At 41.6% G+C, this 72,089-nt stretch overlaps 1 protein-coding gene across 1 annotated transcript; it reads left to right on the top strand.

Moving 5' to 3' along the window:
* The first annotated feature begins 14,089 nt into the window (after nucleotides 1-14,089).
* On the top strand, nucleotides 14,090-71,162 carry LOC139356003 (uncharacterized). The gene is made up of 6 exons (XM_071068732.1): nucleotides 14,090-14,097; nucleotides 14,162-14,274; nucleotides 18,829-18,895; nucleotides 28,330-28,408; nucleotides 55,190-55,298; nucleotides 69,368-71,162. The coding sequence occupies exons 1-6, from the start codon at nucleotides 14,090-14,092 to the stop codon at nucleotides 69,595-69,597; spliced, it is 606 nt and encodes a 201-aa protein (XP_070924833.1). The 3' UTR covers nucleotides 69,598-71,162.
* Nucleotides 71,163-72,089: the final 927 nt, after the last annotated feature.

Genomic DNA, 72,089 nt, shown 5'->3' with positions numbered 1-72,089 from the left:
AGGTTTTAGGCACTCACTGTGGGGACTTGGAATGTATCCACTAAGGAAAAGGAAGAACTACACTATGTTTATTACTTTAAGTAATAAAACTGTTTAAGAACCAGATAACTATACTTAGAACAATGTCTTTAAATTGCTCATCATATATAAAATAATTAAGCTTTTTTTTTTTTTTTCTCTGAGTCTCTAGTGCCAAATCAGTCACCGGATAAAAAGCAAATATGTCTCTTCAGGATTTTGATTTCCTTATTTAAAAATTGAACAGTAATTTTGCTTGTTGAAGATTCACTATAGTATGGTCATGATAGCATATAACTTAGTATCTAATAGGTCTAGACACAAACCAGGCAAATATTTAATATAGCAAAAGTTCAGAAAGCCTAGTTGTAACAATATTTAACTATACCATAGATCATGTTATATCCCGAGTCAAGCTGCATGTAATTCAATTAGCTATCACATCCAGCTAATAAGACATAATTGAACAGTAATTTTCAAGGCCCTGAGATATCAGTTACTGTAGTGAACAGTTTAGTTGATAGTAAAACTAGAAATGGCAGGCGTCCCCACAGTACTTCTTCCAGCTGAGCTTGGGTTCAGTCTTTAGAATCAACACAGGGTTCTAGGTAGGTCAGATGAGTCTACCAGTTTGTTCTTGAGATAAAACTTGCTTGCGACTAATAGCTCTAACGCAGTGTACCAAAAGAATTAATGTGACATTACAGAATATGCCATTTAGTGGTCATCTTGTTTCCCATTATTGGATTGGACTTGTGGTATCACTTCTGTTTACATCAACCCTAGAATTCAAATAATGAGGAAAGCACTAACCATTTTCAGAATTTTAAAAACTTCAATTCATAGTCACTTGGCACCTAAAAGTTTTCACATGTGCTGGCGAAATGAAAAAACCAAAATTTGACATAGAATCTTTCAAATCTTTCCCTCCTTCCTTCCTTCCTTCCTTCCTTCCTTCCTTCCTTCCTTCCTTCCTTCCTTCCTTCCTTCCTTCTTTCCTTCCTTCTTTCTTTCTTTCTTTCTTTCTTTCTTTCTTTCTTTCTTTCTTTCTTTCTTTCTTTCTTTCGCTCAATGTGGGGGAAGAGTAGCAGGGCAAAATTGTATTGTTGAAAGCATTGGCCATCTAATGCTTCCATATAGAGACAACTTATTCTGTGAGTGGCATCTCCAGGGGCTCTCCAGATACTATCTCACCATCTCTTTTGAAGATTTTAACCTTCAGAATTCCTCTAGCTGTGAAAAAGACTTCATGGAGATCTGGGACTATCATACTTCCAGTTAGTGAAATGTATCTGCTCTCTTTGGGGTGTTTATTTTCGCATGTACTTATTCAGCCTCTGAAGTTTCTTCACTTCCAAGAAAGGCACAAGCATGTCTATACTCTGCAAAGAAGTGCAGATTAATGAGCTTTGGGCAGTACCAGCGATTCTCTCCCTCAATTCTACCATTAACAATGGATGCCCAGAGCCCAGGTGTCATATAGCCTATCCTGGAGGTCACTTGGGGAGAGCAATGGTAGTGTGAAGGCAACCTGTTGCTGCTGAGACATCCCATTGCCACATGCTATTATTTGAGGGGTGTTCTATAGTTTGAGGCAGAGAGAAGGTCATGCATGTCTCCTGGCAGCAGCATAAGGCAGATATTTGTCACTCTGTTGTCTCAGAGCACTTTTTCAACCAAATAAGCAAGCCTTCCTCGTTGTCCCGAGATATCCTTCCCCTAACTGGTTGCATTTTTTTTCACTTCTTCATATATTTCAATATGTTAATTTTCACTCATGTTTTCCTGTTTTCTTGACAGAGATTAACGTTTCTTCATGGGCAAGGTCTTGTTTTTTATTATTTTCTTTGTACACGCAGGACACTTCGAATAGACACTAAAAGAAATCAATCACCTGGACGTATGTATTTAATTATTTGTCTCTCACAGGAGGCATCTTGGGCAGATGCTGTGCAAACACCATTCCTGACAGCATAGACACTTGTAGCAATACTGCCGTGGTCAGGTTTGTCACAGATGACTCTCTGTCTCAGGATTCAGATTGTGATTTGAATCCAGCATGGAAGGTGATTTCATTGATTCATTCAAAACAACATTGAGCACCTGCATTGGACAGACACTGTGCTAGGCACTGGTGTTACAACAGTTTGAAAAACAAAACAAAACATGACCCCTATCTTCTTGGACCTTAATCAAAAATCACAGTGATAAACGAAAAATTACAGCTGTGATCAATGCTATAAGGGAAAATAACTAGTATCACGAGAGATATAATAAGAGGATGAGAGTTATACTGCAGTGCCTGCCTTAAGAAAGTCCTGTAGTTACTCAGAATTTGCATTACTGCAAATCCAACAAACTCAGATGAAATAAAGATCTTGTTTGGAAGAACTGGATACTTACATTAACCTTCTGATTTTCCTGATTTTTTTTGTAAAGATGGGGTCTTGCCTTGGCCTCCCAAAGTGTTGGGATTACAGGCGTGAGCCACCACTCCTAGCTTATTTCTCTGATTCTTTTTTCTTGAGATGGAGTCTCGTTCTGTCACCCAGGCTGGAGTGCAGTGGTGCGATGTTGGCTCACTGCAACGTCTTCCTCCCGGGTTAAAGCGATTCTCCTGCCTCAGCCTCCTGAGTAGCTGGGATTACAGGTGTCCACTACCACGCCCGGCTAATTTTTGTATTTTTAGTAGAGACGGGGTTTACCCATGTTGGTAAGTCTGGTCTCGAACTCCTGACCTCATGATCTGCCCACTTTGGGCTCCCAAAATGCTGGGATTACAGGCATGAGCTACTGCACCTGACCCACTTTTCCTGATTCTTAAGTTCATTGTATTCATTGGTCTCTCATATTTCTTGGGCCATGATGATAATTAAATTGCTGTCTGTGCACTATCATCCATGGAAGCCAGGGTTAAATATTAATAGAGAGAGGAAATGCATGTATATATTCACTAAAATCGTCACCCACATAAATACAGAGAATAATTTTGTCTAGAAGGATAATTTTTAAATACCTGAATTTTGAGAGCTTCCCTGATGGAAAGAGACACTTCGATTTGATTGGAAGTTTTCTTAGCTTTTTTCCCCTCACATCAGAGTGTGGTGGGGGTCTTCAGGGCTCTGCTGGAACATCTACTTCTCCCAACTAACAGAACCCAAATCCTCATGGCCGGATCTACGAGTGGAGAATCAGCATCCCAGAGGGAAGGCGGATCACCCTAACGTTTAACAACCTGAGGCCGGCCACGCATCCATCCTGCAACAACGAGCATGTATGTGATAGTAAGTGTTCCCTGCAGCCTGAGATGTTATATTCCATCATTTAAGGAGTTTACTGACCCACAAATCATAGTCAGAAAACTAGGTCAGGAAAATTGCCGTCTATGCAACTATAACTCAGACAAATTCTAAGTATTGTTGGGAGATCAAAACACAGTAAACTGTCAAACTAATTGTAAAAGTTGTTTTAAGAGGCTAACGGCTATCACTCCATGCATCAGGGTCAGAATAAATTTTAAGAGTGAATGATAATGACAAATGGCAAAACTGGGGAGGCTGTGGGAAGCTAAGCCTACAGCAGCACATAGGTGAATGGGACCAGAGTCACAGCACAAGCCACCACCGAAAGTTCTGAGCAGATGGGTCGTCCTGCATAATGGTTGCTCTCTCCGGGGGTGCAGAGGGACTCCTGGTGGGAGAGCACTGCTACCTGACCTCTATGTCACCAACCTCCAGTGGTTTCAGATGTGCCTTCAGCACTCTCAGCTTCCTGCAGTGAAAGAAAGCAAATGAGATCCCTGAGTGTGAATAACAAATAGATTGTTAACTGTGAAGTGCTATACATACATATGTGTCTGTAGATAGGTAGACTGGATTAATATTAGCACATTTCTCCCCCCAACTTGCCCCTTCTGTAGTATATACTATCTCAGGAAATAATTCCAAACTTCTGGTTGCTAAGGTCAAAAATCTTGATGTCTATTTTGGAATACTTCCTCTCACACCCTATATGGCATCTCTAGGCAAGTCCCATTGGGTGTATCTTTAAAAATATCCACAATCAAACTACTTATTATCCCTACTACTACTACCCCCACTGTTCACTTGGATTATTTTAGCAAGTTCCACCTGGTCCCCCTGCCTCCATTCTCATCTCCCAACATTCTCAACACAGCAGCGTGTGATGGTTTTAAACCTCAATTACATCATATTGCTCCCTTTGAAAATCCTCTAATAGCTTCTCATCTCACTCAGAGGAAAATCCAAAATTGCACCTGTGGCCCACCTGGCTGATATTACCTGCTGCCCCTCCCTCTTCTATCTGTCTGCCTTATCTCAAACTCCCCTCTTCTCTGCTTGCTGGGGTCCAGCCACCTGGCCTCCGTTCCGTTCCTTGAATGTGCTGAGATTCTCCCTGTCCAGCTGTTGCCTTCATCTGGAATACCCCTGCTCAGATGGTGGCCTGCTCTACACCCTCACTTCGTTCAGGTCTCTGCTTGAATGCCTTTTAATCCGTGTGGTATAAGTACCTTATATTACAGACCCCACCCTGGCCTGACCCTTCTCTGCCATGTTGTTTTACAGCATTTCACACCTGCTGCCATATATCATTTTGATTTGTTCATCAGTTTATTGTCTGCTTCCCCCACTAGAATGTAAGCTCCTTGAGGTCAAGCTATAGTTTCATTCACTGCTGGGGATTCACTGAATCCCCAATGCCTGTACATAATAGAGATAAATACTTGTTGAATGAATGGATAGTAGAGGTACTATCATTATCCCTTTAATAAGAAGCCACTTTTGCTTTCAGTTTAATTGTCTCCTGTTGGGTAGTGAATTTCAAAAATATGAAATATATTTGTATCTTATGACCACTTTGTATTGCCCTAAAATGATCTCATTCAACCTTCAGATTTTATTTCCAAGTTCTAATATCTGAAAGACTGAACTGTTGTCTTTCAGATCTTGAAAATAAGAAACCAAGTGTGTTTTCTTTTGTTTGAGAGCCAGGAAATTTTGGACTAAGGTTGTTTATTATAAAGAAACTTTGTTTCCTATTATTGATTGAATATATATAAACAAAGATGAAGTAGAAAAAAATACTAACCACTCCCACTATACCATATTTTGATGCGTTTTCTCATCTCTTCTTGGCAAAGCATATTTTATATACTTGTAATCATGTGATATAAATCCACTTGAATTCTAATTTTAGTCTGTTTTTCTGGTTATAAATATAATGGATGCTTATTGAGTAATATTTGGAGAGTTCAAAAAATAAATAACAGTTGTTTTTTACCTTTGAAATTATTTTTGTAGTTTAAATCATACGAATATAATGGTTATTAGGAATTTTACAGGTGGAGTATTCACATGTCCTTTAGGAAAGAGAATATGAACATTCATAGTTTTAGAACTCAAATAAAGATAACAGTTGTAGCCACAACCACAAATTCCAAAGCAGATCTTACTTGTTATCTCCTTATCCCTTAATTATCAACTTATAACTCTTGCAGCTACTGCTGGTGGATTTTATGTCATTGTTTCTAAATAATATTCCTATTCTACTACTCTTTGCTTTTTTTGGACATTATCTATCCACATCCTACTCTGGAAGATGAGCATTAGCCCTCTGCCACCACAAATGCACATGAAGTACGTACAGTTTATATAATCTCCCAAATGTCTCCCAAAATACATATGTCACAGCTTTTGCTTAAATTGTCATTCAGTTGACATTACCATGATCATGTAAATACCATTCATGACTGAGCCAAGTAGTGTACTATGGCAACACTTTCTTTTGTTTTCCCAAGGAGTAATAATAATTGTGTCCTCTTTATATTTTCTTGGGTTTTACGCATTGATCACTAATTCTTCCACACCCTTTCCACCCTGGGTGTGCATCTTCACCTTCTGTAGTAAAACATATCAGTTCCATTTCTTTTCCTCAGTAATATCCTTCCTTCAGTCTTTGTCCATCAGCTGCAAACCTGATGCTGGCTGTCATTTCAGAATTTCCCTTTGTCTTCAGATTTGCAAGTTCCTTCATTCTGCTCCTGGGCTAGAAAGCTGGCTTTGTGATGCTATGCAAGTCCCTTTCTTGATTAATTTCCTCTTTTGGTGAGGCATACCCTCTTGTAGCTCCCCAAGGACAAGGGCAAGGGCAATACATTTTTTCAGAAATGATATACCTGAAATTATCTTTATTTTACCGTCGTTCTTTGAAAAATATATATTTAAATATTTTATATATTCACTATATTAATATGTACATGAATATATTAATAGTAACTTTGAAGTTTTGTGTTGCTTATGTGGAGTCAGTTTTCTTCATGTTCCTATCTCCTGTTTACTCATATTGGTCTCTACCTTTTACAATAGTCAATTCCCTAAATGTCTGCTGATCCTTGGCTGTTCATTCATATTTAAGAATGAATTAACAACAGGATGACTCGGATCTCTGTATGCATGAGGGTGCCCTGACTCTTTAAGCAGGGAAACCTACAAATGTCATATCCACAGGTCTTTTCTCTTGGGGAGGTTAAAACTCCAGCAAGGAATCACTTTCAGAATTAATTTTTTTTCTGAATCTTTAGTATAATGTCCACATTCCTTTTTCTATAATATATTTTATCTGTTCAATGTTTATTTTGGTTCCTCTTTACTCTGCTCCAAACAAGGGCATGTGGGTTGGCCTTTGCCCCCACTCTATTTGATTGAGAACTTGCCAAAAAGAGGGAGAAGAAAGATGAAAGGGGGAGAAGAAGGAGAAGGAGGACGAGAAGGAGGGGGAGAAGGGGGAGAAGAACAAGAGGGAGAAGGAGAGGGAGAAGGAGACAGAGGGAGAAGGGGAAGGAGAAAAAAAGAAGAAGGAGAAGGAGAAAAGGAAGAAAAGGAGAAGAAGAAGGAGAAAGAGAAGGAGGAGGAGATTGAGAAGGAGAGGGAGAAAGAGAAAAGAAGAAGGAGAAGAAAAAAAAAGAGAAAAGAGTGAAGAAGAAAGAAGATCTGCCGGTGCAGAGGAGGCAGTTTTAACTTTTATTGCACTGCTTCCTGGCTAATGCCTTATCCAGCTGGTCTGAGACTAAAATTTCTCCAAACCCACCTGCCTATCTGACTCTTACAGACAGAGAAAATGAAAAGCTATGCCACTTGGTGCATCCTACAATACTACCTGTATCTGATTTTGTCCCTGCTTATAGCAAATTTTATAGCCTGTCCTAAATCTCACATGCCTACTTCCTATCCATTTGTATTCTGAGAATTGTAGTTTCTGAGTACAAAAGGGATTAGAGGAGAATGATGAGAATTGCATTCTGGTTGCTTCTAAGAGCAGAACTCTGTGATAAATGGATGACGATAACATGTTCAGTCATTGTGATTCTATGCCAAAGGCAGACTCAGAGGCAGGATAACGCTATTGATCATGGTTTCCAACATGTCCCGTTAACCTTATAGTTGGTTCTAATCTCTTTTGATTTTAGCAATGTGATGCCCATTCCTGTATTCAGCATTATAGAAATATTTGTCCTCATCTGTTTCTTTATACACTACTTCATGGTTTGGAATCAGAAGGATGGTTTGAATCCCAGTTCTATTATTGCTAGTTATTTGAACTTCAGCAAATTACATCATCTTTATGAATTCTGGTATCTTAATCTGGAAAACAGGGATACTGTTATCTGCCCGGGAGGGTATTGTGCTGATTGGATAAGACAGGCTGAGTAGATGATGAGCAAAGACTGGTATTTTTGTCTGCTCAGTAAATGATAGCAAACTCTTCTTCTGGTCTAGTGAGTCAGAAGACACTTTAGACCAGAAGCCCCAGAGAGCTAAATTTAATTAATTATAGTAAAATTTAAAAGCTGACATCTTTTGTTGTGGAGTGCATTCTCCTACTGCATAACTTTTAGTGCCATAGTCTGAGTCATTATTTCTAATCTCGAGTCATTCAAATCCTTTTAAACACTGGAATATTAATCACTTAATGAATTATTGTTTAGTTATTTCATGTAAATTTTTTTTATTTTGTATAGCATTGGAACAATAGTTTGCCAATTATTGTAACTATGTGAATGACTACAGTTATTATTTAATATTTTGGAGTCAATAATAATTCATTCTTAAAAATTCCAATAAGAAAATTGAAGCTTTGAATCCATAACTAACGAGGAAAGAACTATTATGTTTAATTGCATATGGAGATTGATTTTTCAAATTACTTTTCAAGGTATTAAAAAATATCTGCTTGCCGGGCATGGTGGCTCACACCTGTAATCCAAGCACTTTGGGAGGCTGAAGCAGGTGGATCACCTGAGGTCAGGAGTTCGAGACCAGCCTGACCAACATGGTGAAACCCCGTCTCTACTAAAAATACAAAATTAGCTGGGCACAGTGGTGCATGCCTGTAATCCCAGCTACTTGGGAGGGTGAGGCAGGAGAATCGCTTGAACCTGGGAGGCAGAGGTTGCAGCGAGCTGAGCCGAGATCATGCCATTGCACTCCAGCCTGGGCAACAAGAGCAAAACCGCATCTCAAAAAATAAACAAAAATTAAAATATATAAAAATATCTGCTTCATTATATACATCGAATCATCAGAAACTAACATTTAAGCTTCCTTTCCAAATAACAAAAGTCCTGATGCATTGTTAAGAAAAACTGCCCATCAGTGAGCTCTGCACACCACATTGTAAGCATGATGGCTTATCTTCCTTTACATTGGGAGCTCGGCTTCTAGTTCCAAAGTGTACAGCAGCTTTTAATCTATCACCCCATGGCAGGAAGGCATTACTGCAATACTTTCACTCTAGTGAAATCATCCTGAGGTCACAAAATGTGTTCAGGGTAACATAGTGGCTTGTGGCACTGGGATAGAAACCTGCATTGTTAGATCATTCATTTTAGGGCAGGGTTCCCATAGAAGGAAGTGGGTCTGGGCTGGGAATATCACCTCCTAGGAAATATGCAGTAAGATGGATTGTGTGTCTAAAGGTTAAACTCTTTCCCAAAGGTATTCAATGGCATTAGAAGTAACTCACCCCAGCTAGAGAAACTGTGTAGTAGTGTGAATGTAAGCAGTGAGATTAAATCTTCAGGAAACACAATGAAAGTCATTTTTTTTCACATGGATGGATCCAGGCCATATGGAGGCTTCACTGCTTCTTATACCTCCAGTGAAGATGCAGATAATGTGGGATGTTGTAAATGTACCTCATTTTGATCAGGTGCATTGCAGATGCCCCCCAGCTACTGCCAATGGCAGCAGAGCCATCCATTTTCCCTTTAGTGATCAAAGTTCACTTGAAATATTTGACATAAGACAAACACATATAAGCAGATCAAAAACTTACTACAGACAGAAAAAAGCTTTCTGATTTCAGGAAGAAACTGCTGTGGTGAATTTAAAACTTTAATGCCATTAGATGAACTTCTAGCACAGTTTCAGTCGTGTTACCACGAAGATTGGTGACCTGTCCCATAGTCCTTGGTCAATTATTTGGTGCGGAAAGAGAGCATCTACCTCTTAGAAGGTAGCTTAGTCTCGGAGAGTAATTAATTTTGCTGGGGACAGAACAGGCTTTATTGATTCTAGTCATCTATTCACACACGTATTTCCAGTGAAAATAAATGGGAGGTTTGATTTGATATAGAATATTTCAAAATTAAGCAAGATATGGTCTCTAATTATAAATATCCTCCTATTTCCTGGATTGGTGCTATTACCTAAGGGTTTTAAAATTTAGAAGTGGAAGTGAATATTAAAAAAAACCCACTAAATTATTTCATTGGTACAAGAAGCATCTATTACTTTATTAAAAGGGGGCAAATTCATTGGTAGGTCAATGTCCTATTATCTGTTTGATTTAAATTAAATTATTAGATCAAGTGGAGAATTGCTAATCAAGCCATTAGGACCTGCCACCATTATATTTGGGTATTCCTCTAAATTAAATATTAATGAACAGTAGGCCTCAATATTTTAACTTATTGATACAGAGCCAAACCCCAGCCACCTTATCTACACCAACAGGAAGATAGAGAACTGATTTTTGCACATTTTTCCTTTATAAACTTGCAGAAACTTCCATAATTTGCATGCCTTTTACCCATAATCATAATCCTGACTGCATCTAGAAAAACAAATCAAAGCAGTAATGTTGATGTTTTTGTTACTATTCCTGTATTGTTTATCTCTTCTGTTGTGGCCTGAATCTTACTACCACTTTCTCTGTTGCCTTCTGTTTTCTTAGTGTGTGGTGGGTCTCTTCCAAACACTTCTGAAGGAAACTTTACTTCTCCTGGCTATGATGGAGTCAGGAATTACTCGACAAACCTAAACTGTGAATGAACTCTCAGCAATCCAAATCAGGAAAAATCATCTATTTATAATCATTTTGAAGATTTTTTTTACCTAGAAAGTCACCAAGACTGTCAATTTGATGTCCTCGAGTTTCGAGTGGGTGAGTTCTAAGAACACATTCTCCCATTTATATATTCTTTTTACGTTTTTGTTGTTGTGGCTGTTGTTGTTTTGAGATAGGAGCTCACTGTCTTGCCCAGACTGGAGTGCAGTGGTGTGATCATAGCTCACTGCAGCCTCAACCTCCCAGGCTCAGGTGATCCTCCTGCCTCGGTCTCCCAAGTAGCTTGGACTACATGCATGCACCACCATGTACAACTAATTTTTAAAAATTTTTGTAGAGATGGGGTCTCTCTGTGTTGTCCAGGCTGGTCTCGAACTCGTGGCCTCAGGTGATCCTTCCTCCTTGGCCTCCCAAAGAGCTGGGGTTGCAGACATGAGCCACCATGCCTGACCTATAATATTCTTCTTATGCTTGGAGACCACCAACAATGAAGGGAGTCAAATGGCTCTAACATAGGTATGTATGATACAAAAGAACTCTGTTCAAAGAAAGCCATAATTCTGTGTGTGCCCAGCTGAGGAAAATGAACCCCAGGGAGAGTGAGCGAGGCAGATCACTGCACAACTAGACCCTGTGTTACAGTCGCTTGGTTTTCTGCCATGTGAGACTTCCTCAAGGGAGAGTCCACTACTATCAAGACTCCTTTCCAAGGAGACTGGGACTTAGCATGGTCAGCATGTGTTGGCAGTTTCCTGAACTTCCAGGATTTACAAAGCGGCTGTGAAATTCTTCTGAGGGCTTAGGTGTTAAAAGAAGTTTTGCAATGTACCAGATGGAGAAACCCATGGAAGCTATTTGGGGAAATAACCCCAAAGCAGTCATTTGTCTTTGTTTTTGTAACAGAAAAGTATTGTGATGTACTCAATAAGCCATAGTTCACTTAAGAATTTTTAAAACCCTGTATTCAAGAAGGATGAATCAATTTTCATTCTTTCTTATAATCAAGGTGTAGTTTATTCATTAGGTTGCTTCTGTGATTACGCTGACATTTTTTTCTCAGTAAATAAACAAGTAGATAGAGAAGACAATAATATTGTAAATAGTATTTACTGTCAAAGTTTTGCTGAGTTCTGTGTTATGCCAAAATTGAAAGAAAAGGAGGCTGGGCTTGGCGCGGTGGCTCACGCCTGTAATCCCAGCACTTTGGGAGGCTGAGGCGGGTGGATCACAAAGTCAGGAGATCGAGACCATCCTGGCTAACACAGTGAAACCCTTCTCTACTAAAAATACAAAAAATTAGCCGAGCAAGGTGGCGGGCACATGTGGTCCCAGCTACTCAGGAGGCTGAGGCAGGAGAATGGCATGAACCCGGGAGGTGGAGCTTGCAGTGAGCCTAGATCACGCCACTGCACTCCAGTCTGGGTGACAGAGCAAGACTCTGTCTCAAAAAAAAAAAAAAAAATACAAAATGTGCTCTTAAGATAGATAACTTGATTTTCTCTAACCTCTATAGTCTGGAATATTGTCTCTTTGGCCTTTCTGTAAATCCTATATAGACCAATAATATTCTTAACTTTAATTTTGAATTTCTTCATTCAGGAATTCTAATTCCATGTACCCAACCTAGCTAGTCCTCTCGCCTGATACCCCAGATGATAAATTTAATTAATTAATTAATTAATTAATTAATTTATGCGGTGGGAGTCTCCCTCTGTCTCCCAGGCTGGAGTGCAGTGGCTCATTCTCAGGTTACTGCAACCTCCACCTACTGGGTTCAAGTGATTCTCCTGCCTCAGCCTCCTGAGTAGCTGGGAATACAGGCACGCGCCACCACTCCTGGCTAATTTTTTTTTTGTATTTTTAGTAGAGATGGGGTTTCATCGTGTTGGTAAGGCTGGTCTCGAGCTCCTGACCTCATGATCTGCCTGCCTTGGCTTCCCAAAGTGCTGGGATTACAGGCGTGAGCCACTGCACCTGACCTCCCAGATGATAAATCTTATTGCTTGGTGTATAAAGAAAATGTGGCACATATACACCATGGACTACTATGCAGCCATAAAAAAGAATAAGTTCATGTCCTTTGCAGAGACATGGATGAAGCTGGAAATCATCCAGATCCTACTGCTCCTGCCATGCTGCATCACTGCCACTCACTGCAGTGAGCCCAGCTGTGCAGCTGTAGGCTACAGCCTCCAGCATGCAGCAGGTGGCTCGCTCTTTCCCCCTTCCTTTTTTTTTTTTTTTTTTTCCTCCAAGATGGATTCTTGCTCTGTTACCTGGGCTAGACTGCAGTGGCGCGATCTTGGCTCACTACAACCTCCGCCTCCTGGGTTTAAGCGATTCTCCTGCTTCAGCCTCCCAAGTATCTGGGACTACAGGAGCACCACTCCCGGCTAATTTTTGTATGTTTAGCAGAGACGGGGGTTTCACCATCTTGGCCAGGCTGGTCTTAAACTTGACCTCGTGATCCACCGGCTTCGGCCTCCCAAAGTGCTGGGATTACAGGCATGAGTCACCATGCCCAGCCCCTTCCCCACTTCTAAGCTGGGCACACGCAAGCAGAACACACAGAAGCAAAAGAGCCTGGAAGGGGCTGACTCCCGCTTAGCAGGCTTTATATACCAAGGTTCCTGGACTACATGTTCTGATTGGATGAGAGCAAGCCTTAGGCTAACCAATCAGAACATGATAGGAAAGCCCAATCAGAATAAGCCTAGAGGTTTTCTTTCATCCAATCAGAACATTGGTGGCGACAACAGAGACTGAAGTGCAGCCGGAGCAGTAAGATGGCGGACTAGCAGCTGGCTCCGTACGGTGCTATAGCGGGAGGAGAAGGTGGTTTCCGCTGACGCAAGCTGGAGGCCGGAGCCTGTGGCACAGCGGCTCGCCTCGCTGAGGCTGGTGGCTGCAACAGAGACGGCACAGCTGCCCGAGTGGTAGAAAGGCGGCCGCGGTAGGTGCGTATCCTCAACTGTACTGCCCACTGCGTGGGGGCGCTATTCCGGGCATCACTGCCTGCAGCTGGGAGGGGGTTGGGGTGCTATCCAGGGCTGTGGTGCTCGGGGACTGAGAGCGGGTTGGGGCGCTGTTCTAGGCGTCATTTCTTTCGGTATGGGGGCGGTTTGGGGTCGCTATTGGGTGCTCGAGGTGAGGACGGGTTGGGGGCGCTATCGGTGGTTACACTTCCTGGGAGTGTGGGGGTGTTCGGGACACTATCGAGGGCTACACTGCTGGTGGTGGCAAAGGTGGCCGCCACAGCGGTGGCCTCCAAGGAAGGAGCCAGGCTCCAGAATCTAGAGGGAGACCTACTGCTCGTGGATTTAGCCCGGTGGGGGCACAGCGTTTCCATGGGAATCATGAGCATGGCAGGGCCCCGACACCCGTCATGGTTCCTGGGTCTGCGTCCTCTTGCTCTGTGTTGAGACAACCTGGGATCCCTGGACACGGAGTAGCAGGCGTCATGGGGGGACAGGGCCCTGTGGGTGGAGGCGTTAGGAACGGAAACTGGCACTCGGATTGGGCGGGGGGCGCGGGGAGGGGGGGACAGGGCAGGCGGGGTGGTGGTGGCTGGGTGTGAGTTTTGCTGTTCTTGCTCGCCGAGGAGCCGCAGCCCCGGTGGGCCCAACCGCTCCTGTGGATGGGGAGCAGGCCACTGTGGAGTCTCCAGTTAACTGAAACCTGTCACTGCCACCCAGTGGCCACTATGACGAGGTTAGGCTCTAACGTTACCACTCCCTGCATCATGTTCTAGGCTTTTCTGACTTTGTTGGCTCAGCTGCTCCGTGCCAGAAGGAGGAACAACCTGCCACACGCTGGAAAGTGAAGACTGGAGCCTGGAGCCTGGGACGTGGCGGCTGGCTTCGCTGCGGTGGCTGGTGCTTTGGAGGAGTAGGTAGGAGGGCCGCCGTCTGTGGCCAGGTTGGGGGGTAGGGCTGTGGCTGTGGCCAGGTGGTAAGAGCCTTGTAGGGAGTGCCAGTGCATCGAGGGCGACAGCAGCGGTGGTTGTATTGGCATTGGCCCTAGTTGTGGCAGCAGCCGCAAGTCTGGGGTCCTGGGAAGTGGGAGTAGGAGCGCTGCGGAGCCACCTGGCCTGGCATGGGTAGGAAGCTGTGGGTGCTGTGCCGTGGGCCTCGGTGGTAGCAGTGGAGGTGCCGTCAGGGCAAGGAGGAGTCCTCCCCTTTCTTCTGTAGAATCTGGAGGGTCCCTTCCTTCTGCTGGCACCTGAGCCAGACGTGAATGGAGCATTATCTCAGTCTTAACAAAATTTAGGGGGTGATTGTGTATCTTTTTGCTTGTTTTTTTTTTGTTGTTGTTGTAAAAAAGTCTTGAACTTTTTCAGTTTTCATGAATCAAGGAGGGGAAAAAAGGTATCATAATAGGCCTTCTGGTTCCCTCACCTGTTCTTTTTCCTTTCTTCCAGTCTGTTTTATTCTCATCATCATCATCTCGTTCCTCTTTACTTGCTTATGCTGCTGGTTCTATTTCTTGTTTCTATTCTTGTTTCTCCTTCACCTCCTCCTGCTTTTGTTTGCTTTTTCCCAAACCAAAACTGAGTTAAAAATAAACTACTTGTCAGTGTGTTGTACTTTAAAAATAATTGGTCCATTACTATGTCTTAGAGATTTATATAATTATTTAGTTACTTGAATAGCTATGCTTTCCTGTTCCTGTTAACGCATTGTAGGTAGTTATACAAGTAATTAAAAAAAAAATGAAACATCAAATAAAATACTGGTAGGAAACAGCCATTTCATACCTCTCTTATATTAGTCTGGAGATATGCAAGAGGCATGGGGTAATAAGTTCCAATTTAGGAGGTCATTAAGTAAACTATATTCCCTTCATGTTATTTCTCTGCCACTGTTTTCAAGATTATTATCTGCATGAGCAAACCTGGTTTGTCACCACATCTTTACAATAGGAAAAGGAAGGGGAGATCATGTGAATAATGTTTTAAGGCCAGGATTCACAACCAAAAGTAAGGCTTTATTAACTTTTGCCTTTAAGAACCTGCAGTACTGAGCCCTCTTTCCTAGTATTACAACCTTTAGTATGAACCCTTTTTTCAGTGATTGCTCTAGAAGTTTATGCATTTTATTGAATACTTTAAAGAAACAAATGTATATTGTATCATTTTTCAAGCCCACAGAGATGGATTAAGGCTTATAATTTTGACACTTTTAAAATTATTTTTAAGGTTATGGCATGTAAAATACTGTTGCTATATGTAAGAATATGCATAAGTACCACCAGATAGCTTATTTTGAAGAGACAGTGTCTAAATTTTTGTCCAGAGTAGATTGGTTGCAGTTTCTTAGGTGTGTTTCTCAGTACATTGCCTCAGTGTTTTAAAGCATGTAGAAATTTGGATTGTTTACTCTCATATGGTCGTTTGTTTATAGGTTGTTTAATATTTCTAGGGACTAAAGACATCACAGCCTCCTTTAAGATTCAGTACTATTAATAAGATTTGTTATATATAGGGTTAGAATCCAACAAACTCAAGAGGAAAATTGTTAAATTATATAGCTGTAGAGCAGGACATAAAACCTAGGTTCTAAGCTCTAAGGGAGCTACCAAACAAGTGCGTCAGTGACTGAGCATAGCATAGAGTGGGCAGAATTACAGGATGGTTAAGAGAGTGAGCTGTGCAGCCTAACTCTATGTAAACATGACTTTTTTTTTTTTTTTTTTTTTAAACAGATTCTCACTCTGTCGCCCAAGCTGGAGTGCAGTGGTGCAATCTGGGCTTACTGCAACCTCCGCCTTTCAGGTTGAAGGGATTCTTTTGCCTCAGCCTTCCGAGTAGCTGAGACTACATAAGTGCATGCCACTACACCTAGCTAATTTTTGTATTTTTTGGTAGAGATGGGGTATCACTCTGTTGGCCAGGTCTGTCTCGAACTCCAGACCTCAAGTGATCTGCCTGTCTTGGCCTCCCAAAGTGCTGGAATTGCAGGCATAAGTCACTGCCTCTAGCCTGGGGAGGGAGGGTTACTGTTGAAGTATTATCTTTGTATCCTAAAACATGCCCTTTTGAAAGCGATGACGTTGATAAAAATCTTCTACTGAAGTCTTTGCAAGGTATCATCCTTTTACCTCCATTTTCCTACATAGTGTTTGTATTTAATGTTTTCTTGTATTCCACAGACTGTGTTTTAGTATTTATAACTATAGTATTATGTATTACTTTTCTACATTGAAAAGGAAAAATTGTATTGACCTTTTCTTAACATATAAATGAACTTGACAAGCAAACATTTTTCAAATCAGTTTTCCCTTTCACGAATCTCAAAGTGGGTACAAGACACACTTTCCCATTTAAGGTAAAGGTGCACATTTATACCTTATCTCAGAATAGTCAGAAGTCGGGTTCTTATTGTGTGGTTAGTAATGCAAGTATTAGTAAGTTCATGTACTTAGTATTTAGAAGAATTCTGAAATAGCACTTGTTAATTTGTAACTTTTATGCATTTATTACTTTTTTGTAATTTTTTATAGTGTTCCCAAACTTGACACTCATAGGCTATTAGTAGTAGGTTTTACTTCTCTCTCTTCTGGCCTTGAGTACATAAGATGTATTTTCCTTATGTTTAGCATATAATATAAATTTAATTGTTCAGATTTTAAACAAAAAGGACCTATAGAATTATTGCTTACATTGACACCGGCCCAGTTGTCCCATGGATAGGGTTTTGTTTGGATCAACGTAAGAGTTGACCCTGCTGTTAAACCTTGAAACTTGTATCTGTTTTATCTGAGTTCTCTCCTCAAAAAAAGACCTTCAGTAAGTATCAAATAACTGAAAAATATCAGATCTCAGCACCAGCTGCCTCCTGCCCCTCTCTAATTTCTGTTCTCTTACACATTATTACATTTCTTTCCTGACCCTAGTTTTAGTCAGTCAGGGAGATAAATTTGAGACTGAGCCCCTATCTCCTGGGCTGCAGCACCAGGTTAAAGCTTTCTTGCTTGGTAATACTTGTCACCTCAATGACTAGTTACTGTCTGGTGAGCAGCAGGACCTGGACCAAACCCTTGGTGTTCAGGTAGTAACATGAACAACGATCTTAACTGTCATTCTTTACTGAAATTTTACTTTTTAATTACCGGCCTCTTCTTTATTATCTGTCATTCCTTTGACCTCATATCTCTTTTTTCTTTGACTTTACAGTCAAAGAACTTAATGCTTCCTAAATCCAAATATTAAAGTTAAAAAAAGAGAAAGGAAATGTGTGCAGAGAAAGTGTGTTTTAGAAGTTAATTAAAGATGGATTCACAGATGTTTGTAGATTTACCTAGAGTTGTGAATTCAGGTGAGTTTTCACAATATGCAGTAAGTTGAAAAGAATCCCAAGATAATTGTGACATAATAAAGCTAGGTATTGAAAACCAAAAAGATTTCACCTCAGTATGGCACTTTTAATTCAAGAACAGTAACCACCAAATGAGTTTTTCAGACTAATCATTACTCTTTAAAAATTAAGAGAAAATGTATGTATAACTTTTATTTTAGTTTTAGTACAGCTTCTGACTTTATTTATCAATAGATAGGACAAAATAGATGAGCATCTGCTTCCCTTCCCCCTAAGCAATGTATTCTTCCGAAATGTAATACATTTTTATTTATACTTGAAGGCAGTGTTTTTCAATCTTTTCCATGTTAGTAGCTCAGATCTTTAAGGGCAGTGGATGTATACTAGGGGCAACTTGTGGTCTTAATCCTTACTGGAGCTCTGATAATCTTAGATTCTTTCTTTCCTATTTGTGAATAAACTTCTGCTCCAGTAGGATAAACCTGTTTACCATGTGACTGCCTAACTGATCTATTGCTTTATGTCCCAGTTTTTAGAAGCAAGCAGATTATATTACCCGGATTAAAATGTTTTCTTGATACTGAAGATAGGATCTTAAATTTTTACTTATGAGTTACTTTAAGTACAACTTTGATTAAATTATGGGGAGCGAGTTTCCATAGCTTTCACCATAGTGAAAATGGAAAGCAGGAAGCATTCTACAGCAAACCCTGAACTTATTTATAGGAAGTTAATTAAGTGTCTGAGCAAAGCAAGCATTCACACTTCGGGGGGGGTGTGTGTGTGTGTATGTGTAAGTGAGACAGATGAGCATGGTACTTGAAGCATAATTGTGCTTCTTCAGGTTGCAATATCCAGTAATTTTATCATACAGTTACAGTAACTAATGTTAAATCCACAAACCTACTTTGGTCTACTCTGTATTTGTATTCTAAAATAATATTTTTTAGCTTCCAAATAGAAGTGTTATAATTTTTTCTGAATTAGAAAGTATTTTTTCCATTGAGTTAAAAAATCATTTTTCATGTTTATTATATCTTAAAAATGATTGCATTGTTATCTAGATTCTCTTTTGTCTTTCACTGTGAGTTTTTATTGGTTTATTATATGTTTATTTTCTTTTTAGGAAGCCATCATTCTTCAGAAGGCAGTGACGGAACAGTACCAGCAGCAACTGAAGGACCAGCAGAAGGTTAAAAGAAAAAGAGATTTTATGTGTTACTGTATTTGTTGTATTTTTATTTTTTATTTTTTTCCTCGAAATGGAGTCTTGTTCCATCACCAGGCTGGAGTGCAGTGGCATGATCTCAGCTCACTGCAACCTCCGACTCCCTGGTTCAAGGGATTCTTCTGCCTCAGCCTCCTGAGTAGCTGGGATTACAGGCACGCACCACCACACCCAGCTAATTTTTGTATTTTTAGTAGAGACAGGGTTTCACCATGTTGGCCAGGATGGTCTCGATCTCCTGACCTTGTGATTTCGCCTGCCTTGGCCTCACAAAGTGCTGGGATTACAGGCGTGAGCCACCATGCCTGGCCTGTTGTATGTCTATTCTCTTTTACAGATTATATTATTCTTAAAACACCTGTCTTGGAAATAAAAGATGATTCTTTTTGGTATGCTTTCCTAGGCAACAAGTTGTTTTAAGTTATAAGAGTTAATATACCTCTTTACTATATTGATCAATAAAGCCTACGAGGATGAAAACTAAGTGGTAACTGAAGGTCTTCATGATGCAAATACTATTTTTCTGATCATAGTTTTTATTATAAATTGTAACTTCCTAAGTATGTATGCTTCATTACTTGTTGATGTCTAAATCTGGCCTAGTAGTCAGTGCACATGGTAACAGATGGTAACGCTAGGTGACAACCTTTAATAATAGAAAAATAGAACATTCTCTTTAATGCAGATTTATTGACATTTTTAGGTATAACAGTTTCCTGCTGACAGCTTTTCAAGTGCTTGTCCATCTTCTCTGTAATACTGGGGCTTTAGTTAAGGGATACTCGAGTGTTGTCAGTCAATTAGTTTATGTACATAGATGTGTTTTTACAGTTCCTCTTCCTGCATTCAGTGTTTAGCTTTTCAGTTATGCTTCCAATTAAGTGTATTTAATTATTTAATCTCTGAAAGTAGAATTAATTCAACTAAATTAAAGGGGCAAATTTTTAATAAGCATTTAATTCGTATGCTGTTTACAGAAAAATTATCTGGGTTTTAAAAAGTTGCTTTAGATTTTGCCATCTTAGTACGTCCTTATGTGGTGTACTGTTTTGGTGTTTTATTTTTATTTTTTGATAAAATATACATAATACAAAATAACACTTAACCATTTTTAAGGGCACACAGGTCCCTGGTGTTTTAAGCACATCCGCATTGTTAGCCATCACCACTCTCCATCTCCAGAGCTTTGTCATCATTCTAAACTGCAGCTCTGTACCCCATAAGCAATAGCTCCCCATTGAACCCTCCTCCTGGCCCCTGGCAATTACTATTCTATTTTCTGTTTATGAATTTGTTTATTCTAAATACCTTATATAAGTGGACTTGTACAATATTTGTCCTTTTGTGTCTGGCTTATTTCACTTAGCATAATGCTGTCAAGGCTCGTAACACTATCAGAATTTCCTTTTTTAAGAAAAAAATTTTATTTGTAGAAGTGAGGTCTTGCCGTGTTGCCCAGGCTGGTCTCAAAATTCTGTGCTTAAGCGACCAGCCCGCCTTGACCTCCCAAAGTGCTAGGATTACAGGTGTAAGCTGCTGAACCTGGTGAGTTTTTTTTTTTTTAATGCCTGAATAATATTCTGCGTATGTGTATATTACATTTTCTTTATCTATTCACCTACCGATGGGCATGGGGCTGGTTCTACCTTTTGGCCACTGTGAATAATGCTGCTATTAAACGGGTGTACAAATACCTGTTTGAGTCCCTGCTCTTAGTTCTTTTGGGTATAGAGCTTAAAGGGTGTTGTTGGATCATGTAATTCTATGCTTAATATGTTAACTACCAAACCGTTTTCCACAGCGGGCTGTAACATTTTACATTCCAAAAAGCAATCCATAAAGGTTCCAATTTATCTCTATTATTGTTAACAGTTAATACTTTCTGTATATGTATTGCATTTTTATAGTGTTTGAAATTCATCTGAGGGTTTTCCTGATACCAAAATATTAGAAAATGTTTTTTTAAAAAATGCCTTGTTGTAAAGACTTTTACATGTTACTTGATGCCCTGTGATCTATTTTCTCAGTAAGAAGAGGAACTTCTCTTCACCCAGCCTCATTCCACTGCACCCACTCTTTTCTGTGTTGGGTTATGCGGGGGAGAAAGGGAGCTTTGTACCACTGTCCTGTGTTGTGGTAGCCCATCACTGAGTTGTAAAGCACCTTGCCTCCTCTTTTACTTGGGAGAAATGCATTGATGCTAGGTGCCATATGGATTTATTTTTGGAGTGATATTTTTCCAACTTTATGGAATTAATACTAGATAGAAAGTTAGCAGATGGATTCTGTATCTGATGAGAGTTTTGGGTAACTTGAATACCTAGTTTCTGAGCCTTATTTTTCCTCTGATGCAAGACCACTGTAAATTAGCCAGCCGGTGAAAAACTCTTACCGCTCTGGATATGGGTTTAGGACCCTGGATTTCTACTACTCATTTTTTTACTACTTGTGCAGGGATCATGGCCCAAGTTGCAGTGTCCCCCCTGCCTGTTGAAGATGAGTTCTCAGAGAGCAGGATGGCTGTGACATTCCTGATGTCAGCTCTCGAGTCCATGATGAGACTTTTTGTTCTAACATTCCATATTTGAGTAGGACTGGGCTGTAAATAAGGTTGATTTGTTTTTTGTAGAACATAATTTTATGTTTTTTTTTTTTTTTTTAAATAATGAGTAGTTCTTTCTCTTGAATAGTAGCTGTGGTCAAACACTTCCAACCAAATGTGCATGTGGAGATTCTACACCAGTTTTCGGACAATCTGGATACCAACCGGGTATCCCCCAATTGCATTCTGACACTACCTGGAGTTAGTGCCGACCCTTCAGGATAGAGGCTCAGTCCCACAAGACCGCCTTCACTTCACATGCCAATTGCAAGTCCTAGGTTGTTAGATGTACTTTTGACCAATCAGTTAGAAACCAGGATCTCATGACCTCCTTCTTCGGTTGAATCATTTGCTAGAACAGCTTGCAGAACTCAGAAAAACAGGTTATTTTCTTTTTTTTTTTTCTGAGATACAGGGTCTTACTGTGTTGCCAGGCTGCAATTCAGCCGTGTGATCAAAGCTCATTGTAGCCTTGAACTCCTGGACTCGTGATCCTCCTGCCCCAGCCTCCCAATGAGAGTACAGGCCTGCACCACCATATCTGGCTATGTTCTTTTATGTTTTGTAGAGATGGCGTCTTGTTATGTTGCCCAGGCTGGTCCCAAATTTCTGGGCTCACATGATCCTCCCATCTCAACCTCCCAAAGTGCTAGGATTATGGGCGTGAGCCACTGGATCTCACCAATTTACTTTCTATTACTGGTTCATTGTAAAGGATATATTTCAGAAACAGCCAATGAAAGAGATGTACACATGCTGGGCTTCTGCCTGTATCCTCAGCACTTTGGGAGACCGAAGCAGGAGCATCGCTTAAGCTCAAGAGTTTAAGACCAGGCTGGGCAACACTGTGAAACCCCATCTCTACAAATTTTTTTTTTCTAAAATTAGCCTGGTGCGGTGACATGTGCCTACACTTCTAGTTACTCAGGAGGTTGAGGTGAAAGGATGGCTTGAACTAGGGAGGCATACTGGTTGCAGTGATCCACGATTGTGCCACTCTAACCTGGGAGACAGAGCCAGACCCTGTCTCAGAAAAAAAAAAAAAAAAAAAAAGGGAAATGGATGCACAGGGCAAGGTATGTGGGAAGGGGCACAGAGCTTCCATGCCCTCTATTGGGCATGTTACCTCTTAGTATCTCCTTTGTGTTCAGCAACCCAGACATTCTCCAAACCCTGTTGTTTAGGGTGTTTATGAAGGCTTCATTATGCAGGCATGATTGATGAAATCAGTTGACTGTTGGTGATTAAGTCAATCTTCAGCCACTGTTTCTTCCTGGAGCTCAGTAGGTGAGGCTGACAGTTCCAAGCCTCTAATCACATGGTTTGCTCTTCTGGCAACCAGCCCTCCTCCTGAAGCTTTCTAGAAGCTTTCAGTTACCCAGTCATCTCAGTAACATCATCAAATGCATTCTTACTATGGTGGAGATCCCAAAGGTCTTAGAGGTTCTTGTGTTAGAAACCTGGGACTAAGACCAAATATTGAAACAGAAGATGCTCTTATCATCTTTATCACTGAGAAGTTTATGAGAACTTTAGAAGCTCTGTGCCGGGATAAGGGCAGAAACCAAATGTGTATTTGTGTATTTCTTTTCTTTTTCTTTTTGGACAGAGTGTCTCTCTTTCACCCATACTGGAGTGTAATGATGCAGTCATATCTATCTGCAGCCTCAACCACCTGGGCTCAAACAATTCTTCCGCCTCAGCCTTTGAAGTATTTGGGACTACAGGTGCACACCATCCTTGCTCAGCTAATTTTTGTATTTTTTTGTAGAGATGGGATCTTGTTACGTTGCCAAGGTTGGTCTCGATCTCCTGGGCTAAAGCGACCCTTTCACCTCAGCCTCTCAAGTAGCTGAAAATACAGATGCATACCACCATGCCCAGCTAATTTTTTCTTTTCTTATTTCTTTTTGGTTTTGTTGTTTAGTTGGGGATCTTGCTATGTTTCCCAGGTTGGTCTTGAACTCCTGGCCTCAAGCCTTTCCCCGCTTTGACCTCTTAAACTGTTGGAATTATGGGTGTGAGCCACGACTACTGTGTCTAGCAGTCACAAGGGTTTTTATAAGAGAAAGAGGGAGGTAAGAGAGTCAGAATTTGAGGAGATGTGATGATGGAAGCAGAGGTTAGAGAAGGAGATTTGAATATGCTTCGCTTCTGGCTTTGAAGATGCAGTTAGGGGCCATGAGCCAATTGAATGGGGGTGGCTTTTAGAAGCTGGGAAAGGCAAGGGAACACATCCTCTCTGGAGCCTCCAGAAGGAATGCAGTCCTGCTGACACCTTGGCTTTAGCCTTAATTGACCTATTTTGGACTTCTGGCTCCCAGAACTGTTAGGTGGTAGATTTGTGGTGTATTAAGGCACTCAATGTAGGGCAGTTTGTAACAGCTGCAGGAAGAAATGAACATGAACCCAGGGGTGGTGGCCCACACCTATAATTCCAGGTATTTAGGAGGCTGAGGCAGGAGGATTGCTTTGGCCCAGGAGTTCAAGACAAGCCTGGGTAGCATAGTGATGCCGTATATATATTTTTTAAAAATTAGCAGGTGTGGTGGCATGCACCTGTAGTCTTAGCTATTAGAGAGGCTGAGGCAGGACGATTGCTTCACCTATGAGTTCGAGGTCTCAGTTGTGATCATGCCATGGCACACCAGCCTGAGTGACACAGCGAGATTTTGTGAGGGAAAAAAAAAAAAAAAGGAGTGAGCATGGCAGGAATGGGTACAGATGGCAATATTAAATAGAGTGGCCAGGGTCGCCCTAAGTGAAAATTGAGCAAAGACTTGAAGTGGGGGAAGCAGCTGGCCAAGGTGCTGAGGTAGGAACATTGTAGGCAGAAACAACAGGATAAAGTTGCTAGAAGGGAACTCCGTGATGTGCCTGAAGCTCAGGAAAGAGACCAGTGGGGCCGAGTGGGGGGAGTGGGAGGGGAAGAGAAGTAGGGGAGGAGGCCAGGGAGTTGTTGGGCTGAGATCAGTAAAGATTGTGTAAGCCCTGGGAGGCTATTGCTGGGGCTTTGACTTTTACTCTGACTGGGATGGGAACTGCGGGAGGTTCTGAGCAGAGAGGCAACGTGATCTTTCTTCTGATTTAAAAACATCCCTTGGCTGCTGAGTTGAGAAAGATTGTGGGGAGATTTGGGTAGAAACAGGAGTCCTGAATGTGGCAACATCCAGGCAGGAGATAACGTGTTTCTGACCAGGGTCATGGCAATGGTGAGAGATGGTTGAATTTTTTTTTTTTTTTTTTTTTTTTTTTTTTTGAGACAGAGTCTCTTTCTGTTGCCCAGGCTGGAGTACAGTGGCGTGATCTCAGCTTACTGCAACCTATGCCTCCCAGGTTCAAGCGATTCTCCCGCCTCAGCCTCCCAAGTAGCTGGGAGTACAGGCGCCTGCTAGCCCACCTGGCTAATTTTTGCATTTTTAGTAGAGATGGGGTTTCACCATATTGATCAGGCTGGTCTTGAATTCCTGACCTTGTGATCTGCCTGCCTCAGCCTCTGAAAGTGCTGGGATTATAGGTGTGAGCCACCGTGCCCGGTCCTGAGAGATGGTTGATTCTTGTTGAAATACTAAGTAATAATAATAAGAATAATAAAAAACAGTACTGGCTTTCGCAATTATATGAAGTATGGGATGCTAGATTAAAGAAACCTCAAGTCAGGCTGATGCAGTGGCTTATGCCTGTAGTGTCAGCACTTTGGGAGGCAGAGATGGGAGAATTGTTTTAAGTCCGGGAGTTTGAGACCACCCTTGGCAACATAGCAAGATTTCTCTACACAAATAAAAATTAATAACGTAATTATCCAGGCATGGTGGTATGTGTCTGTAGAATCAGTTACTGCAGTTGTCGAGGTGGGCAGATCTCTTGAGGGTGGGAGTTTTGCAACCAGCTTGGGCAACATAGCAAGGTCTCTCTCTCCACCAAAAAAAAAAAAAAAAAAAAAAAAAAAAATAGCTGGGAGTTGTGATGCTCACTTGTAGTCCTAGCTATGGTGAGGCTGAGGCAGGAGGATCCCCTGAGACTAGGAGATCAAGGCTGCAGTTAGCTATGAGTGCACGACTGCATTCCAGCCAGAGTGACAGAGTGAAACTCTGTCTCAAAATGCAAAGTAAAAAATCTCAAGTCGGACCAGTTCCTTTTTGACCATGCAGCCTTTTCAACCCCATAGCTGCGTGACTGGGTTTGTGTTGCTGGAGATGAGGAGACCTGTGCCCAGTTGTTGCCTGTCTAATCAGTTTATTTTTAAATATATTAGTGAAATTTATTTCATACTTTATGTCCTCATATTGTGTGGTTTTTTGAATTCTCCTTTGAATAGCTTGTAACTATTCAAACATCTTATTGGTTCCATAATTTTTTTCTAACTCGCTTCTTAAAAATCAGAATTGATACTAGACTACCTACTCAGTTTTTATTAATGAGGAGATGGAGTTGTTTGCACGCTTTACCTAAGATTAGTGTCATATTAGCCAAATCAAATCAATACTTGAGCAAATGCAAAATTAGAGCTTCTTCAGCATGGAACTCTCTCATGATTCTTGAAGATGCCATTTCCTTTTTTAGTCTTTAGTAAAGAGCTGCTATCATTTCAGACCCCTTACTATTTAGGCACTTAGGAATTTTTCACTGGAATTCATGTAAAGAAAGACCATGGGCGTTTCTAATGAATTTAACATTCATCATTTAACTTCATGACTCATCCCTAGGGCTGTAGTTTTACTAATGAATTTTTCAGATACTACTCAGCTAGCAACTGAGCCTAACCAGGAACACACCCTCAACCATTTAGTGGTCTTTTTTTTTTTCTTTCTTTATTCCTCCTGAAAGTCGATTACTCTCAGAAGGTGGTGAAAACTTGCATGTCTTTTGTTTTTTTTCCTAGAGACAAGCTCTTGCTCTCTCTCTCAGGCTGCAGTGCAGTGGCTTGATCATGCCTCACTGCAGCTGGAAACCCCTGGGCTCAAACAATCCCCCAACCTCAGCCTCCCAAATAGCTGGGACTACAGACGTTTGCCCCTATGCCCAGCTAATTTCTTTGTTTTTTATTGTTGAGATGGGATCTTGCTATGCTGCCGAGGATGGTGTCAAACTCCTGGCCTCAAGTGATCTCTCTGCCTAAGCTTCCCAAAGTGCTGGAACTATATACAGGCCTGAGCCACCTGTGTTCAACCCCCATTTTCTTTTTTGTTTTTTTTTTTTTGAGATGGAGTCTAGCTCAGTTGCCCAGGCTGGTGTGCAGTGGTGCCATCTCGGCTCACTGCAACCTCCACCTCCCTGTTTTAAGCAATTCCCCTGCCTGTTAATATGAAGGCCGCCATGGCTGATGCCAACCAGTTCTGTCCCTGTATGTCCAAGCACCAGACTTCCTTACTGACCCTTTGCAATTTCAGACCCTCCATCAGCCTCCTGTATCCTGCTGGAGATTTTGGAGCGTCTCAGCATCTCTGGGGCTGCTCGTATGCATCAGGGAGGGAAAGGCAACAAAGCCCACACAGACCCTTGCAAGCATCTCAGGATCTCCCAGTGGGATCCTCTTTTCCCCAGCTCATTCCTTAAAATTCTGCTGACTCCCCTACTTCTTCCTCCAGCTCAGCACTTACCTGGAGTTGCCCCAAAGGTGACCACAGGGGAATTTTCACAAGGGACTTCCCCAGACTGTTCTGAGATAAAGGGGGTTAGGATTACAAAGAAGTAAACTCTAAACCCTGGTATCATGATCCCAAAGCATTTCTTAAGGGATGTACCCACAGTGGGCGCTGCAGCTCATCTTATTGGGAGAAAAGGAGACCAAGGATGCTTTTTCTAGATATGTCTGCAGTGAGGGGTCTGGTTATGCAGTTTATAGTAGAGCTTAAGGAATCTGTTCCAGGACCAGGGATACTTTCTTTTAAGTGTTTCGAATTACAACCTAAACACAACACCTTTACTGATGTCTGTGAATGGTCAGGGCCCTGGCTTGGGTTCGGGTCTGCAGGGGAAAGCATGCAGGTGTCCAGGCCACGGAATAACAGAGCAGTCAAGTGTCTGTGTATTCTTGGTCAGAACATACGGAAAATGTGAAGAAACTGCGGAATCCTACTCTATCCTTTCTAGTAAGAATTGATATTAGGAAGTACAAGTCATTTGATTATGTTTTTCTTTTTAAAAAATTGTTTTGTGCAATTTGATTTTCTGTACATATATATTGATTTAAAGGAGTGAGAGACTTTCTAATTTCTAAAAAAATACACTTGGAAATTTGAGGGGATTACATTGAATCTGTAAATCAATTTATAGGGTATTGTTATCCGAAGAATATTAAGTATTTTTAAAATTATTGTAGGTATACATCAGTATGGGTTACATGGGATGTTTTGATACAGGCATACAGTGCATAATAATCACTCACATCCTGGAGGGTAGGGTATCCATCCCCTCAAACATGTGTCCTTTGTCTTAGAAACAGACCATCCTTGAACATAAGATGACTTCCAGTTATTTTTCAGTTTATCTTTGATTTCTTTCAGCATTACAAATTGTGTAAAATTCCTGTACCTCTCTTAAATTTTTTCTCTTAATGTTTTTTATTGATACCATTATAAATGGAATTGTTTATTTTATTTTTAATTGTTGGTTGCTTTTATATAAACCATAATCTACTTTGGCATGCCAGTTTTCTGTCTTGTAACATGGATAAATTTGTGTATTAATTCTACTCATATTTTAGTGAATCCCTTTTTTTACAGAAAATTATTTCATTTGCAATAATGACAGTTCTATTTTTATTTTAAATCTGGACAATTTTTTTTCTGTTGTAGAATTTCCCTGGCTAATACCTCCAGTACACTGCTGAGTAGAGTGGTTAAAGTGGAAATTCTTGCCTTCTCAAACTTTCAGGTAAAGAAGCACAAGTCTATCACCGTTAAATATGACGTTAGTTATAGGTTTTTCATAGATACCTCTTAGTGGGTCTCAAAATCTTATTCTATCAGTAGTTTGCTGGGGGTTTTGTCAGGAATGGATGCTTGATTTTTGTAACTTTCTCTGTGCCTATTTACAGAATCATTTTTTGTTCTTTACTAGTATTGGGCATTATCTTGATTGAATTTTAGATATTAAGTCACAACTGCATTTGCAAAACAATCACATTTGGTCTTGGTGTATATTCACATTTTATGTGCCTGGATTTAGCTTGCCTATGTTTTCTGAGGATGTATGTGTCTATGTGAATATGGCATATTTGCCCACAGTCCTTCTATTATACTTGTGTCTGGCCTTAGTATTACAGTAATACTGGGCTCTAGAATTAATTGGAAAGTGTTTCCTCTTCTTCATTTTTTGGAAGTATTTTCTGCTGAAGAATTAGCATGAATTATTTATTGAATATTGGTAGAATGTTTTACATAGGTTATTTTGCCCTGGACTTTTCTTTGTGAAAGTATTTTAAATTAATATTTCTGCTTTACTTGAGTGACAATTCATAATACATAAATGTATATTTTATATTATACTTTTCAGTTTACTTTTATAATTTGTACATCCAAGATATTGATTTCTCGACTGGGTGCAGTGGCTCACACCTGTAATCCCAGCACTTTGGGAGGCTGAGGCGGGTGGATCACAAGGTCAGGAGATCGAGACCATCTTGGCTAACACGGTGAAACCCTGCCTCTACTAAAAATACAAAACATTAGCCAGGTGCAGTGGCAGGCACCTGTAGTCCCAGCTACAGGTGAGGCTGGGAGGCTGAGGCTGGAGAATGGCCTGAACCTGGAATGTGGAGCTTGCAGTGAGCCCAGATCGCGCTACTGCACTCCAGCCTGTGTGACAGAGCGAGACTGTCTCAAAAAAAAAAAAAAAAAAAATTATTTTCTAATTTGTAATATTCTATGAGTAATAGATTTTCTAGGCTGTTAACATGAAAAAATCAGAAATAATATAGAGTGAGGCTTCAGCCCAATCAATGAATGACCCAAAGTCTATTGTAGAATGGATCATTGAAATACAATTTTATCCTTAATGTTTACATTTATTGTGGAGGAAAATAAGGTAGTGATTCTAAAGGAAATTAGTAAAAATACCATTTAACTTTGGATTTTCTCAAGAGGGCAGACAAAGTAGACTTTCTAATTTTTATTGATAATTATATAAGACATAAACACAGTTTTTAATAGAACAAACAATATGCCATTTGAAGAATAATATGAAGATGATAGTTTGATTAATAATTTTGATTAGTATTTGCTTACTATATACAAATATGTTGGGCAAGATTGTAAGCCATTAAACACACACATATATATATAGACATATATAATTGTTTGAAATAAGGAAACCACAGACTCATGACCAGTGAAAAACTGACATATTTTCAACCTTAGTAACTTTAAAACTATCATAAAAATTTACCATTTTGATTTATATTAACTAAATATACATAAAACTATGAAAGAACTTTATTAGAAAGTTTGATTAGTCATGGAGATCAATATGTTTCACAATTAAAAAGTAACCAAAGACACACATTATTATCAAATACCAAACCAAAGCATTTAAGAAAAGATTAAACTAAAAGATGCTATGGAATTTGTCACAGCAGAAATACAACAGAGCACACTTCTAGGCACTGTGATACCTTAATAGATACTATCAATTAATGTGTAAACACAGGCCAGTGTGCTCATCATTACATGAAAAAAATTTGGAACTGGTAAACTAGGGAAGTTTGCAGGATACTGTATCAATGTAAAGAAAATCAGTTGCATTTTTTTACTCCAACAACAAATACCTGGGAAAAATCAAGAAGACAGTTACATTTACCATAACATCAAAAAGAATGAAGTATTAGGTTGGTAATGGCAAAAACCACAATTACATTTGCACCAACCTAATACTTAGGAATAAATATAATAAAGAATGTAAAAGATTTGTGCAACACAAACTGTAAAATATTAATAGAGGCAATTATCGAAAAGACACATTTAAAAATACTTAGTGTTCATGGATCAGAAAAATTAATACTAAAACATTCATACTACTCAAATTGGTGTATTATTTAAAGCAGTCTCTATCCGAATTCCAATAGCATTTTCAACAAAAATTTAAAAAAATCTACAGTTTGTGTGGAATTATAAAAGACTCCAAACAATTTTAAGCAAGAGGGACAAAGCTAGAAGCATTACACTGCCTGATTTCAAGCTATATAGCAAAGCTGTAGTCATCAAAACTGCAAAATATTGGCATAAACACAAACAAATAGACCACTGGAACAGAATAGGGAGCTCAGCTATATGTATCCATCTGTATACAGTCAATGAATTTTCAACAAAGGCATACAGATACACAATGGAAAAAGAATAAACTCTTCAATAAATGGTGTCGGGAAAATGAGATATCCACATACAAAAACAAATTGCACCCAACCTTTACAGCATACATAAAATTAATTTAAAATATATTAAAGATGTAGACATTGGACTTGAAACCAAAAATCTTCTAGAAGACAACACTGAGGAAAATTCTTTGGCATTGGTCCTAGCAGTAAATTTTTGTATTTGATGCCAAAAGCACAGGAAAAAAGTGGGACTACATCAAACTAAAAAGTCTACTGCATGGTGAAAGACAGTCAGTGTCATTAAAAGGCTATTTACAGAATTGGAGAAAAATACTTGTACGCCAAATATCAGATAAAGGATTAGTATTCAAAATCTGCAAGAAACTCATGAAACTTAACCCCCCAAAATAAAAGTAACAATAAAAAGTGACACTTTTTTAAAAAAGCAGCCAAAAACTAAATGTTATTCTTTTAAAGAAGCCATTAGTAATTATGAGAAAAATGCAAATCAAAACCACAATGAGATCTCATTCAAACAAATATTAAGGTGATATTTATCAAAAATTCAAAAGAAAGCAAATGTTGTCAAGAATGTAGAGAAAAGGGACCTTTGTACACTATCACTGGGAATGTAAATGGTAAAGCCATTATAGAAAACAGCATGGAGGTTCATCAAATAATAAAAAATAAAACCGTCATATGATTCCTCAATCTCACATCTAAGTAAATATCCAAGGAACGTAAAATTGCTATATTGAAGAGATATCTTCACTCCTATGTTTATTGAAGCGTTATTAACAATAGATAAGATATGAAGACAACCTAAATGTCCATTAACACAGAAGTTAATAAACAGAATATGACATAGTTGAGCATGGTGGCTCAAACCTGTAATCTCAGTGCTTTGGGATGCTGAGGGAGTAGGATTACTTGAGGCCAGAAGTTCAAGATCAACTTGGGTAACATAGCAAGACCATGTCCTTACAAATTAGCTAGGCATGGTGGTGTACCCCTGTGGTCCTTGCTACTTCGGAGGCTGAGATGGGAGAATAATTTGAACCCAGAATTCAGAGGTTACTGTGAGCTATAATGACACCACTGCACTCCAGCCTGTTGTTGTATCTTAACAACAACCAAAAGGAAATTTAACATATATGTATGTGCATGTGTGCACATGTGTGTATGTGTGTGTCACAGTTCAGTCCTTGAAAAAAAACTTGCCATTTGCAACCACATGGATCATCTTGAGTCATTAGGCTAAGTGAAATAAGTCAGACACAGAAAGAAGAACACTGCATTATCTCAATTATATGTGGAGTCTGAAAAAGGGTTTGAATTATAGTTACAGACACTAGAATGCTAGTGACCAAGGGCTGTGTCTTGGGGGAATCAGATACTGGTCAAATGGTACAAACCTGTTTTATAATATGAATATGGACTGAGGACCTTATTCATGGAGGCTATAGTTAATGTATAAGTAAATTTCATTAATAAAGAAGATCTCAAGTATTTACATGTAAATTTTATTTTAAACCCATTAAAATAAGTTATACATTAAATGTAAACTCCAAATTGACATATTATTTCCAGTCAGGGATGTTCTAATGAACAAGCATAGTATAAAAGCTAAAATTGGATATTTAGCTAAAGTGTCTTTCATAAATAAGAGTAAATTAAATTTTTTCAGAAGTAAAAACTTTGAGAGATTTGATTGCCGATAGAAAATTGTTAAGAGTATACTTCGAGAGAAACATTTTCTGCTACCAAGATAAAATGAAAATAAAAGTGTAATAGACTTGACATGGAAATGTCGACCCATGGTAGACATTGAACTAAAGAAATTACGTGGTTTTTGGATGCATCCGTTTTGAAATCAGATAAATATTAATAAAAGTGTGATTCCATGCATTTTATTAAGTAAGGTAAAAAGAATTCCAAGGCTACTTGAACAATTTATAGGATAAGACTAGTATTTAGAAATGTTTTCCATTGCTAACTTGTTAAAACTTTATAGCACTTTGCATATTTTGGAGAATGTCAGCTATCCTTTTATCAGCTAATTTGTACCAGTGGAGCAACAGTGGCATAGACATTGCCCACCAGGTTCCGCACACTCAGGATGACTGGGTTATATGTCCACAGTAGGGTTGAAGAGGATGATATGATGAGGTCCTCTCAGAACACAAAGTAGCTCACTAACAGCAGAATGGTCTGAATGGCCCTTTTCTTTGGGAAGGCTCTTGGAGAGATGCTGGTGCTGTGAAGGTGCTGGGATTGCCTCGGATGCTGGGACAAAAGGATCACCATGTGTGCGATTGAATGCAGTGTAATTTCTATAATGAAGACATCCCCGGATAATGTCAGAGTGAAAAAAGGACTTCATTAGAGAAAGTGAACAGTATTTGCTGACCTTAAGTAGACTGGTATGCATCACGTTAGAAGAAGCCACAATGAAGAATATTACGTTACTACCGAAAGACAAATTGACCAAAAAAAAAAAAAAAAAAAAAAAGAAAAGACAGTGATAATGTTATTTGTGAATTTCTTTACAAAATAACATTTGTTTAAGCCTTGCCAACCAGCAGTTGCTGGGGCTGATGATTCTGGCTTGGTGTACACTCGGGAGACAGGTGTTAGAGATACATAGGCCCATCCTCACTCTGCTAATGTAGAACAAGGACTTAGATTTGAACTCATTCCCTAAGTGCAGTGATTCAAGCATATCTGGAGACCAAGCATCCACTACAGTGAGGAACATGAATGAAGGCCAAGTGATAGCTGATCAGGTCATGGTACTTAGATTTGTGATCCTGAAGGAATGTGAAGATGTTGAAGAAAAGAAGGTGTTGGGTGAAAGTTCAATGGAAGCTTGGGGGAAAAACAAGGCATTTTTAAGCATAACAGAAGCAGAAAGTGTGTTAGTCTTAATAACAAAGAAAACGTATTTCGTATATCTGGGAAAAACTGTAGATCTCTCATTATCAATGTTCTTTAGTGTTCCAAATGATCACCATCCTTATTTTAATTTTACCCACTTCGTGGTTAACTCTGATTATCTCATATACATTCTCGATAATGCAGCCTCCTCACTCGTTTCCACATCAAATAATATACATATAGAACATCAACACATCCACAGTCATGCTGCATAGAGTGTACAATTCTGAAACTTTTGTTGTACCATCTGGGTTTCAAACATTTTAATGTCAAAGCTCATTTTTCTGTGTAGCTTCTGCCTAGTGGATTGTATATTCTCAGAACTTGTCAACAAAATATAACTCCCAATAATCCAGCCTTCAAAATTACTACAACACAATGTCACATTTCCTAATGTGTCCCTGTGGGCTCCGTATGGGTGATTTGTGGTGTTCTTTGTATATGTTCCTTAGTGGATTTTAGTTTTCAGAATTGAACTAGATCAAAATTACTTTGGGAATCAGAAAAATCTTACTTCTTTTAGAGAAACACAGGAGAACTGCTCTGTCCTCCAGAGGATACATCTGTGACACAGAACATGAGATACAGGGAGGAAAATGTAGGTTGCTTATTACCTCTGCTCCCATCAATTTGTCCAGGTACATTTATTGAGAACAGAAAGATATGTTCATTCCAACCACTGTGAGTGTTGTTGTGTCTTTTAGTGAGTCTGTGGCTCTGTGTTCTTAGAAGATGCCTCACATTTCCCATGCCCTTAGGTTTGACAGGAAGGCTAGAGAGAATGGGAGTTGCCTATGACCCTTCACTCACATGAAGGGCTCAAGTGGTCTGAAATTGAATATTTCTCTTCTTCCCAACTGAATACTACAGCAGTTTGGTGATGGGTATTTCCCTTACCTCAGGTCATATAAACTCTGACAAAACCCCAGTAGGTTAGGCTTTGCTAAAACAGTTTAATGATGGCAGAGCTTGGTAAGAACAGAATGCTCTGAGTGGCTTTTAGTAGGGTACATTTCCCTTCCCTATGCCAGAAAGATAAGATTTTTCTGTTACTCCTGTGAGAATCTGGTAAGGCTTCTGAAAATAAAACTCTCAAAAGTGAGGAGGAACTAAGACTGGCCTCCATGAAGATTTTCACTCTCAAACTTGTCCACTCTCAGCTTCAGCAATTCCTCAATTACATTGTAGGTTTTCTACCATAGTACTAATCGCTACTGAAGTTTTTTCTTATGGGTTTCTCTTCTGGTGAGTTGTCATTATCTTTATTTGTATGTCTTTCTATACAATTTGGGGGCAGATGGTTAGTTTATGACCTCATTTTTTCCTTCTATAATTTTTTTTTGAGATGGAGTCTCACTCTATCACCCAGGCTGGCGTGCAGTGGCATGATCATGGCTCACTGCAACCTCCGCCTCCCAGCATGAGAAGCAATTCTCATGCTTCAGCCTCCCGAGTAGCTGGGATTACAGGTGCCTACCACCATGCCCGGCTAATTTTTGAATTTTTAGTAGAGACAGGGTTTCACCACGTTGGCCAGACAAGTGTCAAACACCCGGCCACAGGTGATCTGCCCACCTCAGTCTCCCAAATTGCTGGGATTACAGGCATGAGCCGCTGCGCCTGGCCTTTCATTTTGTTTTTAATTGACACAATACTTTTACGTATCGTTGGAGCATAATGTGAGCATTAGATACATGTTTACATATGTAATAAATTATGGGATTTATCATGTCTGATATCTCATTTTATTATTTCTTTGTGGTGAGAACATTCAAAATTCTCTTTTCTAGCCATTTGAAATATTTAATACAAAATTGTTCACCATAGTCACTCTACTGTGCACTTGAATATATTCCTCCTACTTAACTGTAACTTATTGCCCATTGACCATTTTCTCCTCGTTTTGCACTCTTACACACCCTAATTTCTAGTAACCACCATTCTACTCTCTACTTCGATGATACCAACTTTATTAGATTCTGTATATTAGTGACAATGTGAAGTATTTATTTTTTTATGCCTGGTGTGTTTCACTTAATGTTCTCCAGGTTCATCGTGTTGCTGCAAAGGACAGAAGTTTATCTTTTTTAATGACTGAATACTATTTCATTGTGTGTGTGTGTGCACGTGTATATATATATATGTGTGTATATATACACACGTGTGTGTGTGTATATATATGTATATATCACATTTGTAAAATCCTTGTATCTATTGAAGAACATCAGATTATTCCATGTCTTTGCTATGGTAAATAGTACTGCAATGGACATAAGTATGCATGTGTCTTTACAGTCGAATGATTTCTATTTTTGGGGTGTATACCAAAAAATTGGATTGCTGGGTCAAATGGAAGTTTGGTTTTAAATTCTTTGAGAAATCTTCAGACTGCTTTCAGCAGTGGTTGGAAAAATTTACATTCCCACTGGCAGTGTATAAGGTTTTTCTATTCACCACCCACCACCATCTATTATTCTTTGCCTTTTTAATATGGCTGTTGTGACTGATGTGAGATGGTCTCTCGTGACTTCGATTTGCATTTTTTTAATAACTGATATTGAGTATTTTTATATGCTTGTTGGATGCATGTGTGTCTTTTGGGAAGTGTATGTTAATGTTCTTTTTTCATTTTTAAGCAAGGTTGTTTTTTGCTTGTTGAGTTACGTTCCTTTATCGATTGTAGCTATTAAACCTTTGCTGGATAAGTAAGTTTTTTCTCTCATTCTGTAGGTTGTGTGTTTACTGTTTGTAGTTTTTCTTGCTGTACGGAAGCTCTTTAGCTTAATTAGGTCTCACTTGTCAATTTTGTGATGGTTGGGTTTCAATTGCTTTTAGAGTCTTTGTCATGAATTCTTTGCCAGGGCCAATGTACAGCATGATATTTCCTAGATTTTCTTGCAGAGTTTTTTACACTTTTAAATATTACATTTAAGTCTTTAATCCATCTTGAGTTAATTTTTGTATATGGTATAATGAAGTGGTCCAGCTTCAATCATCTGCATATGACTAGCCAGTTATCCCAGCACTATTTATTGAATAAGGAGTCCTTTCCTTATTGTTTGTTATTGCTGGCTTTGTGAAAGATCAGATGGTTTTAGTTGTGTGGCTTTATTTCTGGGTTCTCTAGCCTGTTCCATTGGTCTGTATGTCTATTTTTGTACCAGTATCCATGCTCTTTTAGGTATTGTAGCCTTATAGTATAGTTTGAAATCGAGTAATATGATCACTCCAGCTTTGTTCTTTTGCATAGAAAGCTTTGAATATTCAGCCTCTTTTTTGTTTGTTTCAAATAAGATTTTTCATTTTTAAAAAATTCTGTTAAAAGTGTCGTTGGTAGTTTGATAGGAATAACATTGAATTGGAAAGTAAGTTTCTTTCGGTAGTATGTCCATTTTAGCAATATTGATCCTTCATATCCATGAGTGTGGAATGTTTTTCTGTTTGCTTTTGTCATCTCTAATTTTTTTTTAGCAGTGGTTTGTAATTCTCATTGTAGAGATCTTTCACCTCCCTGGTTAGCTGTGTTTCCAGATATTTTATTCTTTTTGTGACTCTTGTGAATATAATTGTATTTTTGATTGGATGTTGTTAGTGTATAGAAATGTTACTGATTTTCATACATCTATTTTGTGTGCTGAAACTTTGCTAAAGTTCTTTATCAGATCTAGGAACCTTTGGGTAGAGACTGTGGGCTTTTCTAAGTATAGAATTATATCATTTGTGAAGTGAAATTATTTGACTTCCTCTCTTCCTGTTTTGGATGCCTTTTATTTCTTTCCCCTGCCTGATTGCTCTGGCTAGGACTTTCATTATTATATTTAATAGGAGTCGTGAGAGTAGATATTCTTGTTTTGTTCTGGTTCTCAAAAGGAATGTTTCAAGCTTTTGCGCTTTCATTGTGATGTTGACAGTGAGTTTGTTATTGATGGCTGTTATTATCTTGAGGTACATATCTTTGATGCCTAGTTTTTGAGGGTGTTTAACATAAAGGGATGTTAAATTTTATTGAAAGCCTTTACTGCATTAATCTTAATAAATCTTCTGAGAGATCATGTGGTTGTTTCTTCACTCTGTTCATGTGATGAATAACATTTAATTTTATATGTTGAAATAACCATGCATCCCAGGAGTAAAGCCTATCTGATCATGGTGGATTAGCTTTTCTGGTGGGCTACTGGATTCAGTTGGCTAATTTTTTTGAGGATTTTTGCATCTATGTTCATCAGGGATATTGGCCTGATAATTCCTTTTTTATTCTGTTTTTGGTAGTTTTTGGTGTCAGGATGATACTGGCCTCATAGAATGAGTTAGGAAGAAGTCCCTCCTCCTACTTTTTTTGGAATAGTTTCAGTACAGCTAGTACCAGCTCTTCTTTATATGTCTGGTAGAATTTGGCTGTGAATCCATCTGGTCCAGGATTTTTTCTGGTAAGCTTTTTTATTATTGATTCAATTTCAGAATTCAGTATTGCTCTGTTTGTGGTTTTAATATCTTCCTGATTCAATCTTGGGAGGTTGTATGTTTCCAGGAATTTCTCCATTTCTTCTGTGTTTTCTAATTTGTGTGCATAGAAATGTTTATATTAGTTATCTAATTGTTTCATGTATTCCTGTGGCATCAGTGATAATATTTCTTTAGTCATTTTTTATTGTATTTATGAAAATCTTTTTTTCTTTAGTTAGCAGTCTATCAATTTTCTTTCAAAAGTCATTTTAATTGGATTTTTGTACAGTTTTTAAAAAAATCTCCATTTAGTTCAGTTTTAATATTTCTTGGCTTCTATCTTTGGGGTTGATTTGCTCTTACGTTTCTGGTTCCTCTATATATCACCAGGTGCAATGGCTCATGCCTATAATCCCAGCACTTTGGGAGGCCAAGGCGGGTGGATCACCTGAGGTCAGGAGTTTGAGACCAGCCTGACCAATATGATGAAACCTTGTGTGTCTCTCCTAAAAATACAAACATTAACTGGGCATGGTGGCACAAGCCTGTAGTCTCAGCTACTCAGGAGGCTGCGACAGGAGAGTTGCTTAAACTTGGGAGACAGAGGTTGCAGTGAGCTGAGATTGCACTACTGCACTCCAGCCTGGGTAGCAGAGACTCTGTCACAAAAATAAATATATAAATACAATAAAATAAAAATATATAATGTTAGCTTGTTAATTTTATATCTTTCTAACTTTTTAATGTGGATGGTTAGTGCTATAAACATTCTCTTTGACACTTTTTTTTAGCAGTTTCCCAGTGATTTAGGTATGTTGTATATTTGTCTGTATTAGTTTCACTTAATTTCTTGATTTTAGCCTTAATTTTATTCTTTACCCAAAAGTCATCCAGAAGCAGCTTATTTAGTTTTGATTAAATTTTTATGGTTTGAGAGATCTTCTTGGTATTGATTTCTATTTTTATTGCACCATATTCTGATAGTGTAGTTGGTATGATTTTGATTCTTTAGAATATGTTGAGAATTACCTTATGGCCAAGTATGTGGTGGTCAGTTGTAGAGTTTGTGTGATGTGCAGATAGTGTATTCTGTTTTTGCTGGATGGAGTGTTCTGTGGATGAGTGTTAGGTCCATTTGGTTAAGTGTCAAGTTTAAATCCTAAATATTTTTGTGAGTATTCTGCCTTGGTGAACTGTCTGGTACTTTCAGTGGGATTTTAAAGTCTCACAGTATTATTGTGTGGTTATCTAAGTCTCTTCATAAGTCTCTAGGAACTTGTTTTATGAATCTGGATGTTGCAGTATTGGGTGCAGATACATATATATATATATACACACACACATATATATATGCATGTGTGTGTGTGTATGTATGTGTATATATACAAATTTATGCATATATATATTTAGGATAGCTAAGTCTTCTCATCGAATCAAACCCCTTATTATTATGAAATGCCCTTCTTTGTCTTTTTTGATCATTGTTAGTTTAAAGTCTGTTTTGTCTGAAATAAGAGTAGTAACTCCTCCTCTTTTTTTTTTTTTTTTCTATTTGCGTGGTAGATCTTTCTCCATCTCTTTTCTTTGAGCCTATGCATTTCCTTGCATGTGAGATGGGTCTCTGGAAGACAGCATGCAGTTGGGTCTTGGTTCTTCATTTAACTTGTTGCTCTGTGCCTTTTCAATGGGGCATTTGCCCATTCTTTTTCAAGGTTAATACTGATATGTGCAGATTTGATCTTGACATTGTGTTGTTAGCTGTTTGTAATGTAAAATTGATTGTGTATTTACATTATAGTGTAAATAGCCCATGTACTTAAGTGTGTGTGTTTTTTTGTTTTTGTTTTTTTGTTTTTTGATACGGAGTTTCACTCTTGTTGTACAGGTTGGAGTGCAGTGGCGTGATCTCGGCTCACTATAACCTCCACCTCCTGGGTTCAAGTGATTCTCCTGCCTCAGCCTCCTGAGTAGCTGGGATTACAGGTGTGCACCACCACACCCCGCTAATTTTTGTATGTTTTTAGTAGAGATGGGGTTTCACCATGTTGCCCAGGCCCTTAGTTGTGGTGTTTTTTTTTTTGTTGTTTTTGTTTTTGTTTTTGTTTTTGTGGTGGCCAGTAGTAGTTCTTCATTTCCATGTTTAATACACTCTTAAGAATCTCTGTTATTTATTTATTTATTTATTTATTTATTTATTTATTTATTTATTTTTGAGATGGAGTCTCTCTCTGTTGCTAGGCTGGAGTGCATTGGCACCGTCTCAGCTAATAACTGCAACCTTCGCCTCCCAGGTTCAAGTGATTCTCCTGCCACAGCCTTCTGAGTAACTGGGACTATAGGTGCATGCCATCACGCCCAGCTATTTTTTTTTTTTTTTTTGTATTTTTAATATAGATGGGGTTTCACCATGTTGGCCAGGATGGTCTTGATCTCTTGACCTCATGATCTGCCTGCCTCAGCATCCTAAAGTGCTGAGAATACAGGGGCGAGCCACCATACCTGACAAATAATCTCTTTTAAGGCAGGATAATGTAATGAATTCCTTTAGCATTTGCTTGAAAGGATCTTTTCTCCTTTGTTTATGAAGCTTAGTTTGGTGTGATTAGATTCTTGGTTGGAGTTTATTTTCTTTGAGAATGCTGAATATAGGCCCCCAAATTGTTTTTGTCTTACATGGTTTTTTTTTGTTTTTTGTTTTTGTTTTTTTTTTTTTTTTGAGATGAAGCCTTGCTCTGTCGCCTGGGTTGGAGTTCAGTGGCACGATCTCGGCTCACTGCAAGCTCTGCTTCCCAGTTTCACGCCATTCTCCTGCCTCAGCCTCCTGAGTAGCTGGGACTACAGGTGCCTGCTATCATGCCCGGCTAATTTTTTGCATTTTTAGTAGAGACAGGGTTTCACCGTGTTAACTAGGATGGTCTCGATCTCCTGGACCTTGTGATCTGCCCACCTTGGCCTCCCAAAGTGCTGGGATTATAGGCATGAGCCACCGTGCCTGCCCTTGTGTTGCATGTATTTTTTCTGGAAGGTCTGTTGCTAGCCTGATGGGGTTTCCTTTATAAGTGACCTGCCCCTTCTCTCTAGTTGCCTTTAATATTTTTTTCTTTCACATTGACCTTGGAGAATCTAACGACTGCATGTCTTGGGGATGGTTATCTTGTATGCTATATCCTGGGGGTTCCCTGAATTCTCTGAATTTGAATTTTAACCTCTCATGGAAGGTTAAGAAAATTCTCATGGACAATATCCTCAAAAATGTTTTCTAAGTTTCTTGTTCTCTCTCCCTTTCTTTTAGAGATGCCAGTGAGTTGTAGATTTTGTGTCTTCACATATTCCCATATTTATTAAAGGTTTTGTTCATTTAAAAAAATACGTTTTTCAGTTATTTTTGTCTGAATTAATTCAAAGAATTGGTGTTTGAGCTCTGAAATTCTTCCCTCAGCTTGATGTAGTCAGTTGTTAATATTAATGATTGTACTACAAAATATTCTTGTGAGTTTTTCAGCTTTATCTGATCAGTTTTGTTCCTTCTTAAGGCGATTTTATCTCTCATCTCTTGAATAGTTTCACTGAATTTTTTAGATTCCTTGAAATGGGTTTCAGCTTTCTCCTGATTCTTGATGATCTTCATTGGCATCCAGATTCCGAATTCTCTGTCATTTCAGCGATTTTATTCTGATTAAGAACTATTGTTTGGGAGCTAGTGTGGTCATTTGGAGACACTCTGACTTTTAGCATTGCCAGAGTTGCATTGTGCTGGTTTCTTTTCATTCATGTAGGCTGGTGTTTCTTTAACTGTTGTAATTTCAGTACAGTCAGCTTGTTTTACTCCTTGATGTTTTCAGAGGGCCCAAGACTTTGCAAAGTGTCTTTGAGGCTGAATTCTTGTCTTTCATTTCACAGGGGGACATATAGCAAAGTATTATTGGTGTTAATGTTTGAGCTGCAACTGAGTAGATGGCACATAAGTGTAATGGCCAGCGGATAGGCTCTTGGCAACACTGGTCCTCTGTATTTTCTTGTGTTTGCAGCCATTCCCCCTTTCAGTGCTGTGAGAGTGGGGGCTCCTCCTCCACTTGAGTACTAGCCACAGGTCTTGGCTTGGCACTCCCAGGCTGGCATCATAGCCCTGGGGTTAACTCAAGTTTTTTATTCCCTCCCCAGCTTGGGAGCAGCAGAGACGGGGACCTTGGCCTTGGCAATGGCAGAAGGCCTTTCACTTGTTTCTTGGGGTACCACCTCAGAGATATGCAGACCTGCTGCCAATCAGATTGATCAGTCAGGTATGGAGCAGCTACGTTGTGGGCCCACGCTGGGACCCCTGCCTGGTAAAGAGCAGGGGATTTGGGGCCAATAGGGAAGAGAGACTGGGCTCTCCTCCATCTGTTGGCTGTGGCCTGCTAGAGGCATGAGCAAAACACTCAGGCTGTTTGTTTCTTCCCCAGCCTGAGGGCAGCAAGGGCAGGATCACCGCAGCAGTAATGGCAGAAGGGTTGTCAGTTGCCTCCGGGAACTCCACCCTAGAGAAGCACAGAGCCTCTGTCAGTGAGAATGTTCAGCCAAGGGTGAGGTGGCTGCACTGTGGGCTTAAGCACAGGGTTCCACCTGGTGAAGAGAAGGGAGCCAGAAGCCCGCAGAGAAGAGAGACTGGGCTTCTCTCCATCTTGTGGTTGTGGCATGCTGGAAGTGCTAGCAAAGCAATCAGGGTCTTCATTCTTTTCCCAGACCAAGGCCAACAATGGTGGTACTGCTACAGTGGCAATGGCGGGGAGCCTATGGGTTGCCTCTGAAAGCTCCATTGCGGAGAGATGCAGAGATGGTCACTGACTGAAGTAACCCATGGGAGTAGTCGGGGGCAGAATGGCTGTGCTGGGGGCCCACGTCAGGAGACTCTATACAGTGAAGAGTAGCAGGGAAGGGGACCCACGTGGAAAATAGTTTGTCTACTTTTTCTGTAAGGCAACCGTGCTATGCTGGAAGCCTATAGTAGTTCTTGGGCTCTTTAGTTCTTCCCTAGCCTATGAGAGGTAGAGCCTGGGGCCATGGCAATTGCAGAAACAGCAGGCTTGTCAGTTACCTCTGGGAGCTCTGTGCAGAGTTGCAACCAGCCTGAGTGCTTAAGTAGGGGTTAAGTGGCTGCGCTGGGACCCAGGCCAGAGGGCATTTCTAGGCGAGGTGTAGTGGAAGTGGGGCCTCTATAGGAGATAGAGTAGAGACAGGAGGTGAGTCTGCTCCTCAGCATTGTAGGTATGGCCCCTATCCTGGGGGCATGTGAGAGAGCCTGTCCTCCCCTAGTGGCAGAGCTTTAGCAACTGGCACTGTTGTGGTCAGGAGTCCAAGGCCCTTAGGATTCCATGTGGCCCTGACTGGAGGGTCTGCCCAGACTCCATGCAGCTCTCTGTGTCAGTTGAGGAGCCCTGTGGGGAAGGTGTTGGGGGATTTTCTGGGCCCAGGATTTCAAAGATCAATGGCAGAAGGGTGAGTCACCAGCAGCTCTTGCTTACTCACCATTTTCCTACAGTGGAGAGCCTCTCTTAGCTCAACACCAATTCTGGCTGGGTGGCTTTCCTGTTTCACTCCTCTCTGCTCTTTGTGGGTCACATTTCTTCCTCGATAAATTCTCCATTTTAAAACTTTACATACATTTATGGAATCCAATTGCAATTTTGTTACATGCATGGATTGCATAGTGCTATCAAGGTTCATCTATAGCATTATCAGAATTTTATTTTTTAAAAAAGATTTATAGAGATGAAGTTTTGCTATGTTGCCTAGGCTGGTCTCGAACTCGTGGGCTCAAGCTATCTGCCTGCCTTGGCCTCCCAAGGTGCTAGGATTAAAGGTGTAAGCCACCGAACCTGGCCAGAATTGTTTTTTCTTTATACAGCTGAATAATATTCTGTGTACGTGTATATCACGTTTTGCTTATCCATTCCCCTATTTATGGGCATTAGGGTTGGTTGTACCTTTTTCACCATTGTGAATAATGTTGCTGTGAACACAAGTGTACGAATACCTGTTTGAGTCCTTGCTCTCAGTTCTTTTGAGTATATACACTGAAAGGGAGTTGTTGGATCATATGATAATTCTATGCTTAATATTTCAAGGAACTGCCAAACCATTTTCCACAGGGGCTGCACCATTTTACATTCCAAAAAGCAGTGCATAAAGGTTCCAGGTTTTTGATATCCTTGCTGACAGTTAGTATTTCCTGTTGATGTGTTATATATTTATAGTGTTTGAAATTCATTTGAGGGTCTTTGCTGTTAACAAAATGTTACAGGTTTTTTTCAAAGAGAACAATATGCTGTGTTATAAAGAATCTCACATGTTACTTGATGCCTGTGATCTATTTTTTTTTAGTAAAAAGAGGAACTTATCTCCACCCAGCCTCAGTCCACTGCACCCACTCTTTGCTGTGTTGGGATATGCAGGGGAGAAAAGGAGCTTGGCAGCTCTGTCCTGTGTTGAGCTGTGGTAGCCCATCACTGGGTTGTAAAGCACCTCTCCTCCTCCTCCTCCTTGGGAGAAATTTCACTGATTGACTCAGCCATCTGGATTTATTTTGGGTGTAATGTTGATGTAATTTTATTGAAATAACACTAAATAGAAAGTTAGGGGATGGATTCTCTAGCTGATGAGAGTTTTGGGCAAATCAAGTACATAATTTCTAAGCCTTATTTTTTCTCTTAGGCAAGAAAACTATAAATTAGGCAGCCCATGGGAGACCCTCGAAGCCCTGAATGTGGGTGTAGGACACCAGATTTCTACCACTCACTTTCTGATTACTTCCCTTGCACAAAGATCATGGCCCAAGTAGCAATGTCCACTCTGCCTGTTGAAGGTGAGAAGTCTTCAAAGAGCAGGATGGTGGTGACATTCCTCATGTCAGCTCTTGAGTCCATGGCGAGACCTTCTATTCTGACATTCCATAGTTGGGTAGGACTGGGCCGTAGATGAAGTTGATTTGTTTTTGTAGAATATATAATTTTGTGTTTTTTTAGTTTTAAGGAATAGTTTTTTTCTTGAATAGTAGTTATAGATTTAAGTCTTTCAAATCACATTTTATGACCATACTTCAAAATGTTTATTTTTTATTTTATTCATTTATTTAGAGATGGAGTCACGCTCTGTTGCCAGGCTGGAGTGCAGTGACGCGATCTTGGCTCACGGCAACCTCCGACTCCCTGGTTCAAGCAATTCCCCTGCCTCAGCCTCCCAAGTAGCTGGGATTACAGGCACATACCACCACGCCCAGCTAATTTTTGTATTTTTAGTAGAGACAGGGGCTTCACCATGTTGGCCAGGAGGATCTCCATCTCCTGACCTAGTGATCCACCCACCTCAGCCTCTCAAAAGTGCTGGGATTACAGGTGTGAGCCACCACAGCTGGCCCAGGTTATTTAATTTTTACATTTAGTCTCAAATATTTTTCTATGACGATTTTAGGCAATCATTTGTTTTGCAACTGTTAACTTTGAAATTATGTATAATATTTTTGGTTACTCGGAATAAGTTTGTATACTAGAGAATGATGCTGAAGTTTTATTGTATCTATATGTAAAAGATTCCCAGAATTTGAGGCCCTCAGGGCATCTTTACTCTTGTATATCTGTGTTTTCTTCTGCTTACACATTCACTATTGCATTAACCACCTGTTTCCAAATTGTTTAGTGTTAGCTGTTTACTTTTGTTTGTTTGTTTAAGACGGAGTCTCACTGTGTCACCCAGGCTAGAGTGCAGTGGTGCCATCTCAGCTCACTGCAACCTCCACCTCCCAGGCTCAAGTGATTCTTCTGACTCAGCCTTCCTAGTAGCTGGAACTGCAGACATGTGCCACCACACCTGGCTAATTTTTTTTTTTTTTTGGTAGAAATGGAGTTTTACAATGTTGGCCAGGCTGGTCTCGAACTCCTGAGCTCAAGTGATCTGTCTACCTTGGCCTCCTAAAGTGCTGCGATTACAGGTGAGAGCCACACCTTGTCAATCTTTCCTTCAAAAAAAAAAAAAAAAAAAAAAAAAAGCCCATCATATGCATAATTACAACAGAATATTGAGTGCTGATTATATAGTTTTTATTTTTGTGTTACTATCATAGTAATTAACAATTTATCGTATTTTTATAAGTAGGTAGCTGGAAATAGTATTTATTTTAAAAAGTATCAGGCTAAGGTATTTTCTGTTTTTCTTTTACTTTTTTTTTTTTGAGTTGGGGTCTTACTCTGTTGTCCAGATGGGAATGCAGTGGTGTAATCATGACTCACTGTAGCCTGGACATCCTGGATTCAAGTGTTCTTCCCACCTCAACTTCTGAGTAGCTGGGACTGCAGGCATGTGCTACCACATCTGGCTACTTTTTTTGAGTTTTGGTAGAGATGAGCTCTTACTGTGTTGCCCAGGCTGGTCTCTAACTCTTGAGTTCAAGTGATTCTGCCTCAGCCTTTCAAAATCCTGAGATTACAGACATGAGCCACTGTTCCTGGCCTAGCTAATTTTTAAGCTTTTTTGTATAGATGGGGTTTCCTTATGTTGCCCAGGCTTGTTTCAAACTCCTGGGCTCAAGCGATCTTTCTGCCTTGGCTTCCCAAAGGGATTACGGATATGAGCCACCATGCATGGCCTTAGGTATTTTCTGACACGTTAAATGTAAATATTTTAAGTAGGAGGAGCTATACATTTTCTTCCTCTTAAGTGGTTGGAAGGTAATAGATAGTGCTTAACCTCACAAAGCTCTGTGTGACATAGTTTGTGGATGCTTTTTTTTTTATTTTTTGAGACACGATCTGACTCTTTTAGAATGGAGGGCAGTGGCATGGTCGTACCTCAGTGCAGCCTTGACCTCTCGGGTTCACGCGATCTTCCTGCTTCAGCCTCCCAAAGTGCTGGGATTATAGGCTTGAGCCACTGTGCTTGGCCACCTATTTTGTTTTCTTAAATGGAAATTATTTTTGCATAATTAAAATTTGCATTAAAAATTGTTTTAAAAACTTGATAAAATTATCTCCTTAAAGATATTTGAGAATGGTTAGTGGTTATATGCTGTTATTTTATTAATGTGACTTGTTTCTGCCTTGTGATCGTAAAACCAGCTGAAATTTGTGACTGTTAATGTTAAATAAAAATTTAGAGATGAAATGCTGTTCTGTTGTTGATAATAAAATAATTTTTTAAAATACAAATTTCTGCATAGAGTACCATAGGGTCATTTGCGTCCTTACAATTTCTTTATAGTCCCTTTATCTTCAGCATAGGCATTTCACTATTCTCAGGCTTTATCTCTTCCTCCCCAGCATTAGTAAGACCATTTCTCCTCCTATTCCTATTTGTATATTACACAGTATAATTAAAGGTGTAGAAACTGTTGAGTTCTTGACTGGCTTGTCAGAATACTAAACAGACCTAGGCTGACTTCATCTCTTCCTTGGCTGGTAGACTTCTTTTGTCTTATCCGTGGATAGTACATGAATCTTGATTTGCTCTTTCATAAACTGCCTTTGCTGACAGGATTAAGTGTGGATAGTGAAGCGAGAATGCACCCTCAATTACCACAAGGTAAGTAAATAATAGTTCCTTACAGGAGAGCAGCCACAGCACATTTCATGTAAGTGCAATGGAAGGAAATTACCGTGCCCTATCATTCTTCACGTTGGGGCGCTGTTGGCTCACTTCTAGGCCAGAAGTTCTCTAGCATAGCTTTATTGTAGTTCAAAAGATTTCTGATCACCTTGCTAGCTGCTAAATTAGTTATTGAAGATAACATTTTAAAGCAATATTATGCAAAAATAATTTCCATTTAAGAAATTAGAGGGGTGATTATTGCACAAATCAAAAACAAATAGTGGGAAGCTTATAGTTTTCAACAAATGATACTGAGAAAATAAGGTATTTGGTAGAAAATAAAAAAACTTCAATATATAGTCCTCATCATGTGATGAGTTAAATTCTAGATGAGCAAAATAGTTATACTAAGACACATTTTAAAACTAAATCAAAATATATATAATTATTATGTAATTATTTAATTCCATAAATGGCTTTTCTATGCCTAAAATAAGTGATGTACTTGTATGGATCAGTAGGAAAATACACTAACACATTTGAAAAATAGGCAAAGGATATGATAATTTTCAGAAAATTATGCTACAGTGCTCTTTAATTTTAACACCAATCAGTGGAGTATGTTTATGATAGTAAGATACCCCTTTTCAAGGTTTCTGGAAAAGTTGCATGGTAGCATTTGCTAGGATATTATGAACCTTATTAGGAAGCAAATTTTAGTAAATTTTGAGTATATGGAGTATTTACTCTCAATGTTTTTTTTTTTTCTTTTGGACTCTCATGTCTCTGATTCTTTTGAGAAAGTCATTCAAGATGTACATATTTTGTTCCCATTTATTACAGTAGTGTTCTTTTTAAGAGGGAAAATTGGAATCACTGACCTTTGAAATAATGTTAGCACTAAATGAATTATGGTATATACATAAAATGGAATACTATATACTCTATAACATTTTTAAAGAATATTTAATCCTAGAAATATACTTAGTAAAAGTCAGTGAGTACTCACCTAAATGTGATTCTGGCTATGTGTAGATGTGGGAATACTTCTGGAGGAAGGAATTATGTAGTGAATGCCGTAACGTGAGTTCCAAACCCCTCTTTGAATACTGATGGCACTAATTTCCCCAGCTGCTGTAAGTGTTTGGGTCACCTTGCCCACCCTTGCCCCGAGGAGGGCCACATTGGCTTCTGAGCTCATAGTGCAGCTGCATCCCTGTTCATTCCTGTGTGCCTCCCACCTCCGGGGTGCTGTTACTGACAGTGCTCCCCAGCAAGCGTGTGTAAAATCTGTGTCTATTTCTTGGAGAATCTGACCTATAATAGATTAAAAGGGATTTCTGTATTTTTTTTCTTTTAAATTCTCTGTTGTCTTTTGTTTAAAATCAGACAAAAATTTAGGAAGAATAGTGCCTTTAAAAATGCTGTTAGATTTATGTTAGATTTTTTAATTCATCTAGCAGAAATGGTGTTTTTAAATGTCTGCCTTTAACGTGTTTGCTGTTTGTATTGTTTAAAGCACTGATCAAGTTTAAGGCCGAAGTGACCTGCATCACAGTTTACAAAACAGATGTGTTTGCCTTCAGAACTGAAGGATGGAGGACATAGTTTTTTCAGTACCAGAAAGGACATTTAAATAGATTTCATAAAATATTGTAAGCATTTTTTTTTTTGACAGTGTCTTGCTCTGTCGCCAGGCTGGAGTGCAGTGGCGTGATCTTGGCTCATTGCAGCCTCCACCTCCTGAGTTTGAGAGATTCCCCTGCCTCAGCCTCCTGAGTAGCTGGGACTACAGGCACACGCCACACACCCGGCTAATTTTTTTAATTTACTAGAGTTAGGGTTTCACCATGTTGGCCAGGATGGTCTCAATCTCTTGACCTTCTGATTTGCCCCCCTCAGCCTCCCAGAGTGCTGGGATTACAGGCACGAGTCACTGTGCTAGGCCAGCATTGTATTTTTATCATTTTTTATTTTATTAATTCTAAACCTAAACATTTATATATATGTCATTTTCTTCTAAAGCAGAATGAGGTTTAAACTATAAAAGATTCCCTCCCTCCCTCCCTCCTTCCCTCCCTCCCTTCCTTCCTTCCTTCCTTTTTCTTTGAGACAGAGTCTCACTCTGTTGCCTAGGCTGGAGTGCAGTAGCATGGTCTTGGCTCACTACAACCTCTGCTTCCTGAGTTCAAGCGATTCTCCTGCCTCAGCCTCCTGAATAGCTGGGATTACAGGTGTGTACCACCACACCCAGCTAATTTTTTTCTCTTATTACTAGGGACGGGGTTTTACTATGTTGGTCAGGCTGGTCTCGGACCTCCAGCCACCTTGCACTCCCAAAGTGCTGGGATTATGGGTGTGAGCCACCGTGCCAGACTGAACTGTAAAGGATTTTCTGAAATGTTCATGGAGACATTTCAGAATGCTCAAAAGGAATCACAGTAGTGGTAATATGTCAGGGTAAATACTGAAGAGTTAAGAAAAATGGAAAGTGTTAATAGTATGGGGTTTCTTTCTTGGTTTTACTCTGAATTAATAAGACACATTAGAGAGAAGGAATGAAGGTAGAGAAATTTTGAATAGATTAGAAGTTCTTACTCAGATAATGAGTTCTTTTCTAAGTAAATATTTGGTGTATTGAAAACAAGAAATTCACTTTGCAAATGAGTTTGTTTAAGGAAGATGCAAAATTAAACAGTTCTCCTCAACTCACTCAGTGGAATCACCTTATCAGAATCTTCAGTGGGTTTTGTAATCCTCATTTAGAGAAGTGTTGAGCTTATTTGACATTGGAACACGGTCTTAACATTTACTATAGGATGTTAGTACTTATGACCTTTCACAGTATGACAATTTTCCTATCTTTGTGTAACTGAACACTATCGATAAAGTTTCATGTTAACTGAGTGGTAGAGCATTTTCTTAAAAACATAGAAAGGAAACAAAAAGGTAGGGTGTCTATAGGCACAGAATACATACAGGCATACCTCATTTTTTGAGCCCTGCAGATACTGCAATTTTTACAAATTGAAGATTTGTGGCAACGTTGTGTCAGTTAAGTCTATTGTGCCATTTTTCCAACAGTGTGTGCTCGCTTTGGTTCTCTGTGTCACATTTGGTAACTCTTTACAATATTTCAAACTTTTTCATGATTGTTGTATGTACTGTGGTGACCTGAGATCAGTGAGCTTTGATGTTACTGTTGTAATTGTTTTGGGACTCCATGAATGCACCCATATGAGATGGCAAACCTAATTGTTGAATGTTGTATGTTCCCATCATTTTCTCTCGTAAGGCCTCCCTAGTCCCTGAGGCACAATATTGAAATGAGGCCAGTTAGTAGCCCTCCAGTGGCCTCTGAGTGTTCAAGTAAATAATAGTTGCAGGCTGCTTACTTTAAATCAAAAGCTAAAAATGATGAAGCTTAGTGAGGAAGACATGGTGGCAGCTGAGAAAGGTTGAAAGCTAGGCCAGTTTGCCAGGTGGTGGGTGCACAGGAAAAGTTATCAAAAGAGATGAGAAGTGCTGCTCCAGTGAACACACAAATGATAAAAAAAAGCGAAACAGCCTTATTGCTGATAACCTACTTGGTCATGGTGTATGATTCTTTTTATTTATTGCTGAATTCAATTTGCTAATATTAGTTAAGGATTTTTGCATCTATATTTATGAAGGATATTGGTCTATAGTTTTCTGTCTTTCTGCTTTGTCTTATTTTATCAAGGCAATACTGACCTTATAGAATAAATCGGAAAGTGTTTTCTGCTCTTTTCTTTTCTGGGAGAAATTGTGTAGAATTGGAGTTAATTCTTTAAAATTTGATAGAAATCTCCAGTGAAACTGTCAGGTCCTAGAGGTTTCTTTTTTGGGAGATTTTAAATGACAACATCTGTTTTCTTTTTCCCTTTTTTTTTTTGAAACGGAGTCTCACTCTGTTGCCCACGCTGGAGTGCAGTGGTGCAATCTTGGCTCACTGTAAGCTCCACCTCCTGGGTTCACACCATCCTCCTGCCTCAGCCTCCCGAGTAGCTGGGACTACAGGTGCCGCCACCACGCCTGGTGAATTTTTTGTATTTTTTAGTAGAGACGGGGTTTCACCATGTTAGCCAGGATGCTCTCGATCTCCTGACCTCATGATCCACCTGCCTCAGCCTCCCAAAGTGCTGGGATTACAGGCGTGAGCTACCGCGCCCGGCCTCTTTTTCCTTTGTTTGGCTTAACCAACACACGTCTGTTTGTCACAGTTCTGGAGGCTGAAGGCCCAAGATCAAGGTGCTGGCAGTGTTGGTTCTCCCGAGGCTCCTCCTGAGCTTGCACATGGCCTTCTCCTCCCTGTATCCTCATATGACCTTTCCCTCCAGGCCTACTGCAGATGCAGCTTTCTTAATAGTGACTGGTCTACTTAGATTCTCTAGTTTGCATGGAGTAGGTTTTGATAGTTTGTAGTGTTTGTGGAATTATTCCTTTTCTTATAAGTTGTCTGATTTATGTGTGTAGAGTTCTTTATAGTGTTTTCTTATTATCCTTGTGATGTCTGCAGAGTCTATAGTAAAAATCTTCCAGTTCATTCTTTCCTGATACTGGTAATTTGTCTTTGCTCTTTTTGACAGTTTAGTAAAGGTTTTATTAATTCTATAAATAGCTTCAAAGAAATAGCTTTTTGTTTTATTCACTTTTTCTGTTTCTCAATTTCATTGATTGTACTCTTTTATTTCCTTCCTTCTGCTTGCTCTGTGGACTTTGGTTTTCAAAAGTTTGACTGTAATGTGTATTTGTATGGATTTCTTTGGGATTATCCTGTTTGGTATTCATTCAGCTTCTTGAATATATGGGCTTGGGTTTTTGCTAAATTGGGGAAGTTTTAAACCATTATTCCTTTTTTTTTTTTTTTTTTTGAGATGGAGTCTCGCTCTGTGGCCCAGGCTGGAGTGCAGTGGCGTGATCTCGGCTCACTGCAAGCTCCGCCTCCCGGGTTTAGGCCATTCTCCTGCCTCAGCCTCCAAAGTAGCTGGGACTACAGGCGCCCGCCACCTCGCCCGGCTAATTTTTTTTGTATTTTAGTAGAGATGGGGTTTCACCGTGTTAGCCAGGATGGTCTGGATCTCCTGACCTCGTGATCCGCCCGTCTTGGCCTCCCAAAGTGCTGGGATTACAGGCGTGAGCCACCGTGCCTGGCCTTAAACCATTATTCTTGAGTGCTTTTCCAACCTCAGCCTCCTTCTACTCCCTCTGGCACTCTGATGACATCCCTGTTAGTCTGATGTGTCCCAGAGATGCTCTTTTTTTTTTTTTTTTACTTCAATCTATTTCTCCTCTGTTGTGTTCTGATTGGGTAATTTCTACCCTTTATATTCATGTTTATGGATTCCTTCCTTTTGTCATCTCCATTATGTTGTTGGGCTCATTCATTGAACTATTTAAATTGGTTATTGTATTAGTTCTGAAATTTTTATTTGGTTATTCTTTATATCTTGATATATAAAAAATTGAATGTATGTATCTATATACTTTTTACTGAGATTTTTCTGTTTTATGGTAGATACTTTATATTTTTTATTTATTTCAAGTATGTTCATAATTGCTTGTTGAAAAGTTTTTATGATAGCTGCTTTAAAAATCTTTCCGGATAATTCTAACATCTTTGCCATCTTTGTGTTTGTGTTTTTTGTTGTCTTTTCTCATTTAGTTGAGATCTTCCTGGTTCTTGGTGTGATGAATGGCTTTTGATCAAAAGCTGTACATTTTAAGTACTGTAAGACTGAATCTTATTTAAATCTCATGTTTTAGCAGACCTGCTTCTCGGGGGCTGCTTTATTGCTGCCAGGTAGAGGTGGAAGTCCAGGCTCGCCTTGAGCCTCAGTTGACACCCATGGTCCAGGTTTCTTGTCGCTGTGGAGGGAGTTGTGAATTTAGGTTCTCACTAGATCTCCACTGAAATCACCCTGTCTGAGAAGAGGAAAGGCTCTTACTTCTTCCCCCAGAGCCTCCGCTGATACTATGGTTGCCACTGAGACGTCCTGAAAGACTCACTCTCGGCTTGGTCTCAGTGGAATAGGGAGGGCACCGTATTTTCTGCTGGGTGGGAGTGGGGTTCTGGCTCCCCACACGGTCTCCATGGACACCACCCAGCGGGATGGGGGTGTTTTGTTTCCATCTGGCAGGGAAGAAATTCCCAGCCCCCTACTCAGTCTTACTCAACGGTGTTCTGAGGACCCGGCGGTGCCTGCTGAGCATGGAAATTCAAGCTCTTCACACTTGGCCTTTGCTGGTGTGAGGCTGAAGGTTTTTCTGTGGTGGTTCTCTGGAGTAGAGAGGTTATTGTCTAAAAATGATCTGTCTTGCTAGGTTGCTCCTTTCTTTCTTAGATTCTTTGTTAAAGCGAGCAGCTCTTCTCAGGGTCTTTTTGGTCTGCACTGATTGGCGCTTCCAGCTTGCCACCTTCCCCATTACCCAGTGTGGGATGTGTGAAGCAAAAAGGAAACCCAGGTCCTCCCTCAGGTGCTAAAGTTCCGTGCCTGTCTGTCTTCTCCTCACTCTTCAGTCTTCTTGTGTTTGCTTTGTATATAATGTCCAGAGATTGTAGTTGTACTTAGCAGGAGGAATACAGGAAAGAATGTCTACTCCATCTTCGAGAAGTGGGAGTCTTGTCTCCTGCTTTTGTAAGATAACAGGTTTAGATCTACACACACATTTGCCTGGCTACACCTCTGTTCTCCCTGTATCAGAGCACTTGTCACAGAATGACAGTGATTGTGCAAGTATGTCTGATCTCCTGTCGCCTGTGAGTATGCCAGGAAGGCCGGTCTTGATTTCAGTATTTCTCAGCACATAGTGGTCATTCACTGCCGGTTGAGGTGCGTCTGCTGCCCATTTCTAGCCATGTCTTTTCATAGGTGTGTGCAGCCCGAAAACCATCAGTCACCTGCCCAGGTACCTCAGGACACCCTCATCTTCCATATTGTGCCTGGAATTGCTGAACTTGGGCCACAGAGGGTTCTGCTTCCAGGCTGGCTTCGCCTGGAGGATAGTGGTTTCGGTGAATCTCCTTATCACCTGGTCCAACCGTATCATTTTACAGATGGGCAAAGGAAGGCCTAGGTAGGTGACTTACTGAAGGTCAGGTTAACAGCACAACTGAATTGAAATCCAAATCTCATGCAAGTCCAGTTCTCTTCTTTTGTTGTGTTTTTCTGCCTTCTTCATTCTGTAGCCTGAAAGTGGGGTCCAATTGTAGCTTTTGTTTGTTTTTTAGTAATTTTAAAACAGGGGGCATAACCACACTGTTTCATGTTTTGTTTTGTCTTTTTAATTGACTGTTAAATTTTATTGATTGCAACCTGGAGACCACAATTTTAATACATTACTAGAAGTTTCACAATTGTATTTCTAATGGGCCTGTTTCTTTTCAGCAGGCGTACGGCTATGGGCCATATAGTGGTGCGTACCCGCCAGGAACTCAAGTTGTCTATGCTGCGAATGGGCAGGCGTATGCCGTGCCCTACCAGTACCCATATGCAGGTAACTCAAGCCAGCCTTTCATTCCTCATTTCTGTCCATTTGCTGAGTAGACCAGAGAGACCTGTAAACATTTTTATTTTTCAGTTTAAGGTTAAGTGAGCTGTATTTTCTGGTTGTAGACCACATATCACTGTGTTACTGTGCTTTAAAAAAGCCTTTGGTAGTTTCATATTGCTCTGCAAAGCTAGAGTAGGCTTGATTTTTAGAACTTTGCTAATTGTGTCTGGATTAGTTCTCAGAGAATTTCGTACTTATTGGGATTCACTTACATTGAGAAGCAGCCAGAGTAAGAGGCCCATTTTAAGGGATGAGAGGGACCTTTCAGCTGTTCTTCTGGTGAGGTCCTTGGAAAGTTATCACTTCTGAGGTGATGTTCTGTTTCACAGTGGAGTAGAGGCCTGGAAAGGGCTTGTATTTATTCTGGGCTTGGAGTCTGTTCTTTCTGTTCTTCACCTTACATGAAACACATGGCAGGCGTGAGTAGCTGGTGTAGGGGTATCATGTCTGGGTCTCCTGGGCAAGGTGGTTGGCAGGGTGGAGGTGTGGGACCATGCTGGCCACTGCTGGGGCTGCAGTGAGGGTGGGGAGGGCAGAACTGTGGTCGATGGCCCCTGTGAAGTGAGGCTGGCCAGGCACAGTGGGCACAGCACCATAGCACAGGATGCACAGGTGGGTGGGCTGGAGCCAGAGGCTGAGCTCAGGAGAGACAGGAATGTGGGGGTTTGCAGGAGGAGGAGGAATCCCGGGCTGTGAGCAAAACTAGCATGGTGTCTCAGTGCAGAGGCAGAGGGAGGTGAGCTGGTACCAGAAGGGTGGGCCACTGATCGTGGTGCCCAGAGAAGTCAAGGAGGCCTCTGGTTACAATCTCAGATGGTGTCCTTGTAGTTGTTGGTGGTTGCTTTGGCTTTGGATGCATTTAGCACTTAAAACGGGTTCTGGAGTCTGGAGTAGAAATAGAGAAATTCCACAATGCTCTCTTCTGGGAATCTGAGGCACAGTCACTCAACTAGCAGGGACTTGGGAGGATCCTGCTTTGCTTGACTCTTTTTCATGTCAAGTTGAAAAACCATTAAAATAATAAAGAATTATGACAGATTAAATATTTGTCCATTGTCTTGTGAGTCTAGCACACATACTTTTGTTTGAATTACAGTAAGTCCTCACTTAACATCAACAGTAGATTCTTGGAAACTCTGAGTTTCTGTGAAACAACATGTAATGAAACTGATGTTACCGCAGATTAATTGATATAAACAAGAGTTAAGTTTCTCTGGCTTATTTCTGGTCACAAAAACATCACCACTTCTAATATTAACCATTGAAATTAATGTGAGCTATACATACATGTAAGATTAATAAAGACAAGTAAGATAATTATTTACCCAGTTATTTCAGTTCATGGCCATGGGTGGCTGGACCCTCTCCCAGCAGCTCCGGGCTCAAGGTGGGAATGCACCATGGATGGGATCCTATCTCATTGCAGGGCACACTCACCCACACCCCCTCACTCCGACTGGGACAGTTTAGACACGCTGATTCACCTCAGGGACACATCTTTGGGATGGGAAGGAACTGACCTATCCCAAGAAAACCCACGCAAACGTGGAAAGAACCTTCCCGCTCTGCACAGGCGGTGCCCTGAGGGGAATCGGTTCTTTTCTTCTTATTAATGTTATAATGAAACTACGTTAAATGAAACTATTATTTGAGGACGTCCCGTACTTCCTCCATATAAAATATTTTCTCCTTATAATCATGCATTTATGTTTCTAGTCTTGTTTTTAAATTATATGTATTGAATCCCAAGTGCTACGTAATACTCATAAGTATTTTTAGTAATTGCCTATTATATTGGGTGACGTGTTACTAAACCTTCCAGTATTGGCTGTTTTTTTCCTCTCTCTTTTTTTTTTTCTTTTTTTGCTATTGTAGATACTTCTTTGAACATCTTTAGTCATTTTCCTTTTTGTTCCTGTTGAATATGCATTAGAATATATTTCTTTTTTTTTTTTTTGAGATGGAGTTTCATTCTTGTTGCCCAGACTGCAGTGCAATGGCATGATCTCGGCTCACTACAACCTCTGCCTCCTGGTTTCAAGTGATTCTCCTGCCTCAGCCCCTCAAGTAGCTGGAATCACAGGCATGTGCCACCATACCCGGCTAATTTTGTATTTTTAGTAGAGATGGTTTCACCATGTTGACCAGTCTGGTCTCAAACTCATGACCTCAGGTGATCCATCCGCCTTGGCCTCCCAAAGTGCTGGTATTACAGGTGTGAGCCACCTTGCCCGGCCTAGAATATAGTTCTTTTTTTTTTCCTCCCCCAACTAGAATATATCTGTATATGCAGACAGGCCCTAACTCAGGATGGTTTGACTTAATGATTTTTTGACTTTACGATGGTGCAAAAACAATGTACATTTAGTAGAAACCGTACTTCAGGTACTCCTACCCCCATTCTGTTTTTCACTCTCAGTGTAGTACTCATTCAATTACATGAGATCTTCGACACTTGATTGTAGTAGACTTTGTGTTAGCTGATTTTCCCAGCTACAGACTGATGTTAGTGCTCTGAGCAGTTGAAGGTGGGCTGTGTTAAGGTATGATGTTCAGTAGGTTAGGCATATTAAATGCATTTTGACTATGATGTTTCAACTTACGATGAGTTTATTGGGAGGTAACCCCATTGTAAGTTGAGAAGCATCTCTATTAATACGTCAGAAAGCATAGACATTTTTGAGGGTTCTTTTGGATATGATTTAAAAATATAAATGCTTTCAAACATAAAAAATAGGGATGATGGTATAATGAACTATCATGTGTCCATCACTGGCTTCAGTAGTTACCACATCATGTCTAATCTTTTATCTCTACCTCAGCCTCCTTTCTCTACCTCTGGATTAGTTTAAGGGACATCCCAGATTTGTAATCATTTCAACTCTTAATATTACATTAAATCTGGATAGCATTTTACCAAGTTGATCCCAGAATGATTTACCAACTGATAATATCACTAGCAGTTACTGATGCTGTGGTTTATCTGTAATTCCATAAAGATTGCTTGTTGTGCTCTGAAAGTTTTGATAGCTTCAGTAAGTCTGAAGTGGAATCATCGAGTTACTTTAGTTTATATCCCCTTTTATGAATCATTTTCCTTTTGCACATTTTTCTGTTGGAATCCCATGGGGTGGTGAGTTTTAAGCCTTAGCCTTGCCACATGAGAGCCAGCCTCTTTCTCAGCTTCTTAGGGCAGTTGCCGCTGTTTTCTTACTGTACAGAGAGCACAGATACTGCGGACGTGGTTGTTTAGGGCGCTTCCAGAAATGAGTCCATCCTTGCCCTTAGCTCTCGTCAGTAGAGTAGAAGTAGCACTCTCACAGGCAGTACTCGGAATGCTTGCCACGTAAGGGGCTGGATCAGTGGGCATTATGCAGCCTGCCTCAGGGTGGTGACCAGGCAGCCCCCAGACCTGCTTGCTGTGGAAGGGTCAGCTGGGTTTGTGGTTGATACACAGCAGCTTGTGCTGACAACCAGATGGGTGCTTTGCCACCTCCATGCCATCCTGTCTGCCAGGGTCTCAGAGCCTAGAGCTAGTCCACAAGAACCCTCCTAGTCACGCACAGAGCTGGTTAAGGCTTTCTGTTGAGTGATTGGGACCAGTGGTTGGTCAGCCAATTGAGAAAGTACAGAGTACTGTAGACGTTCTATAAACATTGTGCTGTGATTTCACCCACTAGTGGGTGCTCGTTCGGCTCTCTCATCATGTGGGGTTAGGGTGTTTGCTTTGAGTTGGCTCCTTTGGTTGGAGTCTTCTATTTCTGTCTTGTAGAGACCATCCTCATGACACGTCATTGCACTGCAGTTTCCAGGGGTAAGTCCAAGAGCAGACTTCTAGATTTTGAGACTATAGTGCTCCCATCCTTCCATCTTTTATAGTTTTCTCCATTCCCTGATTTGATGATAATTTGTAAAAGTACCTTCCTTTATTTAGTTTTCCTGTAGTATCTTAGTTGCCATAGAAACTGTGTCTGCCTTTTTCTCATTCACATTTTGACCATTTATGTAGTATTAGTAAACTAGGCAATTAAAATAGTGTGACCTGGAAGCATCCACAGCTGATTCTGGCAAGGACTGAGTTCAGTGCAGGAGCAGAGCTGAGCAGGAGCCACAGGAGAGTGGCCTGGTCCTGCAGCCAGCGGACCTCAGCATGACCTGCAAGGGCAGGAGAATGCAGATTTTCCAGGAGAGCTTCTCATTAGGTCAGCTCACAGGTTTCATCGTGTTACATTTGGCTAGTTGGAGTTAACGTTACTGAATATTTTAAAATGTCAGGGCTGTGAAAGTAAATGCCATAATTCCCTAGTTTTGAAATTTAAACATTGCAAAAATAATCACTTGCTTCCAATACTGTTACCTGTACGAGATCAGCCCTTATATTTACAATGGTTTCATTGTACTACTCTGTGCCTTTTGATTTTTGTCATTCATCATCTTCTGTTGGATTTGAGGCATTAGTGGGTATAAATGCATACTGTAGCCAGAATGCCTGGGTTTGTGTGGCCTTAGTGTCCTTAACCATTGTGTGCCTCGGTTTGCCCATCTGCAGAATAGGGATAAGAGCGCACCCAGTTGAGTAAGAGCATTTCAGTGTATGTAGTGCTGCAAGTGGTTGGAAATGTTCACCTTTGTTATCACTGAGGGTTTCACTTCTGCTCTTCATCCACATGTGCACATCACTAGTGAGTAGTTTGTTTTTTTTCTTTTCTTTTTCTTTTTTTTTTGGGGGGGGGACAGAGTCTCACTCTGTTGCCCAGACCCTGGATTGCAGTGGCAGGATCTCAGCTCACTGCAGCCCCCGCCTCCCAGGTTCGAGCAATTCTCTTGCCTCAGCGTGGGATTACAGGCATGCGCCACTACCCCTGGCTAATTTTTTTTTTTTTTTAATTTTTTTAATTTTTTTTGGTAAATTTTGAAGAGACAGGGTTTCACTATGTTGGCCAGGCTGGTCTAAAATTTCTGGCCTCAAGTGATCCACCCGTCTCAGTCTCCCAGAGTGCTGGTATTACAGGTGCCAGCCATATAGCCTGGCCAGCCAGCCTTTGAACCATTAAAGGAATAGAGGATCAAGGAGGAAAGCTAACCCTATTAATACCTGAGCAGTTTGAAAGCTACTTAGCTACTAGGCATTGTAGCTGTGAAGCATGGAAGAGAGCAAACAGTACATTTCCAGTTGTAAATTTTAGTCTTGCAAATTAAATATTAAATTTGTCTGTGGTTTGTTTTTTTGAAGTTTTCACCTCTTAACATAAATATTTTTTCTCCATAAAGACATGTAGTAAAAAAGAGTAGGCTGGGCCGGGCGCGGTGGCTCACGCCTGTAATCTCAGCTCTTTGGGAGGCCGAGGCAGGTGGATTACGAGGTCAGGAGATGGAGACCATCCTGGCTAACACGGTGAAACCCCGTCTCTACTAAAAATACAAAACATTAGCCAGGCGTGGTGGCGGGCGCCTGTAGTCCCAGCTACTCAGGAGGCTGAGGCAGGAGAATGGCGTAAACCTGGGAGGCGGAGCTTGCAGTGGCCCGAGATCGAGCCACTGCGCTCTAGCCTGGGCGACAGAGTGAGACTCTGTCTCAAAAAAGAAGAAGAGTAGACCGGGCGCTGTGGCTCACGCCTGTAATCTCAGCACTTGGGGAGGCCGAGGTGGGTGGCTCACTTGAGATCAGGAGTTTGAGACCATCCTGGCCAACATGGTGAAACCCTGTCTTTACTAAAAATACAAAAATTAGCCGGGCATGGTGGCAGGCACCTGTAGTCCCAGTTACTCAGGAAGCTGAGGTGGGTGAATAGCTTGAACCCGGGAAGTAGAGGTTGCAGTTAGCTGAGATCATGCCACTGCATTCCAGCCTGGGCACAGAGCAAGACTCCATCTCAAAAAAAAAAAAAAAAAAAAAGAAAAAAAAAAAATCAAGTTATATGTGCAGATTTAAGGTTTAATTTAAAAATTGGTTTGCATGCATACTAAGAAGCTAATTTGCTTTAAGTGAGCATTTCCTTTTTGGGCTTTTGTTGGGCACTGTGTCTCTCCCATGTTCCCCATTTGTCTGCCACCCAGTAAGCATGGTGTGGAGGGCTGAAGTAGAAATCAAAGGCTGGAGTCTGAAAGCTTCTTTAGGGTTCTGCTCTTTGCAGATTAGGGACCTTGGCCCTTAGTGAGCTGAGGATCTTGGTTTCCTCCCAGTGCGATTTCAGGGATGTGGGCCACACGATGTGCCTGCTGTGGAGGAGGGCTGGGGTGCCAGTGTGACAGGAGACAGCAGATCCCTTTTGTGAAAGGAGAACTGGCACTTCGCGTGATGTTAAACTTCACAAACTGCTGCTTAGAGATCTGCTACTTTCCTTCTGTTTTAGGACTTTATGGACAGCAGCCTGCTAACCAAGTCATCATTCGAGAGCAGTATCGAGACAACGACAGTGACCTGGCACTGGGCATGCTGGCAAGAGCAGCCACGGGCATGGCCTTAGGGTCTCTATTTTGGGTCTTCTAGGGGCCTCAAGGTCTTGATGTGCATAGCTTCTGATAACCCTGTGTGCAATAATATGATTTGCAGGGCATTTCTGTTTGTGACAAATGTTTTTAATAATAGTTTTAATGGTTCCTTTGGAAGTAGTGATGTCATAATTGTAACTAATCCACATAAGTACCACAGAGAAAGGTTTGAACTGTGCTGTTGTGTTCAAACGCTGGCTCTCCGGGGCACTGGCTCATTCCAAGACTGTCCTTGTGCAACTCTCGGAACACCTTATTTGAGCATACCTGTTTTGAAAGGCATTTTCTTTTTAGAGTTAGGTGTAGTGCTTAAGGGTTAATTTATTTTCATGTTATGCAGGTAATATAGTGTTGTATGCCTAATGAGTGATTGTGGCAAGAAAAGCTATAGCTTTCCATTTAACTTTTTCAAACCACAGACCAGAACTGGTTGCTTGTTACTTTAGGAGTTGTGGGTTGGTAAGCTCCCAGGTACTTCCCGGGGCCATGGTGTGAGAGCCCCTGTCCTGCCCTCTGGGGCTCCACAGGCCCCCGGCAAGGCCTACGGCTCAGGATGACAGGGCACAGCCCGCCTTTGAAAAATGATGCTTCAGAAGTCTGCCTGACTCTAGCTGCTGCTTCTCACCTTATTCTGGTATGGTTTTGGTAGCCATACTTGGAGAACGTTTCCCGCATTGGGAATTGATTTGAGCCTGCAAGTTTGAGGGCTTTATCCTTTAAAACTTGGAGAAGCCGGAACAATAACAAGTGTGTGGAGGCAGATTTGCTTTATTCCAAGAGAGCTGTTTGAGTGTGTGTCTGCCTAAGCCTCCCGATAGCCTAGTTTTCTACTTGCTGAGGAAGTAATGTTAAAGGAACAGCGAGGGAGCGGAAGGAGAGCCTTAGTTAGGGCGTTCCCATTTCAGGCCTTCACGGGGTTGCGCTGTGCGGGAGATGCTCTCATCTCTCTGAAGGCCCATCCTGTGCAGAAGTGGGGCCTGTGACTGTTCACGGAGCACCAGGGCAGACCGTAGCTGAGCAGACTTGGGTTATGGGTGGGAAATGGGGCCCACAGGGACTGGCTCAAGGTACCACTCAGCCCGGCCAGGATCCCCAGCCTTGCTTTTGTTCTTGATCTCTTTGTGATAGAGAAGCTTAGAACATTGAATTTTGAGCCCCAAAATGTGTGAGTCTTTGGAAAAACCATTCCAGCCTTTCTGTCAAATGCTCTTATTTTCAATATTCTGATGTATGTATTTGAAATATTCACATTTCTGTTATTTCTTGTTTTTAAGCTCTGAATTATTCCAGTTTTCTGTCCCGCATGCTTTCAACAGTGTGCTTTTACAGAGGCAGTTTAGCACAGTGAATGTCCCTGCCCCACACTCCATATGGTCCTGTTGTCCTGAAAATACACTCCAGGTAGCACAGACTTGTTATTTTGCCTGGCTGGTTACACACATGCTGTCTTGCTTTGCTGCTCAGCCACCACCCTCTGAGGCCAACTTAGGCCAACCTACCTGGGACTCCATCTAAAGTCAGACGCCAGAGAAACTGAGTGGTGACCACGGGTCTGCTTTTCTCTCTGATCCTAGGGGACGTGTTGACATGGGAGTATCTGTTCCCACATGGAAGGATGTGTGTTTATCTCTCATCTCTGAATAGATGTAATATATGACAAGTCTAGTGTCCATGGTTTAAAATGTTGCTTTGAGGATTCTCCATCCTGTATAAGAAGAATGACTTTCTTCAGATTATAATCATTATTAAAGCTGTATGTACCCTTTACTTAAAAGCTATTAACAGTTTTTCATGTTGCACTGGTAATTTTGAACTTGGAATTGCTGGGTGAGAATTCCAGGAACCACAGAGTATTGATTTTTGCTGCCAAAATGCTATTGAGGCAGATGTTCCTGTGCTCCCTTGGCTGCTTCTGGCTGAAGGGGAGAGGTGTGGACTGAAGCTTGGGCACTCATGTGTGTCCCTTCCCCAGTCCCCATCCCAGTGGGGCCAGCCTCATTAGGCAGCCATAGATGAGCCTGGAACTTGACTGTCACTAGTGACTTGATCCTGGTGTAAAATGCATACTCGGGTAAGGTCACTCAGGTATTTTATTTCTTGGCCACAACTCCCATAGATGCCAATGTTTTGATAGCCTCGGTTTCTCAACGATGTCCTTTGTTTACAGTGCAACACTTCATATAAGTCAAGAAGTACTTGAGTTAGAAGAAACTTCTTATTCAGGTTTGAGTAAGCATTTTACTTCCATGTGTACTTTTAAATAATCCATACCTTGAAGAAGTTGGCCAGTGACATTATATACATGCTGATCCGGTTGTTCTTTTCATTCCTTGAGTCAGCTTCAGGGTCTTGGATATTAAAGAGGAGAGGGAGAACTGTTAATATTTCGGGTCATCATTTGTGAACAAGGCCAGACTTTGCCCATTTCAGGTTATCCAGGACTCAAGGTAGCCATCTGGATCATAAGAAGGTCCTGCAGTTGAGACAAAATGACCCAAGTGTATTTTCCACAAGTTTTGATCCTCTGTAATATTTCTTTTTCCTTCCCTAGTGTGTGTAGATGAAGGCATGGAATGCAATTCCACTTTCTCCCCAGAGTTGATCTTTTTGTGATTGCTTTCCCGTCTCTAGTATTCTGTTGTGTCTAGAGAACTGATTTTTTCCTACATATGCAGATTGTACATTTGTAAGTGAAAATGTCAATACATTAAAGCATTAACCTTAAAGCATGTTTCATTGTGACTTCTGTGTCTTTAAAAAATTACTTTGTAGTAACATACTCTCAGCTTTTTCTGCTGTCATGGATCATAAGAATGCCATTTATTGAGAACCTACCAAATGCTAGACTATATCGTCACATCAGAGACAACTCACTGAATTCTTAGTGACTCTGTAAGGGAGGTATTCCACTGGAGGGACCAAGGCCCAGAAGTTAAATAATTTACTCAGGAGCATGCAGGTAGTAGATCTCCACATCTGAGGTTAAAACGCCTTCTTGTTCCCTGTGCCATGTGAATATATGATTTCCACAAACAGGAGTGGCCTGTGTAGTCACACTCGGGATGGCTGTGAGAAAATGGACACTATTTTTCCCACCCAGACTCCCCGGCAGTGTGTGTCCAATAACTTCTCCAGCATCTTTGGATACATGACTTCTTTTTTTGTTATTTTTATTTTTTAACTTTTATTGGTTTTTTTTGAGACGGAGTCCTGCTCTGTCGCCCAGGCTGGAGTGCAGTGGCCTGATCTCAGCTCACTACAAACTCCGCCTCCCGGGTTCACACCATTCTCCTGCCTCAGCGTCCCGAGTAGCTGGGACTACAGGCGCCGCCACCACGCCTGGCTAATTTTTTGTATTTTTAGTAGAAACGAGGTTTTACCGTGTTAGCTAGGATGGTCTTGATCTCCTGACCTCGAGATCCGCCCGCCTCAGCCTCCCACAGTGCTGGCGTGAGCCACCACGCTGGCCAGTTATTTTTGTTTTAAAAAATCATTTTAGTTCCTGAATTGCCTCCCTCTCCTCTGGGCTAGCTTTTCTGGCTGCCTCCCATGTTGCAGACCCTGGCTGTGTGGTGATCGTGTTTGCCGGTTACAGTTATTTCTGGCTGCCTCCCATGTTGCAGGCCCTGGGTGTGTGGTGATGGTGTTTGCCGTTTACAGTTAAGTTGGGGGAGCCACACCCTGGAAGCTCTGTCTCTTGCTTTTGTTTGTTTAGAGAAGAATCCTTTGATGTTTTGCCTGGAGACCATGTTTCTGGAGGGGTTGGGCTGAGGTGGTGTCATCCACACACAGACTTTCTGGCCTATTCCATCTTCTCTGGGGCTGGCCTTCCTGCTTCCTCTGGCCCCTAGGGGTTTTGTTTTGTTTTGTTTTGTTCTTTTGAGAGGAGTCTCGCTCTGTTGCCAGGCTGGAGTGCAATGGCACGATCTCAGCTTACTGCAACCTCTGACTCCAGGGTTCAAGCGATTCTCCTGCCTCAGTTTCCTGAGTAGCTGGGATTACAGGCGCACGTCGTCATGCACAGCTAATTTTTGTATTGTTAGTAGAGACAGGGTTTCACCATGTTGGCCAGGATGGTCTCAGTCCCTTGACCTCGTGATCTGCCTGCCTGGGCCTCCCAAAGTGCTGGGATTACAGGTGTGAGCCACCGCACCCGGCCCCCTAGGGTTTGTTTTTTAACTTACTTTCGTGAATAGATTATACATAGCTCGAAAATTAACAACAAAAAGATACATTCAGTAAAAGGTCTTTCATCTGCCCAGTACCACTGATAGTGGTTTATCCTTAATGGGTTTCTTTATGCATTGTAAGCTAGTACAAGATGATTTTTCTTTCTTTTTTACACGAAAGTAGTATACGATATACAACAGTGGTGCTTGAATCAATCTCAGTATGATTTTACACTACTAAGTTTTTGAGCCCCCAAAGAGCTTTTAAAATGTGAATCAGCTGGGCGTGGTGGCTCACACCTGTAATCCCAGCACTTTGGGAGACCAATGCGGGCAGATCACGAGGTCAGGAGATTGAGACCATCCTGGCTAACATGGTGAAACCCCATCTCTACTAAAAATACAAAAAATTAGCCAGGCATAGTGGTGGGCGCCTGTAGTCCCAGCTACTCGGGAGGCTGAGGCAGGAGAATGGCGGGAACCCGGGAGGCGGAACTTGCAATGAGCCGAGATTGCACCACTGCACTCCAGCCTGGGCGACAGAGCGAGACTCCGTCTCAAAAAAAAAAAAAAAAAAAAAAATGATTTATATCAATATATTAGAAAATAAAATTGAGATTTACAAAGTAATAAACCCATTGTATAGTGATATTTATTTTTATTTAATTTTTTTTTTTTTTTGTGAGAAAGAGTATCTGTCACCCAGGGTGAAGTGCAGTGGTGTGATCTTGGCTTACTGTATCCTCTGCCCCCCAGGTTCAAGCAATTCTCCTGCCTCAGCCTCCTGAGTAGCTGGGATTACAAGCACCTGCCACCACGCCTGGCTAATTTTGTATTTTTTTTATTAGAGACAGGGATTCATCATGTTGGCCAGGCTGGTCTCAAACTTCTGACCTCAGGTGATCTGCCCGCCTTGGTCTCCCAAAGTGCTGGGATTATGATGTGAGCCACCCAGAGTGACTTTTTTTTGAGGCAGTTTCACTCTTGTTGCCCAGGCTGGAGTGCAATGGCGTGATCTGGGCTCACTGCAACCTCCGCCTCCCAGGCTCAAGCGATTCTCCTGCCTCAGCCTCCCGAGTAGCTGGGATTACAGGCACCTGCCCCCATGCCCGGCTAATTTTTTTTTGTATGTTTAGAAGAGATGGCATTTCATCATGTTGGCCAGGCTGGTCTTGAACTCCTGACCTCAGGTGATCTGCCCGCCTCGGCCTCCCAAATCACTGGGATCACAGGCGTGAGCCACTGCACCCGGCCTATAGCGACATTTTAAAAGAACGTAGAAAACTTATTCTTCAAAACAGAATCAGTGAAGCATGACATTGTTTTCACATCACAATTTTCTTTAGTGCCATGCTTAGTAGAAGACAGCTGGATTTTCATCTTTGCATTCCAACTGTCGTGACGCTTTTTGGTTGGGATATATGAAGGATGTACATCCTTATACTGTTGTGTAGTTGGAAAGGGAGCACCTAGCGGACCCCGTAAAAGGATCCTGGGCAGTCTCAGGGTCCTTGGGTCAGACCTTAAAAACTTCTCTGTATGTTGTTCTGTGCCTTAATTGTTCACTTAACATACCTGATATTTCCATATCAGCACTTAAAGAACCTGTTTATTCGTTTTATTTGTCCCATAATTTATCCAATACCATTTTGACTTTTTCTATAGCTAACAATGCTAGGATGTACCAGTTACTCCTGGTTGGGGGCTCCTCAGTGTGGTGTGGAACTAGTCGGTGACTAAAGGTTCCTGCATTGCAGCTCACAGCTCACCTCCAGGATCACCAGGACGTAGAAGCGGAAGTCAGCGCTGTACACACAAGGTTAACACGAGGTCAGCTGCTGTAGTAAGCCACCCCAAATCAGCAGCTGAATGCAGAAAAAGCTCTATTTCTTGTCTCGTCTTTTTCTTTTTTTGAGACAGCGTTTCTCTCTTGTTGCCCAGGCTGGAGTGCAATGGTGGGATCTCGGCTCACCGCAACCTCCACCTCACAGGTTCAAGTGATTCTCCTGCCTCAGCCTCGTGAGTAGCTGGGATTACAGGCATGCACCACCACGCCCAGGTAACTTTGTATTTTAAGTTGAGACAGGATTTCACCATGTTGGTCAGGCTGGTCTTAAACTCCCAACCTCAGGTGATCCGCCCGCCTCGGCCTCCTAAAGTGCTGGGATTACAGGCTTGAGCCACCGCACCTGACCGAAAAGCTCTATTTCTTGTTCAAGTCGCAGTCCATTGTGGGTTCAAAAGGGATGAGAGTCCTCTGCTCCAGGCTGTTGTTCAGGTACCAAAGCTGCTTTTCTCTCTTTGCCTTGGAATCCGCTGTGGGAACTTACACAACCTGCTGGAAGAAAAGGCAGTGAAGGCGGGACGCGGTGGCTCACGCCTGTAATCCCAGAACTTTGGGAGGCTGAGGCGGGTGGATCATGAGGTCAGGAGATTGAGACCATCCTGGCTAACACAGTGAAACCCCGTCTCTACTAAAAATGCAAAAAATTAGCCTGGTGTGGTGACAGACACCTGTAGTCCCAGCTACTCGGGAGGCTGAGGCGGGAGAATGGCATGAACCCGGGAGGCAGAGCTGGCAGTGAGCCGAGATAGCACCACTGCACTCCAGCCTGGGCAACAGAGCGAGAGTCTGTCTCAAAAAAAAAAAAAAAAAAAAAAGACAGTGAAGACACACCATCCTCAGCTCTGGAGTGGCGCTCCCCTTCCAGTGGTGAGCTAATCATGTGGCCTGGGCTCAGTGCTTGAAGTCTGGGAGGTGTTGTCTGAGCTCAGGAAGAAATGGCCCTCACCTCAGCTGCTGATAAACGCAACAGTTAATGACAGATCGTGATTGTCAAGTATCGTCAATGCTCGGTGGAAGCTGGGTTTATACTAACTTTCCTTTGCAGAGTTTTTACTGATTCATAAAGCCAGTGGTTGCATATTACAAGCAGATCGTTAGTTCACACAACACAAATGTCATTTGGTCACGGATATTTTTGTTGCTGTTCGATCGTTTCTTTCCCTACTTATCAACTGGTGTGGATGGACCTAGAGAAGATGTTCACCCTTTCCAGCAAGGAATATAGTTCCTTCATCCGTTTGTCCTTTATTAAATTAAAGTCATGCTGAGGACGACGCGTTATTGCCCTTGGTTGTCCTGCTGCCCCTTCCTGTGAGCAGCCTGTAAGTTCCTGCCCGATGCTGAGTGCCTGTCTGTGTCATCTTACCCACCAGAGGAACAGAGTCCAAGCCTCACGGGTGGTGTGCCGTGCCTGGGGAAGCGGGCGTGAGTGTGTCATGTTTGAGCAGGTGCTTTAGGAAGCAGAGGGGGCTTCTGCAGCCTTCTCATCCTTTTCCCCACTGCAGGAGCTGCTCCCTCCCCTGTGGTCCCAGATAGGACTCATGCGGCAGAGCCTTCACAGCTGCCCCTCGGGCTCCGTGTCATGGAAGTCAGGGGGAGCATTGTTTGCCGTACAGCAAAGCTGACCGGGATGAGCTGCCACCGGGTGCTGTGCCAGGTGAGGGGGCACAGCAGTCAGCGAGACCATACTTGGAGAGGGGGCAGTGGGAGCACTGCCCAGGCCTCACCAGAGTGACGGGTCCGGATAACAGCCCACTATGTGGGGTCCAGCTTACACCACACCACGTGGGGTCCAGATTACACCCCACCATGTGGGGGTCCAGATTACACCCCACTATGTGAGGTCCAGATTACACCACACCACATGAGTGACGGGTCCAGATTACACCCCACTATGTGGGGTCCAGATTACACCACGTGGGGCCCCAGATTCAGAGCTTGCCCTTCTGAGCCTTTTCATCTCTGTGAATGACGGGAGGGGAGGGATGACGCCAAGCCCACAGGGCTGGTAGAGGACTAAGTGGCCTGAGTGTGTGGGAAGGCCGAGCGCGGTGCTGGGCACACTGAGTCCTCTGTAGGACTTCCTTCCTCTGCTCCTTTTTCCCTGAGCTTCTCTTTTGTTATTTGTAAAACTGGGTGACAGTTGGTGTCTCCATAGCCCTTGAGGATGAGACCATTCCCTTCTTGTTCTCATGGCCAAGGAAGGCCCTGCCACGCCTGAGCTTTGCAGGTGGGAAAGGCTTCCTCTGCCCCTCCAGGGAGTGTAAACATGGAGTCTTGGCATTTCTGTATTCCCAGGACCCTTTATTGGTCTTTGCATAATGCCCCACTTCTACTCTTCTTGCAGAACTTTCTCCCTTCAACCACTAACCTAAGCTGGTGGATGCGGGGGTAACGAGGCACGGTGGCAGTGATGTCTGGCCTGAGCCATCACTGGGCATCTACCAGCTGTGTGCTGTGGGGGGCAGCTCGCCTCTGCGTTTCCCCTTTTGTTTACGACAGGTGCAGTAGGAGCACCCTGAAAGACTGTGATGGGCATTCGCTGAGTCAGCACAGACGGGAGGCACGGAGAGTGGTGCTGGGAACCTTTGTAACTACTGACAATACGTGTTTCTCATGATGCAGGCTTACAGATGAGGCGACAGGCGTGGTGTGCCAGCCCTGAGGCACCTGGACAGGTCTGAGGTCCTGCTTGGCTTGGTGGTTGGCTCTGGGACCTGTGGGACCCCAGCAGGCAGGGAGCAGGCAGTGTGGGCTGGGCTGGGGCAGAGGCTACCCTGGCACCTTGCTCTCATTTTACCTGGTATTGGGGGCACAAGTTGGCCACCTTGCCAAGGTCTTGGGAATCCTGAGGACTAAACTCCAGTGGCCAGGAGCAGGTTAGAAATGCATTTTCCTGGGACTTAAAGCCACAACGTCCTGAGGGAGTCTGGGGTGGCCCGGGTCTGCATTTCCGCCTGCCCTCAGGTGATTCTGTAAAGCCTTGACTCCCCTGGTCCTGGCCTCCAAGCTCCGCCCTTTCTGAGACCTCTGCCTTCCTCTCTCCTCTCCCTCCCTGCTCACCTAACTGACCTCCGCTGAGCTGCTGGACAGGTGTCCCCTCCTCTAGGAGGCCTCCTAGCCTTCCCTCCAGCTCAGCACAATGCTGAGAGAAGCGACACTGGACAGTATGGCCTCCTCCCCTCCTGTGGTGCGACTGAGCCCAGGGACAGTCACTGGCCAGTGGGAGGAAGGAAGGGGCCCAGCACTGGCTTTGCATGGCTCTCTGGGCATGCCCCTGCCTGGGAACTGGGAAATAGGTCAGAGGCAACTCCTTCTGGGCCCCAGGGGAGCTGGCAGCTCCACCAGACCCTCCACTGCTGTGTCATCAGAATGGCAGTTCTCAAACAGGGTCATCTCCAAAGGGCAGTGAGCTAGGTGCTCCTGTGCAGCACCCCAGGCAGGCCCTGCCCCGTTCTTTCACTAACCTGTCAGAGGCCAGGTGAGCAGCTTGTGTGTTCCTGGCTCAGTGCCTGGGCAGGTGTGCTGGGCAGGGCCCATTCTCAGGAGCTGTCTTGCCTGCCTGGTGCAGACAAACCCAGGCTGTGACCTGCTCAACGGATGTGCAGCAGGGACCCTTAGGGAGGTCTCTGGGGCTGCACTGATCTCAAAAGGTTATCACTTCTGTGGGCACGGATGTGGATAGTGTGGGAACATGGCCTTTCCAGCCTCGGTGGCCTCCTCTATAAGGAAGGTATAGTAATATACAGTACCACCTGGTAGGCACCCAGTAGGAGCGCAGACATCCCTTCATTCCTTTCTCAGACCCATGGCTTGGTCCCGGACCAGCAGCACAGCAGCCTCCGGGAACCTCTTGGAAATGCAGATTCTCCAGCAATTCCAAGTTTTCCAGCAGTTTCCCGAGTCAGGGACAGCACTCAGGGTGATGCCACTGCAGGTTCAAGTTTGAGGACCACTGGTCTAGAATGGACTTGCTCTCTCCCCTTCCTCCTTCCTCTCTCCCGCTTCCTGCACTCCTGCTGGCTGGCACTTCCTCCATGCAGCTGCTGGTTTCTGAGGGCCGCCACCAGGTGTCAGGGCAGCCCCAGGAATGTTCCGGCTGTCCCACCTTCCCTGCCAGCCTGGCCTCTGCTGCCTCAGGAGGTGTCCTGAGAAGGGAAGTGGCTTCCCGAGCTTCTCACAGGATGAATGTTTCCCTGTGCTTTTCTAACTGCTCAGGGTGAGTCA

Source organism: Macaca nemestrina, chromosome 9 (assembly GCF_043159975.1).
Source record: "Macaca nemestrina isolate mMacNem1 chromosome 9, mMacNem.hap1, whole genome shotgun sequence".
NCBI lineage: Eukaryota > Metazoa > Chordata > Mammalia > Primates > Cercopithecidae > Macaca > Macaca nemestrina.
This window is presented reverse-complemented; position numbering and strand designations above follow the sequence as displayed.

Bases quoted from the DNA above. Each gene is read 5' to 3' on its own strand.
- LOC139356003 (XM_071068732.1), top strand. The intron at 14,275-18,828 runs GTAGGTAGGAGG...TTTTCTTTTTAG, and splicing joins GTGGCTGGTGCTTTGGAGGA to GAAGCCATCATTCTTCAGAA. The intron at 28,409-55,189 runs GTAAAGAAGCAC...GTTTCTTTTCAG, and splicing joins TTGCCTTCTCAAACTTTCAG to CAGGCGTACGGCTATGGGCC.